This window comes from Beta vulgaris, chromosome 8 (genome assembly GCF_026745355.1).
Source record: "Beta vulgaris subsp. vulgaris cultivar EL10 chromosome 8, EL10.2, whole genome shotgun sequence".
Classification (NCBI taxonomy): domain Eukaryota; kingdom Viridiplantae; phylum Streptophyta; class Magnoliopsida; order Caryophyllales; family Amaranthaceae; genus Beta; species Beta vulgaris.
Genome location: NC_079209.1, coordinates 43,342,772 through 43,414,860, shown reverse-complemented (window position 1 = coordinate 43,414,860; position 72,089 = coordinate 43,342,772). Strand labels below are relative to the sequence as shown.

At 36.9% G+C, this 72,089-nt stretch overlaps 2 protein-coding genes across 3 annotated transcripts; one reads left to right on the top strand and one right to left on the bottom strand.

Annotated features, from left to right (window-relative positions):
- Nucleotides 1-28,760: 28,760 nt before the first annotated feature.
- LOC104901558 (DEAD-box ATP-dependent RNA helicase 1) lies at nt 28,761-42,777 on the bottom strand. 2 transcript variants are annotated; one of them, XM_048635006.1, is made up of 10 exons: nt 42,485-42,777; nt 42,192-42,319; nt 40,519-40,753; nt 39,468-39,722; nt 36,251-36,405; nt 33,811-33,988; nt 32,714-32,901; nt 30,805-31,009; nt 29,374-29,476; nt 28,761-29,063 (listed from the first exon to the last, which is right to left on the bottom strand). In XM_048635006.1, exons 2-10 carry the CDS (start codon nt 42,308-42,310, stop codon nt 28,951-28,953), a joined length of 1,551 nt encoding a protein of 516 aa, XP_048490963.1. In that variant the 5' UTR covers nt 42,311-42,319; nt 42,485-42,777; the 3' UTR covers nt 28,761-28,950. The 2 variants fall into 2 exon arrangements, with proteins under 2 accessions (XP_048490963.1, XP_010687449.2); XM_010689147.3 differs by having other exon boundaries at nt 42,525-42,777.
- Nucleotides 42,778-60,202: 17,425 nt separating this feature from the next.
- LOC104901559 (endochitinase EP3) lies at nt 60,203-62,567 on the top strand. Its single transcript, XM_010689149.4, has 2 exons — nt 60,203-60,656; nt 61,986-62,567. Exons 1-2 carry the CDS (start codon nt 60,248-60,250, stop codon nt 62,396-62,398), a joined length of 822 nt encoding a protein of 273 aa, XP_010687451.2. The 5' UTR covers nt 60,203-60,247; the 3' UTR covers nt 62,399-62,567.
- Nucleotides 62,568-72,089: the final 9,522 nt, after the last annotated feature.

Sequence of the window (72,089 nt, the reverse complement as noted above, 5' to 3'; positions counted from 1 at the left end):
AACAAAAAATCCATCTTCTCCAAAATTTACCATATTCTTCCAATTAAAAAGAAATGGCATCTTCAAGAGTGGCAAGAATAGCAATAGAAGTTGCACCACCACAATTTGTGAATATCATGAAGTTTAGAAGAACTTCAAACAAAGCCTTAGATACCATTTATGAAGATCAAGAGAAAGAGATGAACAATTCCAACTCTTTCATCTCCTCAAATTTGAAAAATCACAGCAATATTGCTTCATCATCAATTATGTCTAAGTATTTTTCTCCAAGAAATTAAACTAAAGAGATTTTTTTTTTTTAAAGTTTAAGTCAAATGTAGTTCAGCAAGGAAGGTACAGTTTTTTTATGGGCCTATTGCTGCTTTACAAGTCTTTTTTGTTTCTAAATTTTCAGTAAATCAACCTATGTGTATGTAAGTTTATTGAGATTATCGAACTTTTGGAATAATTATTAATTTCTTATTAGCTAAGCTCAACGATTACTTCTGATACATTGTGTATCTAATGTTTTTCCAGTGATGTAGTGTATGACTTTCCACAATCATTCTCCTATATGAGTAGTTTGTTACAGTTTTGCTTTAATGAAAAAATCAGTTGGGAAGCCAAATGTTTCTAGTACTTTAGCATATTTTTTGCTTGTCCAAATGAGCACTTAAGTCCCTTCATAAAAAGATAAGAAAAAATTGAGAACTTAACTGTAGAGGTGAAGAAGTCCACCAAAAGATTGTCTCATTGTTTGGAATGGGTTTGCTTAGATCATTGGAATTGGGACCATTTTATGGAAGACCTAAGGACAATATATACTCAATGTTGTAAGCTCGTGTATCACACGACTCCTTTCACTAGTATTCCCTCTATTTTGGAACTTGGATAACTGTTTTATTTTTTGTTGGAGTACACTTAACAAGTGCAAAATTGATGGCTGAAATTCTAAACATTGTTCCAAAATTACTTAAAATCGTTCCAATCTCGTCAATTATTTCAAACTTTACCCTTTCTTTTTTTTTTTTCTTTTTTTTACTCAAAGTATCACCTCCTTCCCCACAGCCACGACCCCTTCCACCACCCTATTTAGTTGGTTATATGCATGGCCTGAGTGGTGGTTTGCGTGGTTTCGATGGTGGTTGTGGAAAAGAAAAAAAAAACAAAAAGGGTAAAGATGTAAACATTTGGTGGAACTTGAGCGATTTTAAGTAATTTTGGGACAATATTCAACAATCCTCAATTAATGAGACCAAGTGAATGCCAAATTATATGGAAGACTCTCATTCTTGTTCTTTATAGAGACGTCACAAATAAGAAAATAGGGCGACAAAAAGAACAAAATAAGTATATAGCATGAAGTTTACTAACTTAAGCAATAAGCCTTTTAATAAAATTAAATTAAAAATATTAAACATTGAATAATCCGTATATATTATACATATAGCAAATCCATGGTAACCTTCTCTCGAAGTCAAAGCAAAAGTCTAATCTTTCCAGAAAAATAGATGATCAGAATTACCATGTGCTTGGACCCATGACCTGGCCCAATAAACACCACAAGACACTTCCTCCAAGGTCTAAGCCCTAGGCATCAAAAGGATTCATCAGCTTTTCAAAAGTAATACAGCTTTACCACAAAAAGGTGACAGCTTTCCTAAGTATTAGGATGCTCCCTAAAAAGGTTCCCTGTTTGAGGGGTTCCCAGCACTATAAATACCAACAGTCTGTTAGGTGTGATCAATGAGAAAACCTGATATATTACTCCAAGGAACGGAATCTACGCTTTCCTATTAGTTTAATTTCGCCCCACTAGGATCACCGTGTTACCACGAAATAACTAATGAGATACAATGGAGTTGTAATTCACTTATATGATCAATCAAAGTGAATTATAAAGGACTTTGTGCTTTGGATTGTGATTTACACTCTATGAAAATTAGCTAAAAATTCAAAGAGCAAACAAGTGTTTAGAGGAGAGAACACTTAACACTTTTTTCTTTCTTTCACAAAAAAACTACAATGGCCTATTTATAGCCATCAACCTAGGATGGCATTAGTCACAAAGGAGTGATGAAACACCATTGAAGAACTCATTAAAATCTTAATTCATTAGCATGTTAATGAGTGTTAAACCCCATGTAACATACTACACTTAACCATCAAGATTAATGCTAAATCAATGACTAGAAACATCCCTCATAATCAACTAAGAGCATCCAAGAACACAGGGTATCCAATGATGTATCATTGCCTTGTACACTTAAGTCCATTTATGTATAAATGTTCCAACATAGTCTCATCAATGAACAGGTATTTAATTCTCACCTAACAAAACCAGCGCATCTCTCTCTAGACTTGTTTTCTTTCTCTCTTTAGCCTGTCACTAACTTGAGCGTCGGAGGGACTTTCTCGGGAACACCCCTGGGTCAATTTTTCCTTGTTTTGCAGCACTTGCAGTGACAAGACTCGGGATTATATTCTAACTCGGGATTTGACTCTCACCTTAAACACACTACTCTTTTGACTAGTTTCTTAGCTAAAACAGTTTGGCGTCGTCTATGGGGATACTACATCTCAAAGTCACGTACCGAGAGCTACATGGCACCCCGAAGGAAAACAACCCGAGCTTCACTAACTCATTAACCCACACCCTTCATTCCCAACAACCAAATGTACTGGTTGAATCCTTGGCAATAGACGACAAGGGATCGACCCCTCGAAATGATGAACACTCAGTTCCCCGAGAACCATCTGAACCGACTCCAGTAACTATAGCAGACATAGAAAGGATAGCTCGAGAGCTGAATGACAACATGCAGCGAAGCCTGCAAGAGCTCATTGCCAAGATCCCCCAACTCAATCAAAGGGTACCCAGAGAGCTAACACAGGGAGAACCTAAGGTCAGGGATGGTCTCAATACTCACGTCCCTAACCCAGACGGGCAACGAGTGGTGAGAGAGAAGTCCCGACAGGCTAACTCCCAAAAGACTCCAAACTCGGATGCCAGACGCATCATAGAGGAAAATCGCAAGCGCATAATGGAGCAGGACGCTCGCAACATACTTAACAACAAGAATAGAGCAGAACGGGAGAGGTCCCACCAAGAGGAAGCAGCCCACTCTCGGGCCCCTCTAAGAGAGAGGGAGCAGTCACCTCTCGGGTCCAAGAAAACAAAGAACGAAGACGAAGGCGACTCCGGACCCCCAAAGAACAGAGCTTCGGCCTTGCTCAACCGAGGGGTACTCAATTTCATGACTCCCTTAAGTCGAAAAATCATGGAGATCCCAAACCCAGGGAAAATCAAGGTATCGTCGATTAAACAGTACTCAGGCGTTAGTGACCCCGAGGATCATATGGCTGCATACAAAGCCCGGATGAGTGTACAGACGGGGCGCAAGGCCACATAGTGTCGATACTTCCCGACGACTCTCAAAGGGCTAGCACTTAGCTGGTTCTTTGGCCTCTCCCCCGGTATCATCACAAATTTCTCAGTACTAGAAGCATTATTTCACCAATACTTCATCACCGGACGTCAGCAGAAGAAGACAAGCATCCACTTGATGTCTATCAAGCAGCAAGAGCATGAGGGCTTAGTTGAATACATCAAGCGATTCAATGAAGAATCACTCAAGATCTCAGGTCTACAAGACGGGGTGGCTTTCACCGCGTTGATGTCGAGTCTCTGGCAAGGAAAGTTCCGCTGGTCTTTAGCAGAGAACGGAGTGACAACTTTTACAGAGGCCATAAGTCGGGCCTAGAAATTTATTCAAGCCTCAGATATGTGTAAACCTGTTACAGAGAAGAAGAAGAGAAAAGAAGAAATCCCTTACCGAGAATCTTACAAGAATGCAAAAGTCAGCCAACAGTTGCTCCCGAGAGTGACAGATAACGAAAATGATCCGTGTTTCAATAGGCGTGAGATTTACCTGGATCTCAAGCACAAGTCGGTGTTGCCTGTCCCTCCCCCCATGAGAACTTCAAAAGACAAAAAAGACCAAAGATTGTGGTGCGAGTACCATGGGATATGCGGTCATACCACTAAAGATTGCAGAGAGTTGAAGAAAGCCCTGGATCACTTGGCCGATCAGGGAAAATTTAACAAATACATCAAAACACTCCCGGGAGGAGAAATGAAAGGAGAAGGAAACAAGAAATGACAGGGTTAATACCGATGGCTATGTCGGGGTCATAGCAGGAGGCCACGCCTCAGGGGGGGTCGAGCTCGCAAGGCCCACATCCAATTAATGAAACATGTTCTGGAAATAGAACCGGCAAAGTTAGGATGTCCCATCATGGCATTCAGAGAGCCTGACTGGCACATTCACACCCCACACGATGATCCTCTGGTGATAGAGATGAAAATCGCCAACTCCCGGGTTAAAAGATTCCTAGTCGATATATAGTGGGTCATCAGCTGACATCATTACCCTCGACTTCCTACGCAAGCTAAAATATACTAAGAAGGATGTGACCCCGACTAACCAACCTCTGATAGGCTTCGAGAGCGGATCCGTCTATCCTCTCCTACGTTAAGTTGGCCGTGAGACTTGGGGAGAGAGGAAAGGGAGGGAGTCTACTAGTCGACTTATTAGTAGTTGATACTCCTTACCTTACAATGCTATCATGGGTAGGCCCACGATGAATAAGATAAAGGCAGCCATCTTGGTATATCAATTACTCCTGCAATATGAAACAGATGAAGGTCATGTCGGGAAGATTTACGGAGACCAACAGACAGCTCCAGGAGTGTTATACAAACATCTTTAAAACTAGTGTGCCAGAATAGCATCCACGGAAGAGAAAGAGGGAGGAGCCAGCAGACGTCCCTGCCGGCCTCGGGGTGTGCATCTATAAAAATCCCAAGTCATACGAATGACCCCGACCGATAGAGGAGGATGAAGAAGTGGTAGTGGACCAAGAAGTCGGGTACGTATTGAGGATTGGCACAAACCTCAGCCCCGAGTTCAGAGAAGAACTTCTTCAGACCTTGAAAGATTTCAAGGACGTCTTTGCCTATTCAGCCTCAGACATGCAAGGACTGGACCCCGACTTTGCATCTCATGAGTTGAACATCAACGAAGAGTTACGCCCTATCAAGCAAAAACTCAGGCACCAGGGGGCCGAGAGGAATGTTACTGCAGTTGAGGAAGTAAAAAAAAAGTTGCTGGAGGCAGGAATTATAGAAGAATGTCATTACACTAAATGGTTAGACAATGTGGTGCTGGTAAAGAAGGCAAGTGGGATTTGGCACATGTGCGACTTCACGGATCAGAACAAGCCATAACCTAAGGATAACCATCTATTACCAAAGATTGACAGATTAATTGATTCAATAGCTGGTCACGAGTTTCTTAGCTTCATGGACGCCAATGCGGGATACCTCCAAATCCCGATGGCAGAAAAGGACCGAGTGCATACGACGTTCGTCACTGCTCAAGGCGGGTATTGCTACAAAATGATGCCCTTCGTGCTAAAAACGCAGGAGCTACGTAGCAACGAACAATCAACAAAGTCTTTGCAGACGAACTCGGGAGGAATATTGAAGTATATGTGGACGACATGATCGCAAGACCAAGAGAAAGACGGACCACGTAAGTGACCTCAGAGAAACCTTATCCACCCTCAGGCGTCACGGTATGAAATTAAACCCCAAGAAGTGCGTGTTTGGGGTGAAAGGAGGCAAATGCCTCGGGTTTTTGGTAGATGAAAGCGGTATCGAGGCGAACCCCGACAAGAATAAGGATTGCCTGAACATGTCGTCACTAAGAAATGTCAGAGAAGTATAGAGGCTAACGGGGTGCCTCGCAGCAATGGGCCGCTTCCTATCCCGATCGGCCGATAAAAGGTTGCTCTTCTTCAGAGCATTGAAAAGGAAAGAATTCGACTGGGACAGCGAAGTGGAGGAAGCTTTCCAGCAACTGAAGCATCATTTTGGCAACGTTGCCTAAGCTCATATCCCCCTTGCCGGGGGAAACCCTTTATGTGTACCTCTCGGTATAAGAACATGCCCTCAGCGCGGTGCTGGTAGCTGAAAGAGAAGGAACTCAGCACCCCGTCTACTTCATCAGCCACGCCTATAGGGGAGCCGAAGCGAGGTACAGTCAAATTGAGAAGATGGTATTCGCGTTAATAATGGCAAATCGAAGTTGAAGCCATACTTCCAAGCACACCCAATCAAGGTCCTAACTGGACAACCTATCAGAAAGATGATTGAGAACAGGAATCACTCGACCAAGATGACCGAATGGGCAGATCAATTGGCCGAGTATGGGTTAGAATACAAGCCGCGAAGAGCAATCAAGGCTCAGGCCTTGGTAGATTTGATCAGTGAATGTTGTTCCCGACCTCCTAATGTTGAAGTACGGGAATCATGGGAGTTACAAAGTGGATGACTCTGCCACCAAGTCGGACAGCGGGGCCGAACTGGTCATTATACCCTCAGTCGAGGAGAAGATGGAATATGCTGTGAAGTTTGACTTTCTCGCCTCAAACAACGAAGCTGAATATGAAACTATGATTTTGGGTCTACAAATTTGCATCGACGCGGGAGCTCAAAATACACTGGCGAAGTCAGAGTCACAGCTGATTGTAGAACAAGTCTCAGGGGAATATGAGGGTAAAGAAGATAACATGAGGATGTACCTCAATAAAACTCGAGAACTAACCCAGAAGCTGACCTCATTCAATATTCAACACTTCTCCCGATCCGAGAATCAACATGCTGATGACTTGGCACGCATGGCCAGTTCAGTAGAAGGGTTGGCTCCTCGAAGTATCATCTAGGAAGCCCTAAATCAACCAAGTATCAACTCCTTGCACATACATATTGTTAATCGAACCGACACACGGATAGAAGAGCTCATTGGATATCTCAGGGATGGGTTGCTGCCCCTTGACGAAAAGGAAGCTGACGCTCTCAAGAGAAAGGCGGGGTGGTTTATCTGGCATGAGGGTAACTTATACAAGAAATCCTATACGCACCCATTGCTGAAGTGTGGAACCCCCTTTGAGGGACACTATATCCTGAGGGAGATACATGAAGGGGGTTGCAGTAGCCACCAAGGTGCAAGGACAATAGCGGGGAAGGCTCTGAGGGCCAGATACTATTGGGCAACCTGAAACATGATGCAGATGCACTAGTCAAGAAGTGCCCTAATTGCCAACTCCATAGGGACATCCCTCGGGACCTTACAAAACCCTTGACCACCATCCAAGCCGTCCTGCCATTTGATAAGTAGGGAATGGATCTGATAGGTCCTTCCCGGCAACCTCGGGGCAAAGGAGATTCCTTTTGGTGGCCATCGACTACTTTACTAAGTGGGTCGAAACGGAACCATTAGCATAAACAAGTGCAGAGCTTCATTTGGAAAAATATGATTACTCGTTTCGGAATTCCAAAGACCCTCATCTTTTATAATGGGAGGCAGTTTAACAGCGGACCTACTCGAGAGTACTGCTCCAGATTCGGCATTCAGACAAGATTCTCAATAGTCTCCTGACCATAAATGAATGGCCAAGTAGAGGTCGCGAACAAGATAGTGTTGAATGGGATAAAGAAATCACTCGAATGAGCTAAACGCACATGGATCGACGACCTCTTGGGAGTGCTATGGTCGGCACGAATAATGGTGAAGGAGGCAACAGGCCATTCCCCACTTCAGTCTGGTTTTTGGAAGTGAAGACATCCTCCTAGTTGAATTCAGGATACCCTCCCCGAGAATGACATTCTATGACCATGAGAAAAATGAAGAAGAAAAGAAAGTCAACCTCGACCTGCTTCCCGAAACCCGGGGTAACTCATTGCTCAAATCTATTCGCAACAAGCTGCGGGTGGCCAGACAGTTTAATCTACTAGTTAAATCCCGACACATTCATGTCAAAGATTGGGTGGTGAGAAAAGTCGAGGCCACAGGACTAACACACTTGAAAGGCAAGCTCATACCAAAATTGGACGATCCTTACAAAGTCACAGCAAAAGTCAAGCCTGGGACATACCGACTTGAATTCTCGGAAGGCATCCTACTTGCCCGACCCTAGAATGCAGACAATCTGAAGAAATATTATGTGTTGTCATGTTCACTATTTTCAAGCCTTATAATGTAAGCAGGCCACACATGAACCTAAGTCTACTTTGTTAACCACAACTCGGGGTCATAGGCCATATACCCTATTAGAGTTGTCGGGTACTTTTTCTGTTAGGCCACACTTGAGCCTATATTTTATCCTGTTAACCAAAACTCGGGGCAGTAAGTTGTAATCCCGGAAGTTACTGGCATGTTCATTAGAAATTAAATAAAAAGCAACATTATCACAAAACATGGATTCAGTTATAGCAGTTGTATCTAATTAACTGAATAAAATGAAGGCAGTTATGAAACAAACCTAAAAAAATACACTCGGGAAAATATAAGAAAGTTACTTAGATTAATAACAAAATATCGAAGTACAACCTAAGGAAACACGAGAACATGCTCTCGGGATTCGAATAACAAAAGAAAGATTCTAAAGCAACCTCAGAGTCCTAAACAAAAGGGAAAAGAAAAACAAAATGCCTTAAGCATCAGCTACCTTCTCGGGGGAGCTGTGAACACTGTCGTCCTCTTTAGTAGAAACTTCATCAAAATCGCAGCCCTTAGCATCCCCTCCCTCGCTGGGAACTCCATCTGTGGGTGCAGAAGGAGCAGGTTGAGCAGTCGTGGCAGCAGAAGAAGGAGATGTAACCTGCACTCCAGAGGCATCTGGTGTTTGAGAGGCTTCTCCCGTCTTCTTCGCCTGGGCCTTAGCCTCCTGCTCTATCGCGACGAGGCGGTCGAACTCAATGTCAACCGCCCCCCCAATCCAGAGAAGCATGGGACTCAGTGAGAATAGCTTGAAGACGTTGCTTTGTCTCCCAAGCAACAAGACTGTAGGAAGCAAAAGCCATATTGCCTAAATAGTTCAGCCTCTCATGAGTGGTCTTCCATTGTTCCAGCCACTCACCCTGGACTTTCTGAAGCTGAGCCTCGACCTTCTTCAGCATATGACGGGAAGACTTGTGCTTCTTCACTGCCTTATTAAACTTGGTCTGAAGCTCCACAACATTCTTCTGGGAAGCATTGCGATCAATCAAGGCCTTCTTCAGAGACTCTTTCAATCTCTTGTTACTGTCCGAGAGGGTAGTATGTTTGTTGACAACTTTATTGGCCTTTTAGAAAGTATCCTTCTGGGAGGCTAGCTCGGCATTTAGCTTGGTGATCTTCCTCTTTCGAAGTCACCTTAGCCTGTCGACCAGTGATCTCCTGCATTAGCGCATCGATCTCCTCTTCGAACTGGACTTGGCGTCGGATGACCTCGGTCATCCGGATGCACGTTTACAGAGCAAAGTGTTAACAATATAATCCCCAAATTAACAATAGCCGAAGTCGTGATAAGTACATATCTCCAGCCATGACTCATAAAGAGTGTTCACCTCCTCCGAGCCAAGTGCTTGGAGGGCATCGTCATCCGCGCCTGTGTAAATCTCCCTCACAACATGTCGAACCCTGGCCAGTCGCTGGGCCTAAGAGATTTTGGTGAAGGGAATGTCGGCGCCAATCTGGTCAGAATTTATCCTCTTCGGGAGAGGATCCTCAACGTCCACTATCTCCAACGGAGATTCGATGTCCCCCGACTTCCGTTTGGAGCCTGTAGAGACTCCGGACACGGCCTTCTCGGAGATGTTCTCCTTAGCTTGCTTTTCGGCCGCTTGGGCCTTCTCGGTATCCCCCTTCAATCGACGGGAACAAACATAGGGCCTTCGAGGCTTTTTAAGATCCGTATCTCATTGGAACCAACACAGAGTCAAGTCAGGCCCAAATACACGAAAATAAGAAAAATAATAAAAATAATCCGCAGTGGCGCATATCTTGGGAGGAGGCGGGGTCGACATAGTCTTCCCTTCCAGCTCACCTAACAGCTTCAAGGCCAACTCAGCGTTGTCGATAAATCGCTCAACCATTTCTGGATCTAGCTTGTGCCGGGCAACAGCTAAACAAAGGAAATGTCAAACACCTAGCATAAAAAGTTAAACTCACATTGAATGGAGACGAAATTACCATTGTCACAGCTGCAGCTCAAACCCGCAGCCGCCAAGAACATCTCGTTCCGTATCTCGCGGCGGGTCGGGAGCCAATACTAAGGGACATATGACAGGGACCCCGAAAAACGTCCTAGGTGTCGTGGAAATGTAAATCCCCGCCACTGCCTCTTGTTAAGACATCTCGGGAATTGTTTGATTTAGGTGAAACAATGGACCCTCTTCCACAGGAAGCGTCGGGATCCCCCAATCATCGCTAGTGTAGATGTAGAAGAAATTCCTCCTAAACCTCTTTTGGTTCAAAGGAGGGTCCCACACAACCTTGTAACCGGCCCTACACTGAAATCGGAACCACCCTGGGCCGTGGAGATCGACGAGCCCCAACATCAAAGTGAACATGTTGCGCCACAGGTGCAGACTCGGCGTAACCCCGAGAGACTCACAGATTGCTACAAACCCGGTAAGCCAGCTGTTGGGAAGTAGGTTAGCAAGGGCCAGTGGATAAGCATTGAGAAGATCTTTGATGAAAGCATGGAGTGGAAACCGGAGACCCATCTGCAGACTCTGATGGTACACCGATACACAACCCACAGGAGGTGTCAGTACGGAGATGGTGTGCTTCGCCCGAACAATAAAATAGGGGTCTTAAATCCAGAACTTAGTCCCCACAAATTTGAGATTCCTCTCCATATATTTCATGAAAACAGGGTCGGGGTAATAAGTATGCCCCCCCCCCGGGATCCAATGGGGGATACTCGTAGCCGGAAGTGGTAGGACCCTTCCTCCTCGGTTCTCCCGGACACCATCACTACACCATCAGAAATATGCCTATCTAAGTAACTCCGAGCACAAGTTCTATACGCAATCGACACTTCCTAAGGGCTCGGAATCACACCCTCATCCTCTTCCGATAAAGAGTTAGAGGCACTGGGAAAAGGAACCACCTCGGGCACCACCGAGGGGTCCGGGCAACGTACCCGAGTGCTAACTAAGAAACCCTCTTCCCCTTGAATCTCTTCCGAAAGTCTAGGAGGAGAAGAGGTGGGAGTACTCGACTTCGACTCCGGGTTCATACTAGGGAGTTCGATAAACGATAGAAAGCAGTAAGGAAATAAAACACAAAGAAAAGCGTACCTTCTCGGGAGTAATGCAACTCAGGATAAGAACACAAATGCAAGGGCGAACTCGGGGCAGAAAGTGGAGCAGATGGTTTCAGAGAAGATTCTAAAGAGAGAGCTCTAGAGAGAGAAAGAGGTGGGAGAGAGATTGAGCAAATTTCGTAAATGACAACAAAGTACTAAAAATCGGCTCTCTCCCCCTTCTATATAGAGTTGTCTCCATCCCGCGTCACAATAACCTATGAACCACTTTTAGAAGGCCCATGAGAGATGGGCTTCTATGAGACCAGTCTAAGGCAAAGAAACCAAAGGCCAAAACAAGTAAAATCAAATGACCAAAATCGAAAATCCAAACGCAAAGGTTTGGATAAGTTCAACGGTCAAACTTGGTCAATGCCTCAGTCAAGGGTCAACGGTCAAAGGTCAACCAATGGTAGGTTGACCGACACCCTTAACCTCCGGGGTGTCACCTACTTTCCTTGGTCTAAGCAAGGGGCTTAGTTCCCTAGCTATCAATTAGCTAAGTACTCATATGACCAACTCAGGGTCCTATGGCAGCGCTCATTAGCCCCCGAGTTGTCACCTACTTTCCCTGGTCTAACCAAGGGGCTTAGTGCCCTAGCTATCAATTGGCTAAGCACCCATATGACCAACTCGGGGTCCTATGGCAGGGCTTATTAACCCCTCGAGTTGTCACCTACTTTCCTTGATCTAACCAAGAGGCTTAGTGCCCTAGCTATCAATTAGCAAAGCACTCATATGACAAACTCGGGGTCCTATGGCAGGGCTCATTAGCCCCCGAGTTGTCACCTACTTTCCTTGGTCTAACCAAGGGGCTCAATGCCCTAGCTATCAATTAGCTAAGCATTCATATGTCCAACTCGGGGTCCTATGGCAGGGCTCATTATTAGCCCCCAAGTTGTCACCTACTTTCCTTGGTCTAACCAAGGGGCTCAGTGTAGCTATCAATTATCTAGGCACTCATATGACCAACTCAGGGTCCTATGGCAGGGCTCATTAGCCCTCGAGTTGTCACTTACTTTCCGTGGTCTAACCAAGGGGCTCAGTGCCCTAGCTATCAATTAGCCAAGCACCCATATGACAAACTCGGAGTCCTATGGCAGGGCTCATTAGCCCCCGAGTTGTCACCTACTTTCCTTGGTCTAACCAAGGGGCTTAGTGCCCTAGCTATCAATTAGCTAGGCACTCATACGACCAACTTGGGGTCTCCCATAACAGGGCTTGTTAGCCCTCGAGTTGTCACCAACTTTCCTTGGTCGTCCAACCAAGGGGCTCAAATGTCCCAGCTACCAATCAGTTGGGCACTCATGCGACCTACTCGGGGTCCCCTCGTGGTAGGGTTAAGTGGCCTCAATGTTGTCACCAGAATAACTCGGGTATCCTCGAAGGAAGACTCATCAGCCGGATCCTAACACCAACTCAGGGCTCTTCGAGGGAGGCTCCTCAATCCCGAGTCGAGTCCGCATACAAGAGTACCCGAAAACCCAAGAATTGGGGTCGGGACCTCGCATGAGATATCTAGAGGCCAGACCCACTCGAGGTTTCACTCTGCCGCACAGGGTCCTACCCAAGGCACCTTGACACACCCGAGTCGGTTAGCCACTTTAGGAGCTCCGGCCCCATTCGGGGGGCTCGTAGTGGCCATCTGGGCGCACTCGGGAAAGAGGCTACCCCCTGAGGAGTTTCAACTTCCTCGAAACTCATTCTGCATTCGTAGAATGCACTGTGAGTCGGGTTTTCTGACGTCGGCCCTAGGAGCAGTTGGGGTCATCTTATATAGCTCAAGATTCTCTTGGGTGTCTGGCAGGAGACTCCCCCTAACCAAGTCGTTGAGTGACATTCCCGAGTCGGGAGTTCAAATTAAAGAAGGCACGTGCGACCTATATATCCAAATCCATCATAGCTCCCACGCTAAATCAGAATTAATTCAGGACAAAGCTGCAGGTTCATGCAAATTCCGCCAATCAACCGCATCATAGATTGAAAGTCCGTCTCCAATTATTTGGCGCGGGGCTAATTGTTTGGACCCATGACCTGGCCCAATAAACACCATAAGATACTTCCTCCAAGGCCTAGGCCCTAGGCATCAAAAGGATTCATCATCTTTTCAAAAGTAATACAACTTTACCACAAAAAAGGTGACAGCTTTCCTAAGTATGGGATGCTCCCAAAAAGGGTTTCCTGTCTAGGGGGGTTTCCAACACTATAAATACCAACAGTCTCATTAATGAACAGGTATTCAATTCTCACCTAACAAAACCACAACATCTCTCTCTAGACTTGCTTACTTTCTCTCTCTAGCCTGTCACTGACTTGAGCATTTGAGGGGCTTTCCCGGGAATACCCTTGGGCCAGTTTTTCCTTATTTTGTAGGACTTGTACAGACAAGACTCGGGATTATATTCTAACTCGGGATTTGACTCTTACCTTAAACACATTACTCTTTTGAATAGTTTCTTAGGCGAAACACCATATAATTTAGCTAATTTCCATATGATTTGGAACTTTGGTGGGCAAGTATTACAACTTGCAACGTGGACAGCAATTGATCTTGTAAGAGATCTTTTACTTTTAATTTTAATAAAATGTTAACATAAAAGGAAAGGGAAATTAGAAACGCGATAGAGAGTCACTAACGTATGAGCTGGAGCAACTTCATTCCTATGTACTTTAATGATATGGCACCATTCAAAAAGTCTTACAGTAGATCAAATATCAGTAAGTGTATGTTGAATCAAATATCCCAAGCGTTGGTGGACTGCAATAGACGAACAAGGACCATTGAATCTGTTTAGATCTTAAAGCACTAGAGAGAGCTATATCGTGCCCAATTGAGAGCGATGAGGTAAGCACGAGCCTTCGATCGAAAAGGAGAAGAAGCTATAAAACATTGAGCATGGCTAGTGGAGCTTGTCATCCTCGAAATCTGAGCTACTCATGCAACAACCGCATGTTGTGTATGTTTAATCCACGAACCATCTATATAAATAATAACCTCAGGTGTTGCTTGCTTATGACGACCTAAGTTGACAAAGAGGAAACGAGGGGTTGGATCGTTGTCCACTGCAGGGAGACGAGGCCCCAAAACTTTGTGGGAACACACTAAATGTTATTGCTTACCATCTCGATATGTTGGTGGAAAACGTATTTTGTGGTTCGAATGTTTCTAAAAACTTGATTATTACGTGTGTTCTAGATAGCCCACAGAGTACCAACATAAGCACTCAAATGGCTACTATGTAGGCCTTCAGTATCAATGAACCTGATGATGTATAAAATAGACCATTCCGTAAAAGTTAAGTGAGCATTATCAATCACTTGGTACAATAAGTTAGTAATAGAGTAGGTTTCCAAAGCAAGAGGCATTCCCTGAAAAGATGCTGACGAGACTCGACATCATCTATGCAAATAGGACAAGAAGCAGAATCCCCAAGTCTCCAACGATACAAATTATTCGAAGTCACGAGACTATTCTGCTAAAGCTTCCAAAGAAAGAGTTTCCATTTTGACATGATGATCAATCTCCAAGTAATGCGAAAGAAATTTGCAGTTAGTTATAACAATCAGTATCCTAGTTTGGATCAATAATGAGATTAGGATTGAATCCGTAGAATTATATTGTAGAATCTACAAATCGTACAACATTAATAAAATAATTAATGACCAGGAAAAGTTATGCTAAATCCACTTATATCTGAGATAAATCAACAATATTGAATTAAATTATTCAAAATATCATTCAAAATATCATTATTACTGCTAATTAGTTGAATATATACATATTTAGGTGTATAAGAAACTGTTAAGTTTTATGTTGACTCGTTTTAGGTGCTTTATCTTTGAACTTGTGTCTTTTCTAAGAGAACAAGTAAAGTTATTATTCTATTGTTGTCTTGTATATGGAGAAATTACAACAGTCTTTAAAAAATCTTGAAGAGTGTCCTCTCTGAAAAAAAAATTACTGAAAACAACGTGTTTTCTTTGTTTTGGTGAAAGTAGATTAGAGGTGTTACTCATATAGTCATATGTAACCAAAACGACAATTAATTAGAAACGTTAAAATGAGTTGTTGCTTACGTAATAATCTCTTGTTTTTATAGTACTCCCTCTGTATTTTTTTATCTTTCCTACTTTGACTTTGCACGTTTGCTAATGCACTTATTCTACGATAAATATCTTTCATTACATATTAGTAAAAATTATAATAGTTGAATATTAATAAAGTACTCATTCAGACGAATCAAACAAGACCCCACATGACTATATTTTTTTCTTATGTATCGAGAAAAATCTAAAAGATTCTCTCTACTTGTGAATAGTGTCAAGATTCTAAGTGAGAAAGATAAAAAAATACAGAGGGAGTAAGAAAGATGCCCTCGCTTCCCGCCAAATATTTAGCTTGGCTACTTAAATATGCTATGCTATTACATCCGCTTTAAAGATTTACGTCATCTTTTTAAATTTCAATCATTTTCCTAGCATAGACGCAGCGGGCGAAATGTCAAATGTAAGCTTTTGGATGCATAATTCTCTCGCATAAATATAAGTTTGATTTTCTTAGATATATTTTGTTGAGAGTATAAAACACATATAAGTTAAGAATAGTTATCTTAAATTGAAGAATTAGAGAGAAAATGATTAACATATGTGGTCAAACTTGCTTGGAGATATTGTACGGTTCTAAATCATGAAAGTGAATACCCATTAGAATCCTTCAAAATGTATACTTTTTCATGTAGAGTCGAACATAATCGCTAGCCATTATTATTGGCTCTACAAATGAGAAAGTATTGACAACTCATAGTAAGATGTCAAGATGACACCTCACAACTATTTCGATACCAAAGCTAAGTTAAAGTGATACCAAAAGAGAGTCATTTGATACCAAAATGTAACTTTGGTACCAAACATACACTTTGGTACCAAGTATTACTTTGGTATTGGTATCACCATTGTTATATTTTGGTACCAATTTGACTTAGATTTGGTACCAAAATCTTTGTGAGATCTCACTATGGCATCTCACTATGAGACGCCAATTCAAGTTCTCTACAAGTATGGACGAAAGGCATACACCTTTTAGGGGGGCGTTTGGTATAATTAATGGAAACGGAATGGAAAGGATTTGGATAAGGAGGGAAAATGGAAATAATAATTATTACCTTTAATAGTTGTTTGGTATCCTAATAGAATGGAAACAATTGAGAAGTTTATGATTGAGGAAGAAAACGTGATTTGTTTCCACTAGTTTGATAATGGTAACAAATGGAAGGATTGTGAATCCCTCCAAAAACGGTATTTGTTACTTAACACTCATACCAAACAATTAGAGATGAAAATGCTTATTTGAATCGGTTTCCTACATCAAATTTTTATATATCCTATTAGTTGAAGTGAAAGCGAACGAAAATTGCAATTGGATTGATACCATTGCACTGCATTTGTCCTTCTATGATGTCGCAATGAAGCACCAGTCCTTGCATTAAATACCGAACGTCAAAACGCCGGCAATACTGATAGGAACTAGTGAACCAATTTAAACCGCGGTAATTACAAAATTTGGCTCTTCAAAGCGCGAGAAGACAGCTAATTCTACCCTACATAACAGGGCATCTTGAGTTTGTTCTATTGGATCACTCTATTGAAGAGAAGGTAGATTCCATAAATTATGAATGCAGCTGGTAAGCTTATTTTTCCTCCGTTATCATATTGATAGCAACATCCACCTTATTTGAAAGTTTCACGTTAATAATAACGTTTACTAACAACTAGTTTGATTACGAAGATTTCGATGGAAAGCAAAGGAAATGATGTAGGAAATTATGTATATAACATTCCAAATTTGGTTCTAGAAACATATGCAATTTCATCAGATGTGGAAGGAAATAATGAGAAGCTCTTCTTTGTTTTCTTTTCCTTCTCCTCCTTGATTAATTAAAGCTACCCAATTATGCAAATTCTCAGATGCTCCTAATACTTAAGAGCATGAAGAACTATATACTTTCAAGTACTTTCTTTGTATGTTTGTCATATGATTTGCACTAATGACAAAATGTAAGACGTGCATATGAAAATGAGAAAAAAAATGTAAGGGTATGTTCTCCCCAGCTTATTTTCAGTTCAGTTCAGTTCAATTCAGTTCAGCTCTGGACAATACTTTCACTCTCACATATCACTATTCATTTCAGTTCAGTTCAATTCAGTTTAGTTCAATTCCGTTCTGTTCAGTTTAATTCAATTCAGTTCAGTTGTTTTATGTCGAGGAGAACATGCCCTAAAACACCTAGTTTTATGTGCTGTTAAGTCTTACGAGCACTATTAAGGTTTGAACCAAACATTGAATTACTTTCAAATCTTTCCATTAAGGGTCTGTTCTCCCCAGCTTATTTTCAGTTCAGTTCAATTCAGTTCAGTTCAATTTAGTTCAGTTCAGTTCAATTCAGTTCAGTTCAGTGCAGTTCAATTCAGTTCGGCTCTATACAATACTTTTACTCTCACATATCACTATTCATTTCAGTTCAATTCAGTTCAATTCAATTCAGTTCAGATGTTTTACGCCGAAAAAAACAGGCCCTAAACCAAATTATAAAATTTTAATTACTTTATTTTCTCTTATTTTACTTTATCTTTCTTTCCTTCAGCATCTTTAAGTACAATTTTTGACGAGTCTTAATTAACCAAGGAAGAAAGAGGAGGGAAAAGAAACAAAAATTGACAGCTTCTCAATTTGTTTTCACTTCCATATTCCTTCAAACTTTGTGAGGAAAAGAAATGTTAAGATTTTATTATAATCTTTTCGGGTAACTTCCACTTTGTATTTAATCTCATATGTTTTCTTGCACCAAATACAGGAACGTCATTGAAATTCTATATTCCTTTCTTTTCGATCTAAATTCTTACAAACAAGTTGTATGTGTTCTCTCCTCGTTGTATCTCTCGTCTATTACATGAGTTTCTTTTCTTATCTTTCTCTAATTCTCTTCTTCTTACATGGTTTCCTCATCTTATATGTTACAATTAATATAAAATGGATGAAATATTTATCACACTATTTGAAAAGTAAAAATGTGACAACTAAAATGACAAGTTATTGAAACTATTGACATAGCTCATAGCACGAGTCCTTTAACAAAATAACCAATATCACTAGCTTAAGTAGCTAAAAGTTTCTCAAACTAACTATTTCGTTTGAAAAATTAAATGGCAAAGATAGAAAAAAAGAAATATTTCAACTCCTTATAACCAAGAGCTACACAGAATAGCATATCAATTAAGTCGTTATAAGCTCCCTAATTTATATTAAAAGCTCCGAACAATTATAATCATTTCATCTAAAAGTTTCATCGCCTTATGACATTTTCATTCATTAAGATTTTACTTTAAAATGATAATGGTAAGGGAGTGTTTGGTTCATATGATTTTGGTATGAAGTATGGGTTTACAATGAGCAAAATCTATACCTAGTGTTTGTTTAATACTTTAACGGGGTGTTTGGTATGAGAGATTCGGAGTTTGGGGATTAGAGGATGGGATTGGGAATGGAAGTGAGAAGGTGGGAATTCATTAAATATATCTCAATTCCTTGTTTGGTAGGTTAGTGGGATTAAGTAGAGAATATATTGCTAAATTACAAATTTACCCATTTCAATATATTAGCTATTTAACTCATTAGTGAAGTATATTTTATTGAAGGGTAAATTCGTCTACTAACATAACCAGAAATAATCCCCCTCCCTAATACCTTCCGCCCATGTATTACTAGAATTTTTTTGCACGCGATGCGTGCTTGAATTTTTTTCGAAACAGAAACTCGATTTTCTTCAGCATAAGAATCAAAATTTGAACATTAGCTATACAAAGTATGATCGTTTTTAGTTGCAAAATTTGATTGGTTTAGTTTCTGTCACTTAAGTCTCTCACCATCTTTTTTGTTTTTTTTTTTACTTTTCAAAGTTAAATTCTATGAACAAAATAGAAATTTTATTGAATTTATTTATGATTTCTAATATTATAATTTTTTAATTGATTTTTGAATTAAGTACAGTACTTCATAAATTGTAAAGAAAGTGGACACTTTGATTTCAAGTCAATTTTTTTATAGGTTGTAGTTTGTAAGTGAATTTTTAAGTTTTTATAAAGTTTCCTCATTTTAGTAATTTGCATAACGTAAATTATGCAATTTTATGATTTTAGTTGACTTGTGAGTGATTGTTATAATTATATTTTTGGTATTTTTGTTTGAAGCCCCCTTTGATTTGTAAGTGAATTTGTAATTTAATATAGGAAAGGGGGGCAAAATAGGCATTTCAAAAAAGGACACCATTGCTCCCCCCTTCCCTTATATAATAGAGATTTTGGTGGGATAAGGGGGATTTAATCCCATTCCCCTTCACATGTGAATTTAAATATCCCCTCAAACAAACATGGGATATCTATCCATAGGGATATAATATCCCATTTCCACCCCCTAATCCCCCTAAACAAACACCCCCTAAGTGATTTTAAAACACATATCTCAAACCCATAACGTATGGGGTTTAGAAACTCAAGGGGGGAGGTGGATTTGGCTCATACAAATACCTCTAAGTATTAAATAGAAGAAAAAATTTCATTTTCAAATAAAACCAAACACATGGTATTAGGTATCAAGTTCCAAACTTATACCACCTTGATTTCATTCTTGTTTCCAAACTCATACCACTATATGAATCAAACGCCTCTTAAGAGGTGTTTGGTTCACAAATTATAGGTATGAGGTATGAGTTTAGAATGGGTTAAACACATGGCTAGCATTTTATTAGTAAATTTTGATTTTAAAACCAATACCTTAAATCCATGAGGTATGGGGTTTAAAAATCCATGAGAGGACGTGGGTTTGGCTCATACCATCCCTAGGTATCATAATTATTTAAGATAAAACAACTTGCTGCACAGAAATTAAAAGAAAAAAAGCATTAATTCTTCTTCTTCCTTGCATACTGTCGAGTGGCCTGAACTCTAGGTATTCTGCAATTATTCTCTCTTCTATCGCGGAGTGGCCTGAACTAGTTTGATTATCATCACAAAATCTAATTCATTGGGTTTTGCCATACATTCTGATTTTCGCACTTTGTAATTCTTAGATTATCGATTCTTAAATATTCTTCTTGTATATCCTGATTTTTGTAGATTTGATTAGTGAGACATGTATTAGAAGATTGGAAAAAGATGAGCATTTAGTTGGAAAAGATCTTGTTAGGGCCAATTCTCCCCAACTTATTTTCAGTTCAGTTCAATTCACTTCAATTCAGTTCAGTTCAATTCAATTCAGCTCAGTTCAGTTCAGTTCAACTCTGGACAATACTTTTACTATCACATATCACTATTATTTTCAGTTCAGTTCAATTCAGTTCAGTTCAGTTCAGTTCAATTCAGTTCAGCTCAGTTCAATTCAGTTCAGTTCAGCTGTTTTATGTCGAAGAGAACATGCCCTTAGTACTCAGTTCTTTATATGGATTACATGTTCTGAACTTCTAGTATTTTGGAAGCTTATTTTTAAAATAAAATAATTTTATTTGGATTACATGCTCTAATCTTCTAGTATTTATAAATTTTACGATAGTGATTCCAGATAATTAAAAGAAGTCTAAAAAAAGGATAAGATTAGAATTATTTTATAGTATCACAGTGGGTTTATTCAAAACCAGACATAAGACAAAATAAAATGAACTTAATTTCATTCTTGATTCCATAGATATTTTGTTGGAGTACAAGGTCAAGAAGGGGGAGGGGGGTTAATTGAGTGACTAAATCTAATCGCTTTTCGCAAAAACTCTGTTATAGCATTGTGCCTAACATAGTGTTATTCGCTCGTGATTCTCCGATTTGTATTTTTGCGAAAACTAAAATGTAACTCAATATGAAATCAGATGTCAAACACCAGAAATAACGTGGTTCAATCTCACCTATGAGATCTATGTCCACACAAACAAACTCTTTTATTAATCAAATCCTAACATATCAAACTCTTGATACAATAAGATGCTCCCACTACTAACCCTAGTAGTGCTCCCCAACACTTAACTCTAAGTGTTGCTACTCTCTATAATGATGAAATTACAGAAAGAATAAATCCTCAAAATCCTACTTCTTATTCAAGCAAATTAGAGGACAATTACAAACGTTGAAATTGTTGTCAAAACTAAATAGAACTCTGTGCTAAACTCTGTGCCTTAGGAAACTGTTTTCAGCTCTCGAAATCTCCGATTATTTTTCTCTGAAAACGTGAGTTATGAAATTTATTTTCTATCCCTTATGTAGTCTATTTTCTGAACGAAAATCCTTCTCTAAGTGATAATTATTTTTTACTCCTAAGATTAAGGGATAAATTTAAGAAAACAATCTTTATCTTCTTCATCTTTATCTTTAACTCTAAGAAGATAAGTTTTTCTCAAATCAATGTTTATCTAAAACTTTGATAACCAAATTAGTTTTGTTTTTATCTTTACTCACACTCCTTTTATTTTCGAAATTCTTTTCCAAAATAGTTTTCTTAAATCCGATTTTTTACAAAAACTTTTTAAGCTTGGTTTTTCTGAAATCCTTTCATAAATTAGTTTTTATCAAAACTTCATCAAAACTTTATCAAAACCGTTTTATTTGATAATCTTAAATTTTGAATTACTATTTCCTTTTAATATAGATATATGAAATTAATATGATTATTTATTTTCTTAACTCTAAGACAATAATAATCATCCTATTTTCACATTTCTATTTTTGGCACATAATATATCATAAAGTTCTAATATATTACATTCATGTATTGTAACTAAGCATGTAACAATATCTTGAATATTCATTTCTTCAAAGTTTTCATCCTTTCATTGACTTCGAATCTTGATAATCTTTCTTGGACCGCGGTTACAATCATACATATTATAAAATATATTGGTTATCATCATCAAAACTTATATAGACATGCACAACACATTTTAAACCAAACACTAGGTATGGGGATCATTTTGATTCCAAAACTGAACAAAACACATGGTATTAGGAATCAAGTTCCAACCCCATACCACCCTTATTTGATTCCTGATTCCAAACCCATACCAACCTACGAACCAAACGCCCCCTAAATATGACTTGGTTTAGTGGTTAAAACTTGGATTTTATTTTGTCCCAAACTACCTTTAACTTTTAAGTTTTTGCTAGAAACTATCTTATAAAAAAATTGTTGTTCTAAACTACCTTACTTTTACAATTTTGTTGTTGACAGCTACCTTATGTCGGTTTTCGACGTCGACTTTTGTTTTTTCAGTACAAAATTGTGGGAAAAACAAAATTACGCTTATGGAAATTACTTCAGACTCACAGGGTGATTGAGGAGAGTGATTGTTTCAATTTTAGTTTAAGTAGAAAAGGAATCTAATGGTTGATTGGTAGTACAAAGTGTCACACAGATATGAGAGAAAGCATGTGCACACAAGGAAATGGGAAATTATGGTGGGCAAAATCAAAAAAGGGTTTGAAGAAATCAAGTGATATAACGTGGCATTAAAAAATCGAAAAAAACTAAAATCGACATCGGAAACCGACATAAGGTAGCTGTCTTATGCCGGTTTTTGACATTGACTTTTGTTTTTTCAGTTCAAAATTGTGGGAAAAATAAAACTACCCTTGTGGAAATTGCTTGAGATTCGAGGAGACTCAGAGGGTAATTGAGGAGAGTGGTTGTTTCAATGTTTAGTTGAAGTAGAAAATGAATTTAATGGTTGATTTGTGGTACAAAGTGTCACAAAGATATGAGAGAGAGAGCGTTTACACAAGGAAATGGGAAATTATGGTGGGGAAAATTAAAAAAGGATTTCAAGAGATCAAGTGACATAACATGACATTAAAAAACCGGGAAAAACAAAAATCAATGCCGAAAACTGACATCGAGTAACTGTTAACAACAAAACGGTAAAAACAAGGTAGTTTGTGACAACAATTTTTTTATAAGTTAATTTCTCGCAAAAACTTGGAAGTTAAAAGTAGTTTCGAACAAAAGATCCTTATAACTTTAATATATGAGCTTGAAGTGATGGGATCAAATTTTGTACAAAACATTTTCCAAATAGAGTATTTTTTTATTTTATGAGAATTACATGGATTAAAAAATCCTAATGGAGAGCGACACGTGACACCATTCCCTGTTTAGGAACATCTTTTAATATATTAGTATAGATTAGTTGCCATGGGTGTCTCTAAGCTCTCCATATATTTCTACTTCAGATGACAAGAATTGGAAGAGAGAATGCAAGAAAACAAGATAAAAGATTTCACCCAAGATAGCATTTCACCAAGAAACTACAATCTATTAATAAAAAAAAAAATTGAAGTAATTCTAATAACTACCTTTAATAAGTTAACATCAGAATATCTTCACTTCGTTATCTGTTATCACATATTAAAAGCAGAAGAAACACAGAAGTAATGTGTTTATTTCAGAGAGGAAGAAGACTCAATGAGTCAGATACTACAGCAATATGAAAGTTAGTTGAAAGCTAGTAACAGAATAACTATTTATACACAACTAACTCTCTAACAATATAAGCTGACTCAGCAAACTTGTAATAATTAAATGTAAATAACTTATACACCCCCCTCAAGCTGGACATGGGCAACAAGTCCAAGCTTGGAGCAAAGAGAAGTGTGCTGAGGAGAAGGCAAAGCCTTTGTGAGCACATCTGCTAACTGATGATGACTTGAAACATGTGCTGTTGTGAGAAAACCTTCAGCAACTTGCTCTCTAACATAGTGCATATCACGCTTCAAGTGTTTGGTTTTCTCATGGAACATGGGGTTGTGAGCTAAATGCTCCGCAGATGTATTATCACAATACATAGTTATAGGAAGAGAAGCTGTGATATGAAGATCCTCCAGTAAACTATGAATCCACACAATTTCACTGGCTGTGCTGGACATACTCCTATACTCAGCTTCAGTTGAGGATTTGCTCACTGTAGTTTGTTTCTTGGTTTTCCAAGAAACCAAGTTAGTGCCAAGAAATACTGCATATGCACTAAGAGACCTGCTGCTATATTGACATCCACTCCAGTCAGCATCACTATAAGCATGTACTTGTAGATCAGAATGAGTAGTGTAGTATAACCATGATTATAGTACCTTTCAAGTATTTAAGCACTGATGAGCAGCCTTTAATGAGGAACACGAGACAGTGCATAATTGGCTTAAATGCTGAACCGCATAAGAAAGGTCAGGTCTAGTGAGACCTAAGTAGAGTAACCTGCCAACAAGTCTTCTGTAAACATCAGGTTCTTCCAATACCACCCCTGTATCAAGAGAGAACTTCAGACCAGGAGAAAGAGGAGTGAATACTGAGCTACAGTCTGCCATGCCTGTATCAGTAAGTATGTCTTTAACATACTTTCTTTGAGATAAGAAAGTACCATCTGAAGTTCTGGAAATTTCAATTCCAAGAAAATAGTTTAACTCACCCAAGTCTTTGATAGTGAAAGCCACATCAAGAGCTTCTTTAACAGCTTGAATTTGAAGCATAGATGTACCAGTCAGCAACATATCATCTACATAAACCAATAGGACCAAAATTCGCCATCTAAAGTTCTGGTAAACAAGGAATAATCCTGTTTAGATTGAGCAAATCCAATAGAGAGAAGGAACTTAGTAAGCTCTTTATTCCACTGCCTTGAAGCTTGTTTTAAACCATATAAAGACTTCTTTAATTTGCAAACTTCTCCCTTCTGAGCTATAGAATACCCAGCTGGAGGCACCATATACACCTCTTCATCAATGTAGCCATGCAAGAAAGCATTGTTGACATCCAGTTGACACATCTTCCATTGTTTAACAGTAGCAAGAGCAATGACTACTCTAACTGTAGCTAACTTTGCAACAGGTGAGAAGGTTTGAGTAAAGTCCTGCCCTTCTACTTGTTGATATCCAATAGCTACAAGCCTTGCTTTATATTTGTCAATAGATCCATCTGGTTTAAGTTTGGTTTTATAAACCCACTTAGAACCAATAGCTTTCTTCCCTTTAGGAAGAAAAGTTAACTCCCATGTTTCATTTGTTTCAAGAGCTTGTATCTCTTTCTGCATTGCATCAATCCAGTTATATTCATGTTTAGCCTGATTGTAATGTTTAGGTTCAAGAATCTGACATGAATTAACAGCAAAGGATTGAGATTCACTGTTAACAGAAGATGAGATGTCAGTTTTGTGAGGAATATATGTATTTACAAAGTCTGTAAATTTAGTGGATGGAATAACATGTCTGGTACTGTGTCTAAGAATAAGAGGGGAAGGATTAGAATCATTTTGAGAAGACTGAGAAGAAGAGTGAATAACAGGAGAGTTAGAGATAGGTGAGAGAGTATTAGAAGAAGTATTGGAAATATGTGTGTTAGAAGAGGATATATGAGCATTTGAAGAAGGATTATGAGATGTAGAAGGTATTTGTGAGTTAGAAGAATTAGGGATGAGAATGTCATCATTTTCACCAAAGGATACCAGCTCAAGATGATGATCAGAAGATATAGATTTTTCAGTTTGGAAGGGAAAAGAATGCTCAAAGAAGATAACATCTCTGGATACAAACATAGACTTTGTGGCAAGATCATAAACTTTATATGCTTTCTCTGACCATAGGGATAACCAAGAAAGATGCATTTTCTGGCCCTTGCATCAAATTTATCTCTGTGAATATTCATATTATAAGCATAGCATAGACAACCAAAACTTCTCAAAGCATCATAATCAGGCACCTTGTTAAACATAACCTCATAAGGAGACTTCCAAGCAAGAACTTTAGTAGGCATTTTGTTAATGAGAAATGTGGCTGTTAATAGGCATTCTCCCCAAAATCTTTTTGGCAGATTAGCCTGGAATCTCAATGATCTAGCTACTTCTAATAAGTGTCTATGTTTTCTTTCAACTCGAGCATTCTGTTATGGTGTATAAGGAATACTTTTCTGCATCAAAATCCCTTCAGATAGAAATATATTCAAGCATTCCTGCTTGATTATTTCAGTGCCATTATGTGTTCTCACCATCTTAACAGATGTATTAAACTGATTCTTAACCATATGAAGAAAGTCAGTAATGGTTTTAGCAACTTGTAACTTGTTGTGTAGCAGGTAAGTCCATGTTACTCTACTGTGATCATCAAGTAGAGTAAGAAAATAACTAGCCCCATTTATGCTATGAATTTTATAGGGTCCCCAAAGATCAATATGAAACAAATCAAAACAATGTTCAGCTCTGCTTCTACTCACAGGAAAAGGCAATTTATGATGTTTAGAATTCAAACATATATCACAATTGTATTCTGATAGCCCTTGACAATCAAAACCAGGTACATGTTGCATTTTAGACAATGACAAATGACCTAGTCTATTATGCAAAAGATCAAGATAATCTCTCTTATCAGTGCATTTATTCTTCCTACTAACAGTATCCTTATTCATCCCTCCAGTAGCAGTTTTTGTATTCAACATCCAAGAATCAACTGAATTACATGAAGATTTCATACCAGTCCCATCTTGACAATCAGCAGAACTGAAGTAGTAATATAAACCACCATGTTTCTTACCACTTGCAATGATTTTCTTCTCATATTGGTCCTGAAAATAGCAAGCATCATTGGTAAATTGCACCAAGATACCAGCATATTCTACTAACTTGCTTACAGAAAGCAAATTATGTTTAAAGCCTTCTACTAATAATACATTGTGTATTATTAGATTTTTATTCAATATGACACTGCCAGTCATTTTTACACATCTATGTGAGCCATCAGGTAATCCTACTCTGATTTCTTTCTTAAACATCACTTTGTTTATCAATAATCTATCATCAAATACCATATGATCACATGCCCCAGAATCCACAATCCAAACATAAGCAAGATTATGGCTCAAAGCAGAAAATGAGTGTTTAAGATTGTTACCTGCACAGCTAGCAAAGGAAGTATTACTGTGATTACTTTGCTTGCCTTGCATAACTTTCATCACTTCCTGACATATTGTACTCAACATATCTTGATTAATATGAGTCCCAGCTATCAGTCAGTCCTTCTTGAGATATATGAACATTAGCTGCAAACTTCTTGCCTCCAGAATTATAACCACCTTTGTTACCAAACATTCCAGGAACACCAGCCTTAGCAGATTTAATGGCATTATACCATTCAGGATATCCAATTATCTTGAAGCACTGCTCAACAGTGTGACCTTTACCTCCACAGTGATCACATTTTTTTATCCATTTTCTCTTTCTTCCAATCTCTCTTTCCTTGGAATTTCTGTGTTCCAGTCATCATACCTCCATGATTAAACCTCTGTGCAGCCATAGCACTACTTTCAGTAACTTCCAAAGCACCAGAAATCTCTTTCTGTTTCTCAATTTGCTGAGTAATTGAGAAAGCTCGATTTATAGTAGGCAGAGGTTCCATTGATAGTATGTTTGTAATAGTGTTGTCAAAACCACTATTCAAACCTAACAAGAATTGCATTAACTTGTCTTCATCATCAAGATCTGTCAATCTTTTAAGAAATTGACAACTACATTTGCTTAAAGCACCACATTCACAATTCGGAAAAACTCTTAAAGATTTGAGTTCATCCCACAGCTTCTTAATTCTTCCATAATATGCAATTATCGTCATGTTTTCTTGCCTTAATCCATCAATTTCCTTCTTTAATTGATAGATCAAAGGTCCATTGGTCTGACCAAATCTTTCACGCAATTCTTTCCATAAATCCGCAGAATTATTTATATAGGCAAAATCATCAGCAATCTGAGAGTTCATGGAGCTGAGAATCGAACTTGTAACCATGTAATCAGCTCTGTTCCATCTAGAATAATCTTTATGAGTAATTGCAGGCATAGGTATCATTCCAGTTATAAAACCTTCTTTGTTTTTAGCAATAAGAGCTCGTCTAACATTTTTACTCCACCTATTATAATTCGTTCCATTGAATGTAGCAGAAACAAGAGAAGCAGTAGGATTGTCCGAATTCGAGACAAAGAGAGGATCACAATTACCTCCATTGTTCGAGTTTTGGACATTTTCTTCATTAGTTCGAGTAGAATTCACATCTGAATCTGCCATTATACACTTCAGAAGCTTCAAGAATATCTTCAATCTTCAAAATAATTTGCAAATTTAATTTGCAAACAGCAATTACGATCGAATTTACACAGATTTCAATCGCCATTAAGCTAATAAACCTCAATCTCACGAACGAGATTGTGGCTCTGATACCATAAAAGCAGAAGAAGCACAAAAGTAATGTGTTTATTTCAGAGAGGAAGAAGACTCAATGAGTCAGATATTACAGCAATATGAAAGTTAGTTGAAAGCTAGTAACAGAATAACTATTTATACACAACTAACTCTCTAACAATATAAGCTGACTCAGCAAACTTGTAATAATTAAATGTAAATAACTTATACATATCAATGTTTTTAAACGTGCCATAGCAACTAGTTTCTCATATTTTCTCCCCCCCTCCCCCCCCCCCAACACACACGCACACACACACAAGTTTCTGTTTTGTGTTCTCTTCAAAGAATAGTTGAAATTCAGTACTCTAGTTAGTTTATTCAGTTGAACAGAATATAAATATTAAAGATCATATATAAGTGATCACAGACTCCATGCAAAAACCTTCTTCCTAAACTAAAGATTCACTTGTATCAAAATTGAGTATCAAGGAGGAAAGTATTATGAACAACACTCAGTTAAGAAGGCCTAGGCTTTGGCTAGTCCTTGGAAACTTTCATCGCCTTTGCTTTGCGTGGCTTTGACGACTTGAAGTTAACCTTGCGTTTTCTAGATGCTTTCGATTCTACACTCTCTTTCAGCTTATCAAACGCTGCAACAATGAAAGAGAAGGAGATTTTAGATCAGCTATTCGAACAGCTAGTCAAGCAGAGCCATATTCAAAGCACATGATATCAGAACTAGATTACAAAATAATTAAAACAAACCATTATACACATCCTTTATGATTCGGGCCATAATTACTATTAAAAAGGTCACTATAGAACTTCAAACGATAACTTAAGCACGGGTCCAGAATTGTTTTATTGAGGACCTGGTCCATACAAGTGTTTTCCAGTTCAAAAATATCATCATTTCCATTCAAACCCGAACATAGGTATGCAATTAAATAACAGATTTACCAGATACATAAGCGGACTGAAGGGCCTGAATGGACTCCGAAGAAAGAGGATAGATCGTAGAGCTGATCTCTGCTTTTCGTTGCAGTGCATTGAACTTCCTTGCCTGAATTAATGAAGTAATTAGTTGCACAAAGTTATGTAGAGAATAGGGCTACTCTATTAATTTAATACAATGCAAATCTTGGATCTCATGCTTATCAACGAAAACAGAGTTACATGGTCACAAAAAAATGGCTACCTCAGTAGCAAATAGCAATTATGATACTTAACCCCCCCCCCCCCTCCCCCGGTAATCTTAAACATGTAATCAAAACTTCTTTTTTCTACTCGCACTGCATCTCTCCATGCATAGAAAACTAATACATTAGCATACTCAAATTCATCCCTTTTTCAATGTAGTCTAAATGCCAACTTTACCATGAACATGAGAAATGTTAGATGGCACTAAACTATAACTCCAAGCGACTGTAGCCATCTACGTCAACTTTTTGTCTGCAGCCATGTTATTTCTAGTACAGGTCCTGCTAGCAGCAATAAGACGTATACTACAATCCTCACCCCCAAGAAGAAATGCTATTTTTAAAAGACCACACAGGATATATTTTAGAAAAGGGGCTGTGAAAAATGAAGTAGAAGAATGAAAGGTAAACAAAACATTCTCCAAACTAATAGTACTATTTGCGACATTGCTTCATCTCAAAGACAATTTTCATGTCTAGATTTACTATCAACAACATAAAATTTCAAATTTGAGAAAATCGACTACTTGAACAAGTAAGGGGAGAGATGGGGAAAAGGAGGAACGAGGAGAATATGGAATTGACCACAAATTGGCAAAACAAACCCCATAAGAAGTCATTGTAAATCCAGGAGTGGTTGAGGCTAGCAATCTAAAAAATCTTAGGTCACAATGCAACTTAGAAAAACAATTACTGATATTTCAGAAAACACAATCACATATAGACAGATAAAAGAAAAGCTAAGGATCACTTCCAAGTTCCAATCAATGTAAATCTACTCACGGCATCATAATCCCTCCACCCTAAATCAAACTTCCGAACTACTATACTTAATGTCTAGAAAAACTTTATCTTACCCTTTAAAGTAAAAGATCTTAAATATGATCATTTTATCCTTTTCTCCCTCCATCACATCAATACTTTGTTCTCTCTCTTCCACAGAACACTTTTACTTTTTCCATCCAATTCCAATTATTATATCTAAATGGATAACTATTTTTATAACCGTTGCTATAGTTAACCATGAAACTTATTTGAGATAGAGGGAGAGTATCCATCTTTAAAATTTGGAATATAAGTATTTTATTTTGCAAGTAAGTATTTCTTTTGCTATTCGTCGAGGGTATCAACTATCAGATATTTGAGAAACATTTTTTTTGATGATTAGATATATGTCAAAGAAGCAGCATACTTCATCTCTAAGAAGCAATGTGAAGCAGCGCCCAATTTGGAATGCTCTAGCCGTCCTTCCAGCACGATGAAGATAAGCTTTGATATAACGTGGTACATCATAAATGATGACGTTTGCTACCGCTTCAACATCTGTTCCACGGGACAGGTTATCAGAAGAAACGAGCACTTCCACTTCCCCTTTACGGAATGCATCTAGTGTTTTGCTGCAATAGAAGAGAATAACTTGAATCAATTGCGTTCTGCACATATTAATGAGACAGATTGATAAATACAGATTTCAGTGAAGTACAAAAGGCAGATATGCTTTTTGTGACAGGAAATGAAGCAACCCTAGGTTGATTCCTGAAAATTTCAATTGCCGAGAGATTTTGAAACAACAAATCTGTAGATAAATTTCCATTTCTAAATCTAAACCCAAAAGTAGGTCTAGTTGCAATTTGCAAAACCTCATATGCTAAAAAAGAAGAAGAAGAAAGACAAAAAGAAATAATATTCGATGACAGTACTAGAATATTATCACCATAATGATATGGTCTGTCTAATCAAATCATTCTCTATTTTCCAGAGTACTGTGGAAGTGTATACTCAACAAGGGAAAGATGCATGGACGTTTTGATGACATGTACTCATGTATGCATGATTTCCAAGCTGTAAGACTTTTGGAAGGGGGGAGGGGGGTTCTTTAATGTTTTACATTTTTGCTGCTTGTTTTATAAAAAAAGCAACCCGCATCACAATTTCACTCTGATATAATCAAAATATGCAGAACAGGCATGCAATACATATATCTCAAATTTAAATTATTTTTCTTCACTAATTGTTATCCCAAGTAGTTTTCTGGAAGAAAATTAAAAATATCACACTTAGATGCTCAGCCCTTCATATGATCAATATGGACCTTAAGTCCCACACCTTGCAAATGGGTTGTAGAATTTTACTGTACTCCTCAGCCCAAATGCCCTGACAGGTTAGCTTTGCAGTAAATATCCTAGGCCCGATACCAACACTCACATGACACAAGGACTTAGATGGGGGTGGATTGCTTTGATACCAGAGTATAATGATTTAAAAGCAAATCAAAAAAGGAAGAGAAGCATTGGAGAAGAACTAAATGAAGAAGAAGGTAGCAGGAAGAAGAAAGAGATGGTTGTATTCTGTAAGGCCACACATTGTAACAACTCCAAAAGCTTCAGGGTGGTTGGGTCACTCACTGTGTAAAAAGGACTAATAACATTATTTCTAAACGAATTCCTCTTTTACCTCATCCACTATTTTATATTTACCGTAGTTGATCTTTCTTCACTCACATCTAACTAACTCCATGTCACAATGCTTCCTGAAAAACTGAAGTTATGTCACCCATTATACCCTTCTTTTTGTGACTGACAAAGCCTATTGATGAACTGATTGGATGCATTACAAAAGCCATCATTCTTATCACTTTGTTGGCGTTGAAGAGTAGCTAAGATCACCAAAAGATAAGTGCAGCAATTAACCCATTTCACCATATCCTAGGTGACAACCCATTTTTGTTTTAATCAGATATTCTAGTGTGTGCGCCCGATTGACTAAAAGTGAATATTTACCCTACACAAATCAGTTGCTTTAGGACTTTAATCAAAAGTACAGTCTGGAAAGCAATAGCTTCGCATGAATGACAGTATACTTTCTTTAAAGACTATTAGACATCCGAAGAGTGTAAAGAAATCTCGTTCTACTGGGCATGTCAATTTAGATTTCTTTACCTAACCACACTTCACAATCGCTTGCAACATTTCTGCAGAAAAGAACTGCATTCCAACCCAACCCAACCCAAAGAAATGGACAAGGTGAATCTTATAACACAAAAGCAGAATAATTAACAAATAAAAATGCATCTGCGTGGAAGAGGCAGGAAGATAGAGCACCTTCTCACAGCCTGGTGTTGACAACTCGAGTATCCCTTGATCCTCATTTGAAGATCACCAAAAGATTTTAGCAAGTTGCAGAGCCTGTGGGTCATCTCTTTCGATGATGTAAATACAATGCATTTCTCACCTTCCAACTTTTGAAGAAGGGCCACTAGATATAGGGCTTTATCATTTGATTCACAAATCTGCATAGGTAAAGATCCAACAGGGAATCTCAGCAAGCACGTATTCAAAGCTAAAATTACTTTGAAATTACAAATGGATTCATGCCATCACATTATTAGATAAACTATAAGCTGAAGGATCCTTCATATTCAACATCTCAATCCTACTGGTCAAGAACAAGGCAGTAACAATGGAAGCACAAAGGCTTTGCAACCTTTTTATCCTATGTTGATCATTCTCTAAGTAGAGAGGCACCCCAAAGCCATCAAAGTATAGAAAACAATAGTTTCCCTACCCAATAACAATGATCACTTCTATTTCTAATTCAACCATTTCCCTTTGCCAAAGTAATTTCAATACAATTCACTTTTTTGTATATGGATCATTGACGGTTGTTCGAATTCGAAAGCCAACACAAGCTCAGTTTGAGCTATCTTGTATCAATAGTATATAGGAGCGAATTTTAATTTTAGAGGTAGGATGGCCTATTATTCCATGACCGCTTGTCCTAAAATTAAAATTTTCATCACAAGTTCCATAAACTCCAGAATTTTCCCTATTTAGATAATGTTCATGCCAATAGCTGAATCTGGATCTACGGACTATTCCAGATCAATGGAGGACAGCTTATATAACATTACTGTTGTCTGCAGTTTAGCAATAAGTTTGCAAAGCGCAGGTTGACCTCCTGATGACATAAAACAAAAAATATATTGAACAGAAGTTTAGTCCGCAAAAGATGTAGAATCATTTTTCATAGCATCATTTCCGTGCCTTGAATAAATTGACATGTCCAATTGGACATGGGACCAAAAAAGGTAAATAGTCAACGTGATGAGCACTGCACAAGCACATCGTTAATACATTCAGTTCAAGGAATAAAGTACTGGCACTGCAACAAGATCACAAGTATAATCAAGCAGCCATACCACTTTGAAAAACTCGAGCTTTTCAGGAAACGCATAACGTGATTGACCAGTTGTCATGAATAAAGGGTGATGAAGATGAAGCAGACCAAGTTTGCTAGGATTTCGAGTCAGTGTAGCCGAAAAAAGCATTTTAACAAGCCTGGGATAAGCTTTATCCTTAAACCCCCTCTCAACGCCACTGCAATATAATGAAGATAAAATCACTGTAAATCCTGAAGCATAAAGCATTAGTTATGTATACTCAAAGCTTACTAAATGACAGCTCAAATTACAATTACCCATACATGAAACATCCTTGAACCTAATATTGATAGCAGAATAGTACATGTAAGGATATGAACTTAGGGCGCATTCTCTTCACCTCAAATAAACTAGCAATTTATGCACGTGATGCGTGCCTCACTTTTTGAGAACATAATTTATAACTTTTTTGGGTATAAATAAAGGTAAATTTTGAACATAGATATGTTTTTTGGACTAGCTAATTTTGTTCATTATGCTTATATCACTTAACCAAACCCGTCTTTTATTATTTATTTTATTTATACTTTCGTTAAGATTTTAAAAATTAAAATTGATGAGCGATAAAAGAATGTTACGCAGATTTATTAAGGATTTCTTCTATTTTGATCAACAAAGTATTTTGTTTTAATCAAATCATTTCAATTTGTTAATTGATTGTATTTCCTTTTTGATTTACTACTTGATTGAGTATTGATTGATATAATTTTATTTGTTAATTTTTTTATGCTATATTTGAGTTTGATTTTCTTTCATCTTTTTTTGATAGAGTAGTTGATTCACTAAGGGGTAATTAAGTAAATCTATTGGGGGACACCATAGCTCCCCCCTTCCCTTGTATAATAGAGATAAATTTCAAAAAAAAAAAAAAGTTCGGATAAGTTTAGATAACTTCAAACAAGTTCCAATAAGGGTGTGTTCTATTCAACTTATTGACCCCGAACTTATTGGACCTTATCTGAACTGAACTTATTGAACCTGAACTGAACTTATTGGAACTTATTAAACCTGATTCAACTTATTGGACCTGATTCAACCTGATTGGAACTTATTGGACCTTATTGAAACTTATTGACCTTATTGAAACTTATTAGACCTTATTAGCCCTGATTGAAACTTATTAGACCTGATTGGACCTGATTGAAACTTATTAGACTTTATTGGACCTGATTGAAACTTATTTGACCTTATTAGACAAAAAAATTGACTATTAGTAATATAAATATTAAACCTAACGCAAAAATTACCCCTCAAAATTTATTATGAAGCAATAATTAATAAAATTCATCCTTTAAAAAAATAATAATTATTAATTATCTCTTATGATAATTAATTTAACAAAAAAGATTTACTATTTATATATATTTAACAAGTTATCTCTAGTTATTTAAAGACGAAAATTATAATTATTATTATTATTATTGTTAACCTTAATTATTTGACCATGATTATAATATTATTTAATAGCAATATGAATAATCAAATAATAGACAATAATACAAGTATAATACTATACATTGTGGTACATTAATAAAAAATTCTAATAATAACATAATCAGCTAATAGTAATATGAATAACAAAATAATAGACATAATACAAATAAATAATAAAATAATAGACACTATATAAGTATAATACTATATAGTCATTGTGGTACTTTGATTAAAACTCTAATAATAACATAATCAGCTAATAGTGATATGAAATTATAAATAACAAAATAATGGACAATAATACAAATGTTTATTAAACATTGACTATTTGGACCTTATTGGACCTTATTAGACCTGATTGGACCTTATTAGACCTGATTGGAACTTATTGCACCTGATTGAAACTTATTGGACCTGATTGAAACTTATTGGAACTTATTGCACTTATTAGACCTTATTGCAACTTATCTGAACTTATCTGAACTTATCTGAACTTATTGGACCTGAAACTTAATTTTTTAAGTTGAACAGAACGCACCCTAAGTCTTGATAAGTTTAGATAAGTTCCAATAAGTTCTATTAAGTTATAAAATAAGCTTCAATGAGTTTCAATAAGCTCTATTAAGTTATAAAATAAGCTTCAATAAGTTATGATAAGTTAAAATGAGATCCTTTATGTTCAGACAACTTCAGTTCAAAGAAGTTCAGTTCAGATTAGTTCAATAAAATTCAGGTAAAGCAGACATACATAATATGTGTTATATTATCCTGAAGTCAATTTTCATAAAAACCAGTACAGGTCTTCACCAGACCACAACCATGTTCTTTAACCACAATTATAAGTAGCTCAACAGGAATCCTTCAAAAACCGAAGAAACAAGAACAATCAAGAAAGAAAAGTTAAGCAAGAGATAAACCAGCCAATAACCTGAACACGGTATATGTATTATTCAATACAAATGGAATGAACAGATATCATACTCACCATCTTCGGATGGTTTTTAAAGAACCACAAATTAACGGGGAAAAGGCTTTAACACAAGGTGCAAAAATCTCATCACTTGGACAGGACAGCTTGAGCACAGTGGGCAACCATGACTGATACGCCTCCCCAAGTAACCGGTCAGTTTCATCAACTACCTGCATCATTAACCAAGCAACATCATGACATACAGGAATTAAACTGCACACATGGATCAGGCAGTAAGATCCAGAAACTTCATATTTTCTTTAGCACATAAACGGAGGTGAGATTAGATGAGCATTGGGATTGCTACTTCTGAAAGGTCCTAGGACACTGACAAGTTGCTCCTTAAAGCAAACAATTAATTTGAGAGGAAAGTGTCTACCAAATAACATAAACAAAGTTCCCCAAAGTCCTTTAGGTTGGCAGCATGAACTCATTTTTATAAGTGAATCATAAAATATATCATATTTATTGTGCAAGCTTCTAAAAATGGGGAAATCCAACATAATTCGGTTAATGTGTAACTTTGTTTTCTGTTTAGAGGCAGCTTGCCTTCTATCTCGAAACTCCTTTTGAACTGTTAATGTAATCTTAATTTTCCTCAGAAGAGAAAAAACATCGATTTTTTCACCAGTTATTTTTGAGGTTTCATGAAATTCACTGGTACCCCTCTTGTTTTAAAAATCCACCAGGTGCCCTTGTTGTTCAATAAAAGGCATAAAATGCCCTTAACAACTAACTCCGTTAAGTTTATATTAGTCATTAAGGCCAAATCAACCTAATTATCCCAAATAATCCTACACCTCAAAATCCTAATTAACAATAGCTAGCAGTAATTGATTCAAAAAACCCCACCCAACCACCCTTACCAGCGGCTCCAACCTCACCTGTCCAGCCACCCTCTCAGCCCGAAACCATGAAAACCTTTATCCTCCAGAAGGAGCTAGTTTTAGCCAAGCGCATCATTAATCGCATACACGCTTTTTCCTTTAACTTTAACGTGTGTGTGAGCATGTATGCTATGTTACTCAAACACTCATCCACTCGGATACGAGTGTCCGACTCGGCTCTCTTGTATAAAAAGTGAAGTTTTTAGCTTAAAATGAAGTATCCAAGTAAAGTGTCGTGTCGGACACGACACAACACCCCGCTTTTGAGGTAAATGAAGGTGTCGGAGTAAACTGCATGTATGTGCACGCGTGTGCACACATACTATCTTATTAGGGCTGAGGGAGCACGAGGGGCTATGCCATTACGATGCACATTGAGGTTCCTAGGCATGAAGATGGTAAATTTTACTTCCTATAAAATTAACCCGATTCCCTATTGGGTTTCGATTCACACCATCATTATTCCCTGAATTCAAAAGCTATAAGTCACAAATAGGTAGTAAAATTGACAGCTTTTCTTACTATATACAAGAATGCTGCTTCACCACCAACGATGGAACTCCAATCAAAGCACTCATTAGCAGTTTAAACTTCTCTTCCCACTGTGTCCACTGACATGTGTTAGATTTGATATTCGACTGGAGGGTCTCCTAATAGCTTCTCCTTACCTTCTCCCAAACAGGAGAAATATGAAGAGTGATTCATTTCAACTCTAGAATAAGCATAAAGCAACAGCAATTACAAGGGAATATCTCCGCGATATATCTAATTTTCAATTAGTTACTGAAAGCTAGGAATTCAGATACAGAAAGTCATATATCTTTCACATAATCACCAATCTCTTCAGCTCATGCAAAGACATTTTGGAAATGCAGATGAGAACAGATCATTGATGTATTTCCATCAACCAGCATGAAAAATGGTTTTTGCACTACAAAAAGCTACAGTTTTTCAATCTCTTCACAAATCAAACAAACTTAATTACCACGAAAAAGAAGACTAGCAAACAAGATACCAAGGGAGGCTTCTAAGTCAAGTAGACCCGTCAAATAGGTCGTGTCGTTTCTATTTTGTATTTGTATCATATACTAATCGTGTCAAAAAGCCTCGACACTAATCTGACCCGTTTAACTAATCGTGTCCAAACTCTTGATACTAACCCGACTAGTTTATTTAAGTAATTACATTTGTCGGCCCATTTAACCTATTTATTCAAAATCCCTAAAAAAATTTAACAATAAACTGATTTTAATGTCCATTTTTTATCAATTCATGTTTACTTAGGTCATAAATTGCTAATATATTAGAAAGATTTAAACCATTTATGTTTTGTAAAAAAACTCAAATGGACCCGGTGCACACTAACTTAGTGTACACCAGGTCGGTAAGATATTAACTCCATATAGTGAATTCTACAGAGATATAGTGAATTTATATACAATATAGTATATTTTATTAACGAAAAACATAATGTGAAATTATATGCAATAGAATAGAGGAATTAATTAAAATGTTTTAACATACAAAAAGATCTAAATTGCGTAGTATATATCATGACACGTGTTCTAACATATGGAATGATTTAGTTTCTCCATGATATAATGAGTGTCTAAATGATGTAGTGAGTTTCTGCTTGATATAGTGTGTGTTTGAATGATATAGTGAGTTTCTGCATGATATAGTGTGTTTTTGAATGATATATTTAGTTTACATATGATATAGTGTGTGTCTGAATGCTATAGTGAGTTTCTGTATGATATAGTGTGTGCGTGTTTGAATGATATAGTAAGTGTGTCTGAATAATATAGTGAGTTTCTGCATGATATAGTGTGGGTCTGAATGATATAGTGAATTTCTGCATAATATAGTGGGTTTTTGCATAATATAGTGGATGTTAGTAATGATATTTTTGCCTGGACACAAATGTTAACATGAACCGGGTCCACACAAGTCAGATTGAATGTTTTGCTAACTTATTCCCTAAATAGTACTAAAATTTTGAATTTTCCTATATGTTTAAGTTAATTGTGTAAAGGCATGTCAGGTTGAAATTCTCAACACTAACCCAACCCATTTATTAAACGGTAAAACACGTGTATACCCTTTACATAAACGTGTCGAAAATGCTTGACACTAACTCAATTTTTTCATATCCGGTTTGTGTCGTATTGTTGTGTCGTGTCAGCTTTTGACAGCTCTAAGGTCAAGGGGTAACATGAAATGTATTAATCTAGTCAACTCTAACAAAATTTGTTCAATTATATCAAAAACAAGTATTTTTTAGTATCAACAGGGCCCATAAGCTACCATATGCAGAATTTTTAGGAAAAATGGTTGCTACCTACAAGATACCGTAGGTGCTCAAGTGTGAAGCCTTTGGTAGTATTGATATGGTCCATAAGCCTTCCAGGAGTTGCTACCAGTATGTCCACTGCACTTTGTAATCTGTTTGCGTAATCTTCAGGGTCATAACAGAAGCCAGCCTCAAGTCTAGGCACTTTAACTAATGCTGAAATTTCATCAGCGAGTGAAGACTGTCCAACAGCTAAACCAACAGACAAGCCAACGGCTGGAGCAAGATCATCAAAAACTCTTTTGACCTGAAATTTAGGAAACACAAAAATCATACAAAAGCAGGCCTTTAATTCTAAACACATAACATATATAAGAACATAAATAACATCAATACTCTCCAATATCTTCATGTCATGTTTCCATTTACACCCACATTCCCATTGCAAAATCTTATTCAATACATCTTAATTCTCTTTATTTTTTTCTCATTTTGTCATAGCAAAGGGAAACTAAGAGTTCTCAGAAATCAACTTTTTATATTCTATGGCGTGAGATGCAAGCATGAGCCGCTGAGGCAAAAGTTGGACTATGGTGAATCCTCGCTCATCTTTCTCAAGCTTGCAATTTCCAAGCCAAGGCTCAGTCTCAGTCTGACTCAATTACACCGGTATTCTTAAACCTTAACAATTAGATGGTGAATAATTTTTCCTTTAGCATCAACTTTATAAGGAAAGAAAAATAGAATCCTATAAATTAGAACTTCATGCTTAACAGATTATGTTATGAAAAAATACAACTCAGCTATTAATACAGAGCAGATGGATTACAAAACCATTTATGGAGTAGGAAAAGAAGACCGATATAAGCTGTTCTGATCACAAGAATAAAGTTAAGACCAAAAGTTATAGCTTGTACCGTTTTCTAATAAACATTAGCTTCGGCCAGATAAAATGTATAAAGCTCCTGGGAGATTAACAATCCTGTGTCATCCATATATCAAAGAAGCTACTCACAATCTCACGTCTCCGGTATATTCATTTCATTGCCTACTATTACCGGGATTGAAATAAACAGAGAGCTAAGTGTTCAATGAAAAGAAACCTGCACAGCTAAATCACGGGTGGGTAGCACCACCAAAGCACGCAAACACTTCACAGAGTGAGTAGCTAGCATTTGCACTATAGGCAGAGCATAGGACAGAGTCTTTCCACTTCCAGTTGGTGAGTTTACGCATAAGTCACGCTCAAAAGCACCAGGACCAAGAGTCTCTTGCCAAACTGCCACTTGCACAGGGAAAAGTGAAGAGATATGGACATTCTTCAGAGCCTTATCCAATCTGAAACAGTATAAGTACACTATACTATCAATAAATTTCATAGAATATACACTTTGAGGAGATGTATAAAGATAGACAGTTGTAAAAAACAAATTAAAACACATCCAAATTCAATAATATAATCCATTCATCATAATCAATGAGCACATATACCCTTGTCTTTGGCTCTAACTTATAATCAATAATCTACAACCCAAAATAACTAACACATATCCCCCTCCCCATTTCATTGGGGTAATTCCTCATCTAGGACAACAATCTTAGTGATCTAGTCACTGTCTCACCAATGCAAACAATTAATATTAAATGTGAACGACAGGAACATAGAATCAGTTGGCAGAAATAAGTTCCTGTGTCCCCAACAGATTTTCTGAGACTGCCAAAAGCTTCCACCTGATTACATGCCACCAATATCATCCCCAAACTTGTAGCACTTGTAACCATGTTCTTGTAAGGTTATATTGCATCGCATTTGTAAATGTCCATCAACAATATATATGGCACTGTAAACATGATGTAATTGCCAGAAATGATTCATGACTACCAGCAAACAAGCACTAGTTGATTTAAGTTGATTTTGTCTTGACAAGAGTAACACTCTACATAAACTTCCTAATTCAACAGCAAAACTTATCAGGTTATCATCTAAAAAGCTACAATAACACCCACCCTACGCAAAATCTTACGAAGTGAGTGTTTGGTTGCGCAGAGAACATTTTCAAGGAGAAGTGCTTTTTCATTTTCCTTTTCTCGGTTTGTAAAGGGTGGAAAATCGTTTTCTTTCCTACAAGAATTCTTCTTATATATTATTTTCTCCCTTCCAATTCATTCTTCAATTTTTCCTCTAACTTTTCACGCACCCAAACAAAGGAAAACAATCTGCAATTGTATTTTCCTTGCCCCTACAAAGACTTTTTTTTTTTATTTAATAGGAAATTAAGCCAGCCCAAGGGTTAACCCCTACAAGGCTACTAGCCTGTAGGAAACACCAGCATATTGGCTGGTAAGGCATGCATAGCATGCTAAGGAAGTACCCCAGCATAATGCGGGGTAAGGATCGAACCCCTAACCAAGAGGGAGCGCACTACCCACTTCAGTTAACTCTTATCCTTCCTACAAAAACGTTTTATCCACTGAAATTCGTTTTGTGTCAAAAATGTTTTCCGTAACTCCAATGATCCAGTTGTTCAATCAATTGGGACCTGTAATAATTTCTACCAAAAGAGGGCAAAGCATTTTGCATAACCAAATAATTGTTTCGCCAATGACGAATTCCGCGCCACAGAATGTATTAAAGAACGAAAGAAAATCTCGAAACGAATTACAACACAAACATAAACAAACGAAAACTATCTCATAATAATTACATAAACTAATTATAACAAAAAGATGCTATCTTATCATATAAAAAACCGAAAGAAATCAATTAAGTGGGTACCTAGGATCAAGACCAGGGAGCAAAGTTAAGGGAGTTTCCTTAAAATCAACAATGTCAACTGGGTTTCTCATCCATGGCAGCACGGGTATGTTCTTCTGAACTTGAGTTGCTCCAACCATTGCTACTAACTGCAAACACGACGTACCAAAAATAAGATATCTACATCAAATAAAAACTCACAAAATTTGTAAAAATCTTTGTTTTTATGTACAAAGTTAAGGCGCCGCACCAAGAGAGTGTGTGTGTGAGGGAGTTTTAAGCAATTAAACAAAGTAATACAACTATTAATTTACCTAAAATAACTCTTTTTGTCAGTTAATACTTTATACCAACCTCTGAATTCGGATGGGTTGGAAAAAAGTTTAATTTGAGCAGAATTATTTCCTTTGAATTTTCGTGTTGGGGAAAATGGCTTCGTATTATGCTTATACAGCAAAGAAGAACGACGTAAAGTCGAAGAACGTCACCACTCAGCAGATGAAGATCGAAATTCAAGAGGCGGAGACCAGTCGCCGCCGAGAGAGAAGAGAGTAGAGTAAAGCACTAGAGCGTGTCTGAGGAAGAACAAATGCCTAAATGACGGTGTTTCTGTTCTTTCAAACTAGAAGAGCATCTACGATACCCTTCTCAAATAGAGATGGCAATATCCAGTGGACCACCCGGTCACCCGGTCCATCCGTCCTAATGGACGGGTGAAAAACCCGGTGTAAACGGATGGTGGACGGGTGATGGATTAACGGATGCAGGTAATGGATCGGATTCGGGTGGACAATTTTCATCCATCACCCGACCCGTTAATCCGACCCATCACCCGTTTATTTTAAAAAAACATTTTTTAGGTCCAATCCTCAAGGCCCAACTAAATGTCCAAATCTAAAAGCCCAATGCCCAACCTAATTTTCCTAATTTTTATATGCAAATTACTGTGATTTTGAACTTAATTTGAATTGTGGTTGTGGATCTATGGTTTTATCGGTTGAAACTTTATTTTTCTGAAATTTTATGGTTAGCATTATTTTGAGGTAATTTCTCCCGATTATAACCCGATCCATCCGTTCACCCGAAAGTAAATGGATGGATGGATTCGGGTGGTGATTTTTCCGGGTGATGGATGGATCGGGTGGTGCGGATGGTAGCGGGTGATGGATGCGGGTGATGCTCCACCCGCCCCGAACCCGATCCATTTACATCTCTATTCTCAAGTCTCACGGACTCTTAAGAAATTATCTTTCAATTTTTACAAATTATTAAAATAGACTATTGTGGTATTCAATTTTTGACGGTCTTAATTAACGGTCTTAATTTCATGAAAGTCTCTTATTGGACTTTGAGTTTTACAAAACTTGGAATTCACCACCCTATTAACAGGGCCGTCTTAAACAATTCAGGGGCCCTGTGTTAATTTTAAATTTAGGCCCCCAAATTTTTAGAATATATAACTACGACATATGTGAAAATACATACGAAGCATATAATGTCATATTTGTTATTTCAAACGACAAAATTCATAGTTGAGAATAAACTAATACTACCTAAGAACGAGAAATCTCTATCATTATTTAAAACTTGAATGTAAAAAATGAAAAGCATTAAGAGTTAATTTGGTACAAAAAAAAAAAAGATAAATTTCAAGAGTTGGTAATTTTCCACGAAAATGGTACTTGATTTTTTTTTTTTTTTTTTTTTGAGAAAAGCATACTTGCTTTTATTAGTTTGATTGTATATAAATAAAAGAGGGAAAAAAAAGGGGCTCAAAAGCTACCTCGTAGGATTTGAACCCTTGACTAAATACAAAAACAATGAATTATTATAAGGTAGTACCAATGTGCTACAACATAAACCTTTGTTATTCTATCACAACAACATAATTATAAACTGATTTGGGGGCCCTATTGACTTGGGGGCCTGTGCAATGGGTCTGTTTGCACAGCCCATTCACCGGCCATGCCTATTAACATTTGAATAGGGACAGATTTATTTAATAAATCGTTTTAAATCAATTTCAAGAAAAATCATTTAAAACGATGATGACTTCATTCATATGAATAAGGCTTTTTTGAAAATTGGTCTTTCATACCATGAGATAGGGTTCGGGGTATAGGTTAAGAGGTGCAAACGTCTGGAACTCGTCTCCTCTTCCGTTCTAAAGAACGGGCTCTTACTAAATGTGTTATTTTCCATTTTAAAGTAATCATGGCTGTTAAAAAAAAAAAAGAAAATCAGATAATTTGTACATATACACATTAACTATTTTTATTTAGGACCAATATATCATTTGTACATGATAGGTTTGAGCACTGACGTTGCACTACGTACCAATCATTGCGGGATTGGAATCCACTCATGGATCAAAACCGTCGTAGTTCGAGCATATGTCTCGCCCTAAATGGCCAATTCCACTAGGGGAAGAAGAGAGGGGAATAGATTATGAATAACTCACTTTTAGAATTAAATAAATCTATTTAAAATGAGGTAATCACTCCAATTAGTGATTGAAATCAGATTAAGATAATCACCTTAATTAGTGATCAAATATGAAGGATTAAAATAATCACTGTAATTAGTGATTAATAAGGAAGGAAATAAGTAATCACTCTAATTACTGATTATTCAAGGAAAGATAATCACCTTGATTAGTGATTAACAATGAAAGTTAGGAAATAATCACCCTAATTGATGATTATTGAGGTTTAAGATAATCATTCTAATTAGTGATTAAATATAATGAAAGATTAAGCTAATCACCCTAATTGGTGGTTAACCAAGTTTTAAGATAATCACCCTAATTAGTGGTTAAATGAGGAAAATAATCGTCCTAATTAATGATGATTAGAGATTGAAATAATCACTCTAATTAGTGAAGAATAATCGTCTTAATTAACGATTATTAGGGTTTAAGATAAGCACTCTAATTAGTGATTAAATGAGAAGAATAATCGTTTTAATTAACGATTATTAGGGTTTAAGATAATCACTCTAATTAGTGATTAAATGAGAAGAATAGTAGTCTTAATTAACGATTATTAGGGTTTAAGATAATCACTCTAATTAATGATTAAATGAAAAGAATAATCGTCCTAATTGACGATTATTAGGGTTTAAAGTAATCACTCTAATTAGTGATTAAAAGAAGTTTGCGTCGACCGCTCTAATTAGCGATTAATCAGGAATTGAAATAACCACCTTAATAGTGATCACGTTATGATTTTCGAGCGGTCTTAGAAGGTTTGCTTCCTAATTGAAGGCGTTTGAGAAATAATCTTCATTGAAGATTATTAAGTCATTTGGAGAAAAATGATCAATTTGAGATTGAATTTGGAAATTTGTGTTTCGCTAATTGAAATTTAGCCATTTAAAGTGAGACACGTGAAACGGCCTAAAATCAATTCAAAGATCATAATTACCAATCTAATTATGTCAAATTATATGATTAATCCATTTGAATATGGAGAACACATTTTTAAAATGGAAGATGGATCATCATACAATTTAACTTAGTTAGATTTGCAATTTTTCTTCTTAATTGAGATTGGGTCATTCGATTCATATACTACGATATATATCGGCCCAACATGCAATATTTGTAACATTGGTTGCTCATTTTATTAAAAAGAGTCGTGGAATTATTTATGAAAATTATGCATAAACATCTCCATGTTTTTTTTATAAATTGAGTGATGCAATAATAACTATTTACAAAGAAACTATTATTATAACAATCTGTACAAAAACTATGATCTATACAAATCTTCAATCTTGATCTTCACAATGATGCTCCTTGATCTTCACCTCTTTGAATGAGCTTTGAAATTCATGTTTGTTTATATACTTGGGAAAATTAAAGATTAATTAACCTCTTTGATTTTGATTTTTTATGACAATTTTTATTGATTTTTATTTACATGATAAAATGAGTCATTCTAAGATAAATTTAAGGATTTCATGATTTTTTATTCACATTTTCGTATGAAAAGAAAACATTTTTTATGAAAGTTGAGTTAGTCACTTTATTTCATTTTCCAGATTGCTTTTTTATTCTTGTACTGATTTACAAAAACCATAACTTTGTGTACAAAGTGTTAAAATGAACATATGATACATCTATGGATAGATCAGTTAGTTCTTTATGTTGTGTCAAAATTTCATAAATTTTTAGTGACTACTTGAATTATAAAGAATTTTATACTCAAACTGGTCAAAACAGGACCTTTATTCAACTTGTTCTTTGAGATCGAACTTATTGAACTTAGTTTGAAGTGAAATTTGGTATGAACATTATCGACACTTTGAGGAACTTGACTAAAAAATTTCGCTTTAATTGGACACTTTTAAGACCATTTTTATTTATTTTATTAACTGAAGAGAAAATCGGTTTTATGGAATTTAGTGATTTACATGAATATTTTTGTAAAAATGATGTAAAATTGTATAAAATTCATATGAGCATGATTTTTATATTTTTGAAACGATACTGTTGTTTTATTCAAACTTTATGTTTTTAGTTTTATCTAAATGATTTATTTCCAACTTTATTGACAGAACAAGCTTTGGTGGTACTGGACAAAATTAGTTTTGCACAACAAAATTGTATGATTTTTAATTATTTACACAAAATTTGGTTTTTATAAATTCCAGAGCCAGTTGCTGGAAACATCTTGCAATTAATAGGAAAAAAAATTAAATCCTACAAAATATTCTGATAATACAGACGAAAAATGGAATGAAGTACGAAATTAAAACTGATTATAGTTACAGCATCACATTTTCATTTTTTACGGAGATGTTTATGCACAACTATCTTGAATTTTTTTATGAAATCATTTTTTGTGATGAATAACAACTTGATTAAGTAAAATCACATATCACATTGTTTCCTAAGAGTCACCCCATTAGAGATGACTATTCTAGGTGGGGTGATTTAAGGTTGGGAACCTATTAGGACTTTCACATACCCAAATCACTCCAAAGATTAAAAAATGATAAGAAGAAAACAAGGAAAGAGTTAGTAGACGATTAAGAAGATAATAAAAATAACAAGAACTTTTGCTAGCTCAATGATGCACTTCCCTTTTTGCAATTTTTTCTATCTTTTTTCTTTGTGATTTTTTTTAATTTCTAAGTGAGTTTTTGAATCTTCTTAATTGTTAACTTCAACTCTTTTTGTGTTTTTTTCCTTTTGATGAACTTCTTTTACTTACTAATTAAGACTTTTACTTGGATGGAACGATTAAGGAGGAGAAGAGTAGTGGAGGAGATGAGAGAACTAGTGACTTTAAGTTTAACTCTTTTCCACTTGGTTTTGAAGTGAATTTTGGAGGGTATTTATAGAGAAATGAGGGAGGTGAACTAGGGTCTCAAAGAGGGAGAAAATCAGATTTTTGATCCAAAAAATCTGATTTTCTTCATCCTTAATCACTTTAATAACATCATTCTAATGACCTCACCCTAATGACATCATCAAATCTCTTTGGAAACACAAATATTCTTATTCTCACATCCATGATTCTTATTCTCTAACTAATGGATAAAGGATGCGTTTAGTGGATAAAGAATATATTCTTATTCTTTATCCAATGAACAATGACTTGACCATCAAGAAAACTGATTAAATGTCGGTTTTGGGATACGACTAAAATCCTGACGCCTAATCGCGACTCGTTTTTTTTTCATTTTTCTGAAAGACTAACTTAAGACAATTAACGAAAACTCGTTAAATTAATAAAGACGCATAATTATATTATGAATCATTTTATTAAAACGGTGGTTATAGTTGTTGACTATGACTCACGAAAATTATACTTCTAAGCCGAAATTGTATGATTAATACGCAAAAAAAAAAAAACGAAAAAAATCGTGTGATGGATTGAAACTCGCGCTCCGGGGCACGCGCTCCACGATGCATGATGATTTTGTTATTTTTATCTTTCAAAACTTTTATTTATCCGAAAAAAGGGTTCTATCCGTAGAAGGGTTCGAAATTTGGTGTCTACAACAGTCCAATTTTAATATAAAATTATATTTTTCTAACAAATTCATTCATCTCATTCTAAGTTTCTAGCCAATAATATTCCTAAACATTTTGTAGCGACTTAGTCGTTATTTCTCTTCTCCTTTCTATGTTTCCCTTTGAATCTCCAACTACAACGAACAATTTTTTAAACTAAATCGGCAGTTTTAAAGAATTGATTAAACAAGTCGCTAAACGGATTAAACTAGTCACTAAATAGATTAAAAATATGTGAGAATTATGTGTATTAAATTGGTCACTAAATATATTAAACTAGTCAATATATTCTGCATGAAGGTCTATTCTCTTCTTACTATTGGGCTTAGATCGTCGCCTAATTTTAAATTAAAAGTAGGCGGTCTCTTACAAGATCAACTATTCAATTTTTCCCTATTAGCCTTATATGCTGCAAGATCATATGAAAAGTAATTTTTTGCGTAACCTAAATCTAAATATCATATCATATCATATAACTAATATATAATGTAGATTCCAAAGCCAACTCACGAGGTCGCGACATTTGGCATCCTCATTGGACACCATTTGTCGCGCTTATTAGCTGTCATGTCTTTTTTTAAAATTAAATAGAGTTATAAAGTAATAAAAATATGTGTAAATAGTTTAGGATAAAGAAGAAATGCAGTTGAGTTCATAATACAAAAAAAAACTTAAGTATAGTAAATTGACTATAACTTGTAATATATAGTTCAGAAATTATAAGTGTTTAAAAACTTTAAAATAAGATCCATTTATACTATATTAACAATTTATATTAATGTAATGTATTAAAAATATTGACTATACTAACGTATTAGAGTAATAAACTACAATTAGAATTAGGGTTTTTCTACAAAGTCTATTCATGTTAAATATAAAATATCCAAAGTTATTACATTATAACTTTTGTTGTTGTATGCTAGACCAAAAATACGTTCAAATAGAGTATGTAAAAATTTCAAAAGTCACATCTTCTTTACAAAGAGAACATGCATTAACTCAAGTCCCAAATACTATTATATAATATAATCTATATCTATACAAATATATTAAAAGGCGTGCGTAACAACGTCGATGCGCCACGTGGCACCCTCCTCCTGCCACCAGAATTTTGTCACGTGTCTGTTAACCAACAAAGTCAAGTGGTCATTATTTAAAAAATAAATATGTTGAAGCCTGGGCTCGAACCCCTAACCTTATGTAAGAGTTTTCAAAGACTCACCATCTCATCTAACATCTCTTAGTGATTCATCTTTCCACAAAATTACAAATATGTGTTGTACATATCCCTTGCATCCTTAAAAATAAATAAATTTGCATGTTCATTAAAATTAGTTATGTATGCATGATACCATTTGAAGAGCAGTGTTCTATGTAAAATAACAATTTTTAGAAATTGCGTAGTATAGGGTTTGTTCCCGAAACCTCAAGTACATATACTAAAGTCTTAACCACTAGACTAAGTTGTATTTATTGTTATTATCATAAAATATTATATTAATAAATGAAATTTTTTCTTACCCGGGGCATAGCCCGGGCCTAATAACTAGTAAATATATTGAAAGGCGTGCAAAAACAAGAAACTGTGCCACGTGGCGCTCTCTAGGGAGTTTTAGTTCATGTAATCCATATACAATAAAAAAATCAAGAAATTGCATAGTATATGGTTTGATCCCAAGACCTCAAGTACATATACTAAAGTTTTAACCTAAGTTGTATTTAGTGTTATTATCATAAAGTGTTATATTAATAAATAAAATTTTTTCTTACCCGGGGCATAGCCCGGGCCTAATAACTAGTTAATATATAAAACAAAGCCCAAAAGCCAGCGCACGAGGTCGCAACATTTGGCGTCCTTATTCAACATCATTTGTCACGCTTATTAAGTGTCGTGTCATTATGTTTGAAAAGAAATAGAGTTCCAAATTGCTAACATATATAGGGTTTAGGCTAAGAACAAATAGAGATCATTTACACTGAAATTAGTATAGTAAATTAATTATAACTTTTGAAATATTTTTCAAAAAATTATAATTTTTGTATCATTGGAAATTATTTAACAAAATACTTTAAAACAAGATCCATTTATAATGTTTTCAACTCTAAATATGAGTAACTTATAAGAAAGGAATACTTACTATATCAACATATTAAAGTAACAAACTGAATATATAATTAGGGATATGTTTTCAACTCCAACTCTTCTACAAATCTTATTCATATTAAAACTAGAAGATGTATAAGAAGTTTTCCTTAAAAAAAATTATGTATATAAGGGAAAAAAACTTCTACTATAGCAATATATTAAAGTAACCTGCAACAATTAGAATTAGCATTTTGTTTTCAACTCCCAATTTTCTATAAATTAAGGAAATTAAAGTAACGTAGTAAGGCAATATACAAAAATCCAAACCATAAACATAAACAGAACATGAAAATTTCACTTTTACAAGATGTTCCAATTTTGAAAATTGTGGTTCTGTGCATAACCATGACTAAATTCTTCTTTCTCAGTTCTCTTTCTCTCTTCTATACCTTGGGTCACCTCTTTTGCTTTTTCTCCTTTCTATCTTTCAATCTTTATTTTCTTCTATAAATTGAATTGTAATATGTGTAAAAAATTTGAACATATTTGCATATAGATATAACTACTTTCCTATTTCTCTTATGCATTTCTAATTAGATTAAAATGATTTTTTTTGGGTGAAAAGAGAGGGATATAACCCTAAGACAAACAAAATAAAAAATAACCAAACTAAAAAATCATGCAGAACTAACACAAAATACAAACGAAAATAACAGGACAAAACAGACTCCAAAAACAGAAACAACAAACTCCAAGCTACGACACTATAGCACACCAACAATAACACTAAGTTCTAGATTCTACCGGAACCACATGAGCAAGAGCCAAGCCTCAAGTCCTCCAATAAAATGGTATGAAGATCCTTAGGGACCGGCTCAAAAATAATCAACGTTGTGAACTTGTAACTCCATAATTAGCTAGCCAATCCGCCGCGCGATTAACTTCTCGATAACAATGTGAAATAGTGACCTCCCAACCTTCCCTACTCAAGAGGGTCTTACATTTCTTTATAATGTGAACGAAAGGAGAGTTCAATGGTGTTATATTACCAAGCAGATGAACTACCACCTCTGAATCCCACCATCAGCTGAACTTTTCGATGTCCCCCATTCCAAGCAATTGCCAAACCACGCATAACTCCAAGCAATTCAGCTCTCGTACAGGAGCTTACCCCATAATTTAAGGCAAAAGTTTCATGTAACTCACCTCGACACCCTCGAATAGCACCTCCTGCTCCAGCTATGCTCGCACGAGGTCGCAACATTTGGCGTCCTTATTCAACATCATTTGTCACGCTTATTAAGTGTCGTGTCATTATGTTTGAAAAGAAATAGAGTTCCAAATTGCTAACATATATAGGGTTTAGGCTAAGAACAAATAGAGATCATTTACACTGAAATTAGTATAGTAAATTAATTATAACTTTTGAAATATTTTTCAAAAAATTATAATTTTTGTATCATTGGAAATTATTTAACAAAATACTTTAAAACAAGATCCATTTATAATGTTTTCAACTCTAAATATGAGTAACTTATAAGAAAGGAATACTTACTATATCAACATATTAAAGTAACAAACTGAATATATAATTAGGGATATGTTTTCAACTCCAACTCTTCTACAAATCTTATTCATATTAAAACTAGAAGATGTATAAGAAGTTTTCCTTAAAAAAAATTATGTATATAAGGGAAAAAAACTTCTACTATAGCAATATATTAAAGTAACCTGCAACAATTAGAATTAGCATTTTGTTTTCAACTCCCAATTTTCTATAAATTAAGGAAATTAAAGTAACGTAGTAAGGCAATATACAAAAATCCAAACCATAAACATAAACAGAACATGAAAATTTCACTTTTACAAGATGTTCCAATTTTGAAAATTGTGGTTCTGTGCATAACCATGACTAAATTCTTCTTTCTCAGTTCTCTTTCTCTCTTCTATACCTTGGGTCACCTCTTTTGCTTTTTCTCCTTTCTATCTTTCAATCTTTATTTTCTTCTATAAATTGAATTGTAATATGTGTAAAAAATTTGAACATATTTGCATATAGATATAACTACTTTCCTATTTCTCTTATGCATTTCTAATTAGATTAAAATGATTTTTTTTGGGTGAAAAGAGAGGGATATAACCCTAAGACAAACAAAATAAAAAATAACCAAACTAAAAAATCATGCAGAACTAACACAAAATACAAACGAAAATAACAGGACAAAACAGACTCCAAAAACAGAAACAACAAACTCCAAGCTACGACACTATAGCACACCAACAATAACACTAAGTTCTAGATTCTACCGGAACCACATGAGCAAGAGCCAAGCCTCAAGTCCTCCAATAAAATGGTATGAAGATCCTTAGGGACCGGCTCAAAAATAATCAACGTTGTGAACTTGTAACTCCATAATTAGCTAGCCAATCCGCCGCGCGATTAACTTCTCGATAACAATGTGAAATAGTGACCTCCCAACCTTCCCTACTCAAGAGGGTCTTACATTTCTTTATGATGTGAACGAAAGGAGAGTTCAATGGTGTTATATTACCAAGCAGATGAACTACCACCTCTGAATCCACCATCAGCTGAACTTTTCGATGTCCCCCATTCCAAGCAATTGCCAAACCACGCATAACTCCAAGCAATTCAGCTCTCGTACAGGAGCTTACCCCATAATTTAAGGCAAAAGTTTCATGTAACTCACCTCGACACCCTCGAATAGCACCTCCTGCTCCAGCTATGCTCGGGTTTCCTTTCGAGGCACCATCCGTTTTTAACTTGACCCAACCATGTCGAGGGTAAGTCCATCTAATACGTCTTTCCACATGTGCGCGGTGCTTGTTTTTCTTCATATGTGCTGCTTGCATAACTCTTTGATAATCTCCAACACGAGCAAAAATGAAAGCTACCTGATCTAAAGGTATACTAGCCTCTCTTGCAAAATAGCGCTCATTACGCCATCTGCACAACCACCAAAAAGTCATAGCAAAAATCGTGGGCCACTCCTCAAACTACTAGTGAGTTGAGGTCTTGATATTTTTCCAAATCCACTCGGGAACATTAGATTCCTACATCAGAACATTATTACCCCATCCTAATTTGTGCCAAATCACTCGAGCAACTGGACATTCACGTAATATATGGTTTGTATTTTCCTCCACAACTCCACGCACAAAGCACCTAGGATCGTTGGTGAATTTTCTAAGGAATCGATTTGCATTCGCCATCAATCGATCTTGGCTAGCTAACCAAAGGAACAACCGCACCCTTTGAGGCACCGCCACACTCCAAACCAGTTTCCAACCTTTCCATGCCTCTACATCATGAGTGGTGCCACTCCTAATCACATTCATAGCCGATTGTATTATAAACCCACCCGAGGGAGCTCCGTTCCAGTAGAAGGAGTCTACAACATCTTCATCATCAATAAGTTCATGTGCTGCAATTTCAGCCCATATATTTGCAGGTAGAAATTCAGCAAACACCTCAAATTTCCAGCCACAATTTTTATCCCACATTGACTTCACCTTGGTATCAAGAAGATGAGTTGGAATCTCTCTCGTGTTGTATGCTGACAGGGGATCCTTCGTCGCCCAACGATGATGCCAAAAAGATGTTCCACCCTCATCACCAACAACCACGCCAATACCATTGCGGAGAATATCAATGTTTTCAGTAATCCCTCTAGCATTTGATGAATTCAGATTAGCTCTGAACATATCAATGTCGCAAATGTCCCGCACAATATTTACTTCGCAGAATTCTCGCCCATAAAGTGTCAGGCTCAGTTAACACCTGCCACCCAAGTTTAGTGAGAAAGGTTGCGTGCTTGTCTCATAGAATGGAAACCTAATCCACCTTCTTTCTTGGATTTAGTAACATTGTTCTCCCATGCTACCAGATAGACCTTCTTCGATCACTCTGTTTCACCCCATACAAACTTTCGAACCTTTATGTCAATATCATCGCATGTGGCTCGAGGGATTTTGGCAGATTGCGACGTATAATACGGGATAGTTGATAGGCAAGATTGAATTAGTGTCACTCTCCCCGCATGAGAGAGAGTTTTTGCCTTCCACCCAGCCAATTTGGCATTCACTTTCTCCATCAAGTACTGATAATCACCCTTCGAAGTTCGGTTATGAATGGCCAGAACACCCAAACATTATTTGCCAAAGTCGAAGGTAGCTAGCTTCCATGCTCAATTCCGCACATATGCTATCTCTTATTTCCACATTTGTATTTTCTGAACAATAAACACGAGATTTATTAAGACTAACGTTGCTACCTGAAGCTCTGCAAATTTTATCAAGACATTCTTTTATCACTTGAGCCTGCTCGATAGTAGCTTCATAGAATAATATAAGGTCGTCTGCGAACGCCAACTTTGACACCTTTGGGCCTCCTCTACTCGCTTGCACAGGGATCCATTTGCCCACCTTTTTTCGAGATCAATAAGATGAGACAATATTTCCATGCAAATGACATACAAATATGGAGATAGTGGGTCTCCTTGTCGTATTCCGCGACTTAGAGCAAAAGCAGGTAATGGTTCACCATTCCATAAAATTTGCAAATTTTGCCGACGAGATACAATTCATCACCGACTCCACCATGTCATGGGGTAGTCTGAGTTCTAAGAGAGAGTCCCTTATAAAGCTCCATCGTAGCTTGTCGTAAGCCTATTCAAAGTATATTTTCACAACCATATAACCTCTTTTACCTTGCTTGTGGTGCATCGAGTGTAACATCTCTTGGATAATAATAATATTATCCGTAATTTGTGTTTTCGGCATGAAACTACACTGAGTTGGTGAAATTAAGTTCAGGAGCAAAGGTTTGAGTCTGTTCACTATAACCTTGGTCACTATTTTTTACACGATGATATTGCACAGACCAATTGGTCTAAAATGCTTGGGAGAAGACGGAGAATCAGATTTAGTAATCAGCACTAAGAACGCGTCATTCAGGCCCTCTGGAAACTCCTTACCTTGCAATACATCCTGCGCTAAGTTGATCACAGTCGGAGCCACTACATCCTAGTAATGTTGGAAGAATAATGGTTGAAAACCGCTAGGGCCAGGTGCCTTGTATGGTTTCATGCCAAATAAAGCACGTTGAACTTCACATGCAGCAAAGGGACGAGAAATCAGGTCCCAATCTTTCGAAGAAATCCAAGGAAACTGATCATGGAGGAGTCTTTAACCTGTGCATATACTAGGTTCCTCCTCAAACAGTTGGTTCCAGTAGTTACAAATCATTTGACTAACCTCCATTTGATCGAAACACCAGCTCCCATCCTCTTTCTTAAGCCCTTCAATACGATTTCTCTTTCGCCTCATAATAGTAGATAGGCGAAAAATATTTTGTATTGCGCTCACCATCACGAATAGCATCCATCTGTGAATTTTGAAACCACAACATCTCTTCTCGATTCAACACTTCATTCATCTCCCTACGCAATCCATTTTAATAAGATGAGTATATCGATTTTCGGAAAGAAGCTTATGGACTCCTTCAAGTCTCGCAAACAACTCAGCTTTTTTGCGAAAAATATTGTGAAATGACTCATTATACCACCTGTTAAAACACTGCCAAACTTCTTTAAGAAGGTAATAAGCGACTTAGAATTATGCCATTGAGTAGAAACAAACACATCAAACTTGCCATGGCTCATCCATGCTACCTGGAATCTGAAGGGTTTTAAAGAATGTGGGATTAGAGCAAACCCATTTACACTAATCAGTAACGGACAATGGTCATATTTAATTTTTGGAAGCACCCTTATCGAGCTCTCTCAAAACGCAATCTCCACTGAACATTAACTAACCCACGATCAAGACGTGCAGACTTGAATGTTTCTACTAAATTCCCCCGAAACCAAGTGTGCTCAGGCCCACTAAAACTTCAGATCAATCAACCCTTGATTCTTAATCCAATTAGCAAAATCTCGACATATTCTTTGCATATCACTACTCTCACTTCCATGCCTCTCTTGTAAACTAGTTGTTTAATTAAAATCACCTACCACAACCCATGGCCTATCATACGAATCTTTGATTCTCTCCAACTCCGTCCATAATTCTTTTCTGAGTGTACTATCTGGACTTGCATACACCGCCAAAAAAAGCCAAGGATCATCATCATGCTTTCTAATTTCTACAGTAAGATGTTGTGAGTGGCTACCCCACGAAGTAACAGAAACAACATCTTCTTGACAAAACATCCAAATCCCTCCCCGAAAACCTTGAGCCTCAACTCTTAGTTTACCAAAAAAACAATTCTATCACACACACCGTTTGCTTGTTCTCCACTAATATGAGTTTCCACCAAAACGAGCACAATGGGTTTATTAATTCTAATTAACTCACGAGTTGTGGCTTATTTATTCAAAAATCCCTGAACATTTCAAATCATAATCTTTAAAGACATGTTAAACATTGGAAACCGAGGGTACCTATATACACATTCATCGGAATATTAGGCATCATTGCAAGATTCGATTCTCGTAGCACTCTCAACGGACCTTCTGTCGAGTACGGAATCTGAAAGGTTGTCATTAACCCCGCCGGATGATGTTGGGGAGGCAGATATGAGTCCATCAAATTCTAGACTCTGTTGGCCAGAGGATGAACTAGTATTGTGGACGGACCTTCTGTTGGGTAATCTATGAAGCATTCATAAGTCGGGGGGATCTTAACTTCCAAGGCTATTGGGATTTGGAGAGGATTCATATTGATGTTGCAAGCTAGTCTCAGTCGGTACACTTAGAGGGGAATTAGGTATCAACGGAGACGCTTTAGTATTTGAGAAGGGAAGATAGAAGTTTTCCTTGTCAGATGGAGTAATGAGTCGAGAAACCGACCCTACACTTTTTTTCATATTCACTTTCTTAAACTGAGACCTTCTTACACTACAATCCTGGTTAACTAAGGAAAGTGGACCGCGAGCCGATTTTGTGTGATTCTGGCTAGACTTATACTCCCTCTGTTTTCTTTTAGATGTAACATTGGACTTTTCACATTTGCCGAGGCACAACTTTGACCGATAATATCTCCAATTGTATAAAAGTAAAAATTATAAAAAATATATATATGGAAAGTGTATACCGTGACGAATCAAACAAGATCCCACATGACTATATTTTTTCTTATGTATGAATAACAATTATTGGTCAAAGTGTATTGGATGAATAGTGCCCAAAGTCAATATGTTACATCTAAAAAAAAACGGAGGGAGTATTAAAATGTTACACTTTGGCACAATCGATTTTGTGAGTTTACTAATGCCTCACCCTTAATCTATATATAAAACTAATATATAATCAATCACTTAAAAAACCTACATCAAATTAAAATCAACCTACACCAAATGCAACCATTAAATTTAAAACCATGTCACATAATAAACAGATAGCATGAAAATGCAATCAACAAATTTAAGTAGTACACCTATTAGATCTATAAATGGGATTTGATCCGCCAAATCAAATGTTCATCAACATTATTCTTCTTCCTTCATCAATAAAGAGTTGAATTTAGCGATACTGGTGTTTATTTTGGGGGACATGGATCTTACAGGAGAAGCAAAAAGAAAAATAAAGAAGTAAATCTCCAAATATTTTTTATCTTCATATCTTGATCTTTCTGATGTTTCTTTCCGATGTCCCCCAACATTATCGTAGTGATTTTGATTTCATGATATATGTTGGATTCACATGATATTTGTGTTGGATTGAATTGTATTTATTTATTTATGAACTTGGAATTTGGATGGTGGATGTTGGAGATGTTGGTTGTTGGATGAATTTTGGATGATGGATGTTCTTTATTGGCCTCATTTTGGATGATGGATGTTCTTTGTTAGCCTCATTTTGGATGATGGATGTTGGTTGTTGCATATAATGTTGTACAGATTGATTCCCAATTATGGGTTTATCCAATTTACAAACGGAGCTCTGCCGAAATTTATGCAGAAAATTTTGTTGCATATTGCTGCATAGCTTCTTGGAGGTTGGATTATGGGAACTACATGCATAAAAGTTTTTTTTTTTTATAAAAAAATTAAGCATATTGTTGCGGTTACCGGGAAAAACCGCAACAATATGCCTTTTTATTATTATTAAATACAACATATTGCTGCGGTTTTCCCTAGAAATCGCAGCAATATGCTTTATGTATATGATATAGCATAAATATATTGTTGTTGTTTTGCCTAGAAACCGCAACAATATGTTCAAATATTGCTGCAGTTTAAAACCGCAGCAATATATTAATTACCTATTGCTGCCCCTCAATTGCTGCACGACCAAAACTGCCGCAATATGTCATTTAAGGACCGCATCAATAAGCATTTATTCTACTAGTGTTTATACGTGACTAAAATATAGTCATGTGTGATATGGTTAGATTCGTCTTAATATGTATTTTATTAATATGTACGTTCTATAATTTTTATAAATACAAAAATAGAGATATATATTCTCAAAGTTTTGCATTGACATGCATGAAAAATGTAAGTATAACAATTAAAAAGAATCGGATGGAGTATTAGTTAAATTGTGATGCTAGATATATAAAAAAAAAACGTATAACTAATAAGTGCAAACGCCTAATTAATTAATTCGTTGTTATACTATGTCCAATCACTCCAATATACCTTTTCGATTCACACACATACATGACATTAAACTGAAGTCATCTCTTCAAAAACTTATTGTTAGTTAACATCTTCCTATCATGATTTAGATATTAACTACCTCATCTATAGATCTTATCAACTTTAATTTGCAAGCTATTCAGTTCTTTTGGTTTGCTTGTTTCTTAGACGCAAGTGCCAAGGGAAAAACTCCTAACTCCTTATAACTTTAGTTCCTTTATGCTAGGGTTGATCAACTGCGAGCCCTCCCGGCTTGAAACTTTCCTAGTCTTGGGCAGAACTTTTGGCCCAATTTCGGGGCGTATCCGAACTTTTTTGGCTTTAAAACGAGATTTGGGAAAAGCCCAAAATGACTTTTAGTCTAAATTTCGGCCCGATCCGAATTTGGCTCGAAAAGTCAACTATTTTTGGCCGAAACAACGGGCATTGGGCACAAAAAATTGACCCGGTCCGACCAATGGGTAATTTTTTTTGGGATGGCCTGATCACCTCTACTTTAGACAATACTAATAATTTATCCACCGCAACCTGAATTCCATAAGCTACTGTTCGCTCAAGTTCCTTAACTAAAAAGAAAAATACGGTTCCCTATCATACTTTATAACCTTATTCCATATATGAAGTCTAGCAACACAATCAGACTTCTTTTCATGGAGTTCCAATTCGGGAACTTTTGGAATTTCTACTACAGGAACCTCGTTTATTATCATCCTTAAACACCATTATTAGTTAATAAATCTTGTACATGTAAAACTCAAAATCATGTTAGTTTATTAGTTTATTAGTTTATCATCATCAAAATCACATGATGATGAACAATAATTAATCTAGCTATGTTGTAATACTGCATTGCGCTAATGCTGTTCTAGTTTTACTTATAATCTCAATCATTGTTCATGCAAACACTCGGATACACATTATTCACACGGATTACTCATTATTCAGTGTATAAAAAGTAGTTTCCCACGTAACTGGACGTGGACATAATTAATTTGTATGAATAATAGATCAACTTCCTTATTGTCAAAATAAGAAAGATCAACTTTTTGTTGTCTTGATATGGTAAGACTTAGCCAGAGTCAAAGGTCAACAATCGACCAAGAGCCCATCTAGAATACTACAACTACAGCCATAAAAAAAAGTCAAAATATTATTAGCATAATGATATGGACAACCACAATACGCTATAACAAACAACTATGAGCTATCCAACGTAGACTTTTCCTATTTCCCTCAACTCCCCTATACGCGGATACGCCTACATATACCCCTTTCTCCTCACCTCTAAACCATACCAAAAAATCATGACTTCTCTCAAAGCAATTTTCTTAGTAGTCCTGGCCATTGCTTGTGCATCAAGCAGCCTAGTACAAGCTCAGAACTGCGGTTGCGGTGCCGGCATTTGCTGCAGCCAATGGGGCTTCTGCGGCACCACAATCGAGTACTGTGGTGAAGGGTGCCGAGAAGGTCCTTGCGATACTCCAGTTCCAAGTACGCCTAACGATGTCTCCGTTCCAGAAGTTGTGACTGACGCTTTCTTTAACGGGATAATTGATCAATCTGACGCTAGTTGTGCTGGTAGGAATTTTTATAGCAGGTCTGCTTTCTTGGATGCTCTTAATCACTATCCACAGTTTGGGACGGTTGGATCCACTGATGATTCTAGGCGTGAAATTGCGGCTTTCTTTGCTCATGTTACTCATGAAACTGGACGTAAGTTTTCACTATTTTCGCATCTCATATATCCATAAGTACATGCATACCAGACTTGAGGTTGGCTCAAGTGATGAGCTTTTCCATTTTGCCTATTAAGGTCTAGGGTTCAATTTATAACTCTAAGCATTTGTTTGGGATTTAGAGGGGACTGGAGGGTGTCTGGCTTGTAATGGGCCTCGCTGGGTGAGAGCCTTATGCAAGGGCAGTCTATAAGAATTTTTCTTACTAATCTTTTTTAAAAAAAATGAGTACATGCATACATAATTGTAGAATTTCTAGAGGAGAAAAAAAAAACTTCGAGAAATTAAAAAGATAACATTTTTATATATTTTTCACATATAAATGAATAAACAAATACTAATAACATTTTAACTATTGAGTCATTAAAGGAGAAAATTAGGAACATGGCATTATGTAATCCACTACTTGCTATCCCACTAAAGAGATCATTATGTAGACCATTATTTGTTAGACCACTAACTAGGTATTAGCAACTAGTCCTAACTATTAGGAAGACTATTCGACTAATTTTGAAGCAGCATAATCCAACAATAATTCCTAAGTAAAAAGGTGGAGAATAGCTAGTGTATAGTTATATTTAATTTGACGTAAACTATATATTATTATTTTTCTACTAAGATTATATTCTCTCAATTACGAATATCATAATATATTATCACAAATACCAATATGAACGTATATTTGTTAGACCAGGTTTGTCGATCTGTTATTAATGTCGATAATTCGATATATCAATTTTTAATTACAATTTTTTCCCTATATATGTATTTATGTATATTAATGGTCCTCAAACATCAAAACAAAATTGTAAAAAGTTAAATTGACAAATTGCAAGAGAAAATAAGTACATGCACCCAAGTGCATGTAGAGCATGGTGAACCCTCTTCTATATTACGCTGTTTTATTATTTTTAGAGTCTATAATTTTAAAAAATTGTTATTTGTTTCCTTAAATTTGCAACTAAAGATTCATTTTTCAAATTTAAGTTTAAAAGGTATATGTTCTTTTACCTTAAGTGATATTCATTTACTATATATATGTTCTTTTCATTATAACCTTTGTTCTTTTATAAATATAGATTTACATAATCTTTAATTTTAAGTTGTGTGTTATTTCTTAAAGTAAAAAAATTGTTGAAAAAAATCCGTGTTGCATTATATAAATTGTATTTTTTTTTTGAGTACATAATGAGCATTATACACCCTGATGCATAATCCACTCTTTGTATTTAAAAAGAAATTTCTATAAATTGCAAGTAGGTATATACCATACCGAACAAATTTAGCTAACCTTCTTTACGTACAGATTTTTGCTACATAGAGGAAATAAATGGAGCCTCAGGCGATTATTGTGACGAGACCAACACAGATTGGCCATGCAATCCAGACAGGCAATACTATGGTAGGGGACCGATTCAGCTGTCATGGAACTTCAACTATGGACCAGCCGGCCAAAGCATTGGCTTCGACGGATTGAACGCGCCGGAAACAGTTGCCAACGATCCCGTTATCGCCTTCAGAACAGCCTTATGGTATTGGATGAACAATGTCCACTCTCGCATTATCTCCGGCCAAGGGTTTGGGTCGACCATTCGAGCTATCAATGGACAATTAGAATGTGATGGTGGTAATCCAGCTACTGTTAATGCACGTATTGGTTACTATACTCAGTATTGTAATCAACTTGGTGTATCTCCTGGTGATAACCTTACTTGCTAGTGCTAATTAATTAGTTATACTGATGTATTTCAATAATTTTATTTGTTGATCATATTCATGGTGCATGTTGTTACATAGCTACATGTTGCAATTACCAACTTTTTACTCGAAATATATGTATACTCTCAAGTCTCACGTACCTTAATAAGTGAAATATTTGCTTTTTTAAGATCGTATTTTTTTTAAGCTTGCGGTATTTTTATTTTAAGTATGTATCTTTTTCTTTTCTTTCATATATACAGTAATCATTATTATGCAATCCATCAATGTTAAGATCAATATCTCTATTATATAAGTAAAGGGGGAGGAAAATGGTGTCCAATCACGAATAATCTGATATACCCTTAATGGCCTTAATGAATTTTCAAATTGTCATATATATATTAAATGATTTTTTCCCTACTTGCTATATACTTATCTTGTATTAGAGGGTTTTTTGTCAGAAAGGACCTAATAAAATAAAAGTTTTGTGGGGAAAGACCTAATAAATTTTTTTGTCTAAAAAGACCTAATAAAATACTTCCGATTGTGAACATGAACCACTTTATGAATTTCCGGCCAAATTTACCACTTACCGGCGTTGATCCTTTTTTTTACCCCTAGTTGACTCTTTAATGTTCTGTTTCTATTTTACAGCACACAAATCCCTATTGAATCCCCAAACTTAATGTTCTTGTTGGCTTAACCTTCTCCTTCTTCATCTTTAATTTCAACTTCAACTTCTCAAATTGTGCTTCAACTTTCAATTTGTCAGCCTTCATCAAAGCCATTTCTTGCTTTACCACCTTCAACTCATTCAACTAAAACTTCTTCTCATCAACAAGATCATTAATCACAATTCGTTGTCATTCTGTCATCTCATCATCCACCCATCTAAAGAATTTGCATCCCCTTGGATTTGAAATAGGAACAGAACATTAAAGAGTCAACTAGGGGTAAAAAAAGGGTCAACGCCGATAAATGGTAAATTTGGCTGGAAATTCATAAAGTGGTTCCTGTTTACTATCGGAAGTATTTTATTAGGTCCTTTTTAACAACTTTTTTTATTAGGTCATTCTCCACAAAACTTGTATTTTATTAGGTCCTTCATGACAAAAAACTCTATATTAAATGATCTTTTTTCCCTACTTGCCATATATTAGAGATATGCTCTTTATGTACAAAACACCATTTTCTATCATTAGAGATTACGTTTGGATGGTAAGCATTAAATAATGGATTCATTTCTTCGTATCATTGTGTCTTTTTTTCATTTAATTATTTGAGTAGTTTGTAGGTTTAATGTTTCAGTTAAATTTTTTAGAGGAAAAGGGGTAGCATTTTCCATCTAACTAGAAGTTGAGAGTTTCATTTTTATCATTTGACTACTCCATCCTCTCCTCAAATAAGAAGGGAAAAAAATTATTTTATCAAAACCACTTTATTGTAGTTCATATATAATTAAAATAATTGAAATGGTATTCATATGTATCAAAGTAATTACCACTTTTTGCAGTTATAACTTATAAGAATAGATACACCTTCATTTTTTAATGATTACTTTTATTTTTCATGGTTAGATAATATAACAATAGATACCCCTTCATTCTTCATCTTACGTACCTTGCTTTAACCAATATTTACCTATTGGTCAAATAATAAAAGTCAATAATTGGAACATTACATATATCAAAATAAAGTAATTGTTTTTCATTTATAATATTGGTCGAGATTATTAATTTAGTATAAATATTTGTAATAAATTTATACTTAGTTAACTAATAATAACCTAGAATTGAATTTGAGATTTCAATTAAAGATCAAATTAAGGAGATTGATTTCCTCTTCTTGCATGTGTGTGAATAGGGGTGTTAACGAGCCGAACAGAGACCGAACATACCCAGGCTCGGCTCGGCTCGAGAATGAATGAGTTCGAGCTCGAAGCTCGTCGAGCCTAAAAAATTTAGGCTCGGCTCGAGCTCGAAACGAACAAAACCAGGCTCGGCTCGAAATTTGGCTCGTGAAATTAAAATTTTAAAAATTGAAAGAAAATTTAGCTTAACATTAATCAAGACTTTAGATTTAGCCCAATGTTTTGCCAAACTTTTTATAAGTATGGATGTCAGGTTAATTTTCATTAAATAATGCAAGCCCAACAACCAATTTTCCCGCGTTTTTAGCGTCTGATTTTGGCGGACGGAAATGAATGACATTCTTGTTGTGCTTCTACGCAATGATTTAGATAAAGATATTCGGGTCAGGTCATGCTAGTCTCAATGAGCCCGAGGTTAATTCAGCTCCAATCTCAAACATTAACCATGACACAAAAGGAATTACCTCCTCGATGAGGTGCTGCAAAATTCACAAAACACCTCCTCCACATTTTTATCTTCATAATCTAAAACAGGTAAATGATGTAGAATGATAGAAGAGAATGCAGAAGGATTTCCCAAATTTTCAATCACAACCATACTTAAGATATAGCACACTAGGCAATTAAAAAAACAATCCAACATCATAGAAAAAACAACAATCAAAACATATCTGACAAAGCTAACATCATTTACCCTAAACAGATAGTTTCCTTCTTCTTTTAAAGATGACACAAAAGGAATTGCCTCCTCGGGAGCTGAAAAATTTACAAATCCTCCACATCTTTATCTTAATAATCTTAAGGAGATAGTGTAATACCTTTAGATTTCTCTCTTTCTAAATACATAGTTTAATATAAATTTCTTGATAAACTTAGAGAGTATTACCGCCACATGATAACGTTAAAGATTTTAATACTAACAACAAACTGAAGTTTAAACTAATGCAACTGAATAACTCAAATAACTAACTCTTTATTAAACTAAACTTTATTGTTCAACTGTGACAATAATGCATATTTAGAAAGAATAAAATAACAAACTCCTAGCTTAAGTATTATTTCACTAGCTCCCCCATTTGAAGAATGCATCATATGATCTACATGTAAATTCTGCTTGTCGAAATAGGGTCATCACAGGGACAAAACCATAAAATAAAACAATCAAAAATTAAAGCGTGTTGATAAAAATACTGAGTATATGTATATGCGGAATATTAAACACTTATTTAGACGTACAAAATATTATGCTAAACCTTATTTGGATACTTGTAATACTTATATAAAATAAAGTATATAATATTAATAAAAATCCTTTTCCCAATGCCTAGGTACGTATTTTTCCTAAAGTGTGCACAACCCCCAAGTTTAGTATTCTTTAATAAGTCTATGACGAGGGGTTACTTCCTTGTCTACATGACTTACTACAAGAAGTACATGGGTAAATAATATAAAGGTTATCATTGTTGCTAATAAATAACAAGTCGTTGCCTAGGTAAATAATAATAGCTATTATTTTCCTAATAAATAACATGTCGTTGTCTATTTATAATTGCGAACATTTTTTTTTGACCGGTATAATTGCGATCATAAAGATCATATATTTGATAAAAATCCTCCGAAAATAAGCATTATCCTTTTAAAAAAAAAGTAATACTTATAAACTTAGCTAGATAAAGGCATAATAAAATAACTCGTTCAAGGGGTAACCTTTGGAAAATAATAATAGTTCAAAAACACTCCTTTTGAAACATTCTAAATATTTTAACGTAGATTTAAAGATCAAACTTTATAATAATACTCCGTGCTTTAATAGCTTACCCACTTTGACCTATAACATTTTTCATCATTGTTACTTTGACCATCATTTGTGCTTTATATGTAAGAAAAATATAATCATGTGAGATATTGTTTGATTCGTCTAAATATGTAGTTTTGAAATATTAAATTTTTATAATTTTTACAATTACATAAATAGAGATATTATTACTCAAAGTTTTACATAGATAAATGTAAAAATTTGATATTTTTATATTTTTTACGATTACATAATTAGAGATATTATTACTCAAAATTTTGCTGAAAGTTTTACATATATAAATTCAGCAAAACCCACAATGAATTGCACTAAATCAACCAATAGTAAGTCGTAATCAATCGATAAAAGAAAAAAAAAACAAATCTGAAGTAAGAGATAAAGACGACAGAGTAACCTGAGAAAAATCGCAGGTGTGTGAAGAGAACGAGAGAAGCTTAGCTTGTTTACAAGTAGAGAAAGCATAGGGAAGAGAAAGCGGTCGAAAAGAAGCTGTATGGGTATAACCCAAGTGTATTAGCGGCTGTACAAGAGGTGTCCGCGAGCATGGCACAGGACGCGAACATGCTAAAGGCATTAGAAGCACCATCCAAGTCAGTTCGTCCCTAAAGGTCGACAGTGTTGGCGGACGCCTAACACGACAAAAGAAAGGGAATCTTCCCACCTGTCAAGTGCGTCACAGCCCTACACGTGTCGAAGGATTATACGCCCTGTCAGAGGAATAGTATTTCTGTAAATACCCTAATGGTACTATTCTGCAGGTACATTCTCTCATACCAAAAATAGCTTATCTCTCTCTCTAGTTTCTCTCTCTAAATTCCAGTGGGACCAACTGCTGACTTGAGCGTCGGAGGGGGTTTCCTCAGAACCACCCCGAGGGCAGCTTACGTTTGGGTATTGTGCAGCTTTCCAGCAAGGACGTGACCTCTCACATCTTAGCGGCCTTGTAAAGGACGTTAACCGTTTCCACACCGAAACAATTTGGTGTTAGAAGGAGGGGCCTTCCAACCTTCTAAGGAAGCAGTCATGGGTGACGCGAACAATGTTAGCCAAGGTCCCAAGGAAAAAGATGCCGGTCAGACATCATCGCAGCCAGTCATCACTAGGGCGATAGGAAACCCACAATTCAACTATCAGACCCCTGAAGGACAAACTCCGAACAGTAATGTACCTCTTAACTTGGCTCAACTATGTCAGTTTTCTCTTGAACAACTACAAACTGTAGCGTCCTTCATTCAGATGTTGACCGGCAAGCCCCAACAGAGTACACAAAGTCAGCCAGTTGGCGGAACCCGTAAGCGACCACTGGTTACGGCCGGTAGGAACGCTGACGGTACCCCGCTTCGTAATATGCGATCTTTGAACCACAGCGGACAGGAGCTAGGGAAAAGGATTGATCAATCAGACTATGAGGAAGAGATATTGGAAACTGAAGAACTATACCATTCTGAGGAAGAGGCCCCAGGTGGCTCTTGCCGTGAGTACAGTGCCACAGGCGCTAGTAACTATTCGGCGGGAGGTCACCTGCTCAGTAAGCCCAAACTTTCTCCTTTCACTATGGATATACTGAATCACCCGATGACAAGGATCAAAATGCCGACCTCCAAGTATGACGACACTTCAGACCCGGATGATCATGTGGCGGGCTATGAAGGCCATATGTTCCTTTACATCGAGGTGGACACCATCTGGTGTAAGGTCTTCCCTTCTACCTTGACTGGCATAGCTCAGACGTGGTTTAAGAGTCTCAAACCAGGTAGCATTTCTACATTCAGCACTCATTTTGTTAGTAACAGACGCCGCGAGCGTACTACGGGAGAATTACTCTCCGTCAAGCAAGGGGCTAATGAGAGCTTAAGGGATTATATCGGTCGCTTCAATGTTGAAGCAGTTTCGATTCCACGGCTATAGCAGGATGTGGCAGTTTTGGCTCTGATGACCGGGCTCAAGGAGGGATCACCATTTCGGAATTATCTGGGCCGGAAGTCTTACACCTCTTTGGGTCCCGTCCTAGGCAAGGCCAATGATTATATCAAAGGAGAAGAGTTTGACAAAGCGGTAGGCAACCGTGAATCCAATAAGAAGGAGGATAAGCAGAAAAAGGAAAAGGGCCGCGAGAATGATCGCAGCCGAGACGACAAAAGGCAGGAATCACACATGGTCAAAAGAGGAAATGACCGAGAAAGGGAAAGCGAGAGGTATGACAGCGATCGTAGGGACCACGAGAGGGGTAGTCGAGAAGGGAGTGAACGCAAGGAGAGATTTGATGCGTACACTCAGCTCACTACCTCAAGGAGTCAGATCTTTTTAATGAACAAAGATAGCGACAAGTGGCAGCGTCCAAAGCCGATGTTCCATAAGAATCGTGATAAGAGCAAGTGGTGCGATTTCCATGGAGATCATGGCCATCTAACTAAAGACTGTCGGCACCTGAAAGATAATTTGGAGGATTTGATAATAAGAGGGTACTTCAGTCAATACAAAGCCTAGACCAAGGAAGGGGATCTAGTGAAGCCAGTAAGTCGAAACGTTCAATCTAGGATCAGTGAGATCCACGTAATCAGCGGTGGACCTATTCACGGTGGAAGTGTGAATGGGGCTAAAGCCAGCCTGAAGGAGTTCAAGCACCAGGTCAATTTCAATGAAAGTATGCAATGGAAGCGACCGCCAGCCATGCCAACCATGTCTTTCACTGTGGAGGACGCAGAGCACGTGGTGTACCCGCATGTTGACCCATTGGTGGTCACGTTAAAGGTGTCGAACTATTTGGTCCATAGGATCTTGGTGGATGGAGGAAGTTCCGCCAATATTCTATACCTTTCCACATTCGAGAAATTGATGATAGGAAGGGAGTATCTGAAGCCTGTCAGATATCCGGTGATAGGGTTCACGGGAGCATCTGTGACCCCAGAGGGTTTAGTGAGCCTCCCTATGAGGATTGGAGATGATGCTGAGGCTCGGGATGTCATGACAGAATTTCTAGTGGTTGATGTTCCAGGCGCTTATAACGCCATCATTGCGCGTCCTCTCATTCATGACGTCCAAGGAATTGTCTCCACATATCACTTGACAATGCTGTATGTCACTAATGAGGGAACGACAACAAAGTTGAGAGGAAATCAGGAAGCAGCGAAGTCATGTTACTTAACAATGCTTAAGCAACCAGCAAAGAGAATGCTAGTGGAGGAAATGAATCCGCCAACCAGGAAGCAAAGACGAGCTCAAAGGAGAGTCTTAGTGAATGAAGAAGTGCAAGATAAGGAAGAACTGATGGAAGTGTCTATGGAAGAGCTGGAGGCCAGGCCTAAGGATACGCCAAGGCCCCAACCAGATGGAGAAACTCAACAGGAGATGCTGGCTGAGGATCCAGCAAGAACAGTAGCCGTGGGGACCGATATGGACCCAGAAGTCCGGATCAATTTGGTGGCCCTCTTAAGGGAGAACGCGAATGTCTTCGCGTTCTCAGCAGACGAAATGCCAGGGATAGACCCAGCAGTGATGGTCCATCGCTTGAATGTTGATAGCACCGTCCGTCCAATCAAGCAGAAGAAGAGGAATTTATCGGTCGAGAAGAATAGGGCCGTGAAAGAAGAGGTCGACAAGCTGCTGGTAGCTGACTTCATTGAGCCATGCGACTATCCGGAATGGCTGGCCAATGTAGTTATGGTAAAAAAGGCTAGCGGTCAGTGGAGAATGTGCGTGGACTTCACGGACCTTAATAGGGCATGCCCGAAAGATTGTTGCCCTCTGCCCAGAATAGACCAGCTAGTAGACTCTACTAGCGGCCATGCTCTGTTGAGTTTTATGGACGCGTTCTCGGGCTATCATCAGATAAGCCTTCTCGAAGCAGACAGAAAGAAGAAGGCATTTATAACAGATTGTGGAGTTTACAATTACAAGGCGATGCCATTTGGGCTTCGTAATGCTGGAGCCACATATCAAAAGCTGGTGGATAAAGTGTTTGAACACCAAAGAGGAAGGAACATAGAGGCTTATGTTGATGACTCTATCGTCAAAAGGAAGACTGACCGCGAACACCTAGAAGATCTTGCGGAAACATTCAAAACGCTAAGGAAGTATCAGATGAAGCTCAACCCTAAGAAATGTGTATTTGGGGTAAAGGCAGGCAAATTCCTGGGTTTCCTGGTGAGCAAAAGGGGAATAGATGCGAATCCAGAAAAGGTCCAGGCAATTGTGAATTTGCCTGAGCCCAAGGGTGTGAAAGACATTCAGAGATTGACTGGAAGAATGGCGGCCCTTACTCGGTTCATCTCCAAATCAGCAGATAAGGCTTTGCCCTTCTTTACATTGCTAAGGGGTAACAAAAAATTTGAATGGGGGGAAGAACAGAGCCAGGCATTCACGGCCGTAAAAGAGCATTTGAAAAGGCTACCAACTATCAAAAGACCGGAAACAGGAGATGTGCTGCAGCTTTATGTCTCAGCGTCGCCAAAAACGGTTGCGGCAGTGCTGCTGGTAGAAAAGGAGAAAAGACAACGACCCATATACTTCATCAGCCACATTCTTAATGGCCCAGAGAGCCGTTATCAGCTGGTGGAAAAGATGGCCTTGGCAGTAATAATAGCAGCAAGGAAGCTCAGACCATATTTTAATTGTCATCCCATTCAAGTACTCACAAATCAACCGCTAGAAAAAGCTCTTCAGAAGATGGATAGCTCGGGTCGCTTGTTGAAATGGGCCGTGGAGTTATCTAAGTATGACATAAAATACAAACCTAGAACCGCCATCAAAGCTCAAGCCTTGACAGATTTTGTGATAGAGGCCTCATACGAAGAAAAAGAAGTAGAACAAAAAGAAAACTGGTTATTGGAAGTAGACGGATCCGCCGCTGATAGCGGATCTAGAGCCGGGATCGTTATGACAAGCCCAGAAGGGAACAGTTTCCAATACGCTATCAAATTTGCGTTTCCGGCATCAAACAACGAAGCAGAATATGAGGCCGCGATAGCAGGGCTGAGAATGTGTTTGGCGGCTGGTGCAAAACATGTGCTCTTGAAGACAGACTCTCAGTTGGTTAGCGGCCAGCTAAAGGGGATTTTGAAGTCAGGGGAGCAAACATGATGAAGTATGTAGAGAAAGCTAAGGAGTTGATAGCTCAGCTTCAACACTTCGAAGTGCAAGCAATACCACGAGCAGAGAATGCGAAAGTAGATGCCCTTTCCAAGCTTGCCAACTCCAATTCGTTTAGCGTGGAAAGAACAGTCACAGTAGACATGCAGAAAGAAAAAAGCATTTCAGAGCAGGTAGTGACCGTTAACAGTATTAATCGGCAAGGAGAATGGTTTAGCGAGCTGGTGGCGTACAAGCTAACAAGAGCACTCCCAAATAATCCCTCATCAGCAAAGAAGCTGAGACGACAGGCAAATTGGTATATCATATACCAAGATGAATTGTATAAGAAATCATTTAGCCTACCTCTCCTAAAATGTGCAACGGCATAGGAGTCGAAGAAAATTCTAGAAGAAATACACGAGGGCATATGCGAAATTCATATTGGCGGAAAAGCTTTAGCATTAAAAGCACTAAGGGCCGGGTTTTATTGGCCAACTATGTTAGCAGATGCCCAGAGTTATGTCAGGAAGTGTGATAAATGCCAGAGATATGCTCCCGTCATTAACTGTCCAGCTAATGATTTGCAGCCTATATTTTGTCCAATCCCGTTCGCGCAGTGGGGGATGTACATCCTGGGGCCGTTTACGAAAGCAACTGAATGGAGGAGGTTCTTAATAGTGGGCATCGATTTTTTCACGAAATGGATAGAAGCCGAGCCGACAGCACATATCAAGGCTAGCTAGGTTAAGAAGTTCATTTGGCAGAATATAATGACAAGGTTTGGGATCCCTATGGCCATTGTTTTTGACCATGGCGTTCAGTTTGACTGTCGTCCAATACAAGCTTTCTCAACAGAATTCAGGGTCAAGTTCGCGTATTCAGCTGTGTGCCACCCCCAAAGCAATGGTCAAGCGGAGGCGGCGAACAAGCAAATTCTGAATGCCCTAAAAAAG

Excerpts from the sequence above, each read along its gene's own strand:
- LOC104901558 (XM_048635006.1), bottom strand. The coding sequence starts at position 42,310 with ATGGTTGGAGCAACTCAAGTTCAGAAGAACATACCCGTGCTGCCATGG. Across the intron at positions 39,723-40,518 it reads CCCGTGATTTAGCTGTGCAG|GTCAAAAGAGTTTTTGATGA; the intron begins GTTTCTTTTCAT and ends CCTAAATTTCAG. Across the intron at positions 29,064-29,373 it reads TCAGTCCGCTTATGTATCTG|CGTTTGATAAGCTGAAAGAG; the intron begins GTAAATCTGTTA and ends TCATTGTTGCAG.
- LOC104901559 (XM_010689149.4), top strand. The coding sequence starts at position 60,248 with ATGACTTCTCTCAAAGCAATTTTCTTAGTAGTCCTGGCCATTGCTTGT. Across the intron at positions 60,657-61,985 it reads TGTTACTCATGAAACTGGAC|ATTTTTGCTACATAGAGGAA; the intron begins GTAAGTTTTCAC and ends CTTTACGTACAG.